Source organism: Neltuma alba, unplaced genomic scaffold (genome assembly GCF_004799145.2).
Source record: "Neltuma alba isolate B1F8T4 unplaced genomic scaffold, ASM479914v2 tig00010389_pilon, whole genome shotgun sequence".
In the NCBI taxonomy this organism is placed as follows: domain Eukaryota; kingdom Viridiplantae; phylum Streptophyta; class Magnoliopsida; order Fabales; family Fabaceae; genus Neltuma; species Neltuma alba.
This window is the reverse complement of record NW_021635292.1, coordinates 252,462-317,418: the sequence shown is the minus strand read 5'-3', so window position 1 is coordinate 317,418 and position 64,957 is coordinate 252,462. Positions and strand designations below refer to the sequence as shown.

General features: G+C 35.5%; 2 protein-coding genes across 2 annotated transcripts; one reads left to right on the top strand and one right to left on the bottom strand.

The window, feature by feature from the left end:
• Positions 1-25,412: 25,412 nt before the first annotated feature.
• On the bottom strand, positions 25,413-32,987 carry LOC114756360 (pentatricopeptide repeat-containing protein At1g31430-like). The gene is made up of 2 exons (XM_028945302.1): positions 32,196-32,987; positions 25,413-26,919 (listed from the first exon to the last, which is right to left on the bottom strand). The coding sequence occupies exons 1-2, from the start codon at positions 32,863-32,865 to the stop codon at positions 25,595-25,597; spliced, it is 1,995 nt and encodes a 664-aa protein (XP_028801135.1). The 5' UTR covers positions 32,866-32,987; the 3' UTR covers positions 25,413-25,594.
• A 22,391-nt stretch (positions 32,988-55,378) lies between these two features.
• LOC114756366 (cyclic nucleotide-gated ion channel 18-like) lies at positions 55,379-58,244 on the top strand. The gene is made up of 6 exons (XM_028945309.1): positions 55,379-55,846; positions 55,940-56,143; positions 56,238-56,548; positions 56,924-57,035; positions 57,189-57,425; positions 57,513-58,244. Exons 1-6 carry the CDS (start codon positions 55,379-55,381, stop codon positions 58,242-58,244), a joined length of 2,064 nt encoding a protein of 687 aa, XP_028801142.1.
• Positions 58,245-64,957: the final 6,713 nt, after the last annotated feature.

Sequence of the window (64,957 nt, the reverse complement as noted above, 5' to 3'; positions counted from 1 at the left end):
TTTGTGAGGTAGGAGCTAGAAAACTCCCAAGTGTGTACAGCATGAACAAGAACTCAAAATTCTCTTCATTCTCCCCAGATTTAATGTCTTTGAGTATCCTGGTAAAAGAGACTTTACCATATTCATTCTTCAACCTCTTATATGTTTCATCATCATCATCCACATCCGTTCTTACCTTTTCCCCCGCGTGGGGTACATCCAACAACTCCACAACATCTTCTGCATCAATTTCCTTGATCTTCCCCCTTATTGTAAATTGATGAGTAGGCGGATCATATGCTCGAAGCATGCGTACTATGAGGTCACGAGGGAGTCTCTCACATCCCATGTCAAGCAAACTTGTGAATCCCAAACTTTGTACCTTGGCTTTCAATCTGTCATTGCTATTTATAAATTCCACCAATGACTTGTATTGCCAAACTGAGCAACGGTTGCTAAAAGCAACTTTTTTCATCTGCTTCTTCATCCCTTGCTTCTTTGGTTTGTTCACTTTATCATTATACTTCTTCCTCTCTTTCGGTGGCAGCTCCCTCCATGCCTTTGCTCCCTTCCTAACTTCTCTCCTATTTCTAAACTCTTTGCTCGCCTTAAATTCATGGAGAAACAGCATGTACCCATTCTTCACTTGTCCACTTCCCTCTCCTTCTCCTTCTACTTGTACTTGTAATTCCATTTTCCCTGTTGCAATGACACCACTTGTTAGTCATTCATAATAATATATTTCTTTCACAACAATGTCGTCAATTCCATTAACAAATGTGGTTAATTACACTAACAAATATAGTAAATTTTATTAACATACCAGCAAAATACCATTGTTCACTCAATTAATAAGTGTAGTCAAGTCCACTAACAAATGTAGTAAATTTCAATAACATATTACCTACAAAACCATTACACAGTCAAATGAATTTGCATCACGATAATGTTGTTATTCCCATAACAAATCTGGTCACTTTCATTGACTAATGTAGTAAATTCCACTAATAAATGTAGTAAATTTCATTAACATATCACCTACAAAACCATTGCACAGTCAAATGAATTTGCATCACGACAATGTTGTTATTCCCATAACAAATCTGGTCACTTTCATTGACTAATGTAGTAAATTTCACTAACAAATGTAGTAATTTTCATTAACATATCACATACAAAACCATTGCATAGTCAAATGAATTTGCATCACGACAATGTTGTTATTCCCATAACAAATCTGGTCACTTTCATTGACTAATGTAGTAAATTTCACTAACAAATGTAGTAAATTTCATTAACATATCACCTACAAAACCATTGCATATTCAAATGAATTTGCATCACGACAATGTTGTTATTCCCATAACAAATCTGGTCACTTTCATTGACTAATGTAGTAAATTCCACTAATAAATGTAGTAAATTTCTTTAACATATCACCTCATAACTATTGTCCAATCAATTACCAAATGTAGTAAATTTCATTAATATATCACCTCAATATCATTGTCCACTCAATTGAATTTGCATCACAACATGTTGTCATTTCCATACCAAATCTATTCTTTTCCATTGCCGAATGTAGTCAATTACTCTAATTAATGTTGTAAATTTTATTAACATATCAGTTAACAAATGTAGTAATTGCCAACACAAATTTAGTCGTTCTCAGACCAATAGTTATTTCAATACGAAACCCACTAGTACTATTTACTACTTATCTCATCAAATTTACTACTCAGCTAATAGAATTACTGCTTTCTAAATTACTACAACAGGATAACCTTTACAAATTTTACCCATGCAAGGACAAACTTTTCAACCTAAACCATTCAATGAAAATGAAAGTAACTTTATCATTGCCGCGCATGCAGACAAAATTTTACCAAATTCAACTTCCTTAAAATCTCACCTTCTCCACATAGAAAGCTATACTCTTTTTAGAAAAGTCAAATAACACCAACAAAACTATCCTTTCCATTTTTTTCTTTTCCTTCAAATCAAAATAAAACAATCCCCACAACAAAAGCAATCCTTTGTTCCAATTAAAGGCCACCCAAAATGGATTAAACACTATCAATCACAATCATTTCCAAATGTGTACACAGCCAAACACATGAGCAATAACATGAAAACAACTTTTTTCATCCTACAGCAACTTCTATGGGAACAACAAAGACGGAACCACAAAGAGCATCATTGCATAATTACATTTTAAGCTTCGGGGACCCATCGAAAATGCTCTATGAACAACAATATTCAAGTTCCCTACCTGTTTAGTTTCGAAAGTGACGGCGGCAATGTGATTTTGGAGAACCCTTTTTGGTTACTAGAGGAGCTTCAATTTGGTTTTGCCGAGTGGGGGCACTTTCTGTTTTGGCGGGTTACTCTCGTCATGTCGGCGGGTTGCTTTCGCCGACTGGAGGAGGTAGTTCCAGTTCCTGTTTCACTTAGTGGGGGGGTTGCTTTCGTCAAGGGGGGTTGCTTTCGCTGAGTGGAAACAGTTCCTGTTTCGTCGACTGGGGGTGTTGTTTTCGCCGAGGAGCCGGTTTTTGCCTTTTCTCCATCTCCTCAGGTTTCAAACATAATAAGGGCATTTCATTCTTTTGGCCAAAAATCTATATTCCAAATTGGTACCCAGTGCCCTATTTGTCATTTTGCTTATTCATGTGCCTTATTGTCTTTTTGAAATTTAGGTGGTATTTTGTTGTCATTTTCTCTTTTTTTTTAAAAGAAAATTATTGTTGGTTGAAATGAGAATAGAAAATTCGAAGTTAAACAACCATGAAAATAATGATTGACTAGTTAAAAATTATTCAGTGATTAATCATCAATAATTAATTTAAATATGGGTTTCATAGATTGGCAAAAAATATGGGTTACATAGAAGTTCAAATGGGCAAGAAACCCTACCAAATTTTTTAATATAATTTTCTCAGTATGTATATTATTATTATTATTATTATTAAAAAACTTGGTTATAAATATTATAAAAGGAAATTCAAAGTAAAGAACGAACAGCAAAAGATCAAATTTAATTAGCACGTGATGAATTATTACTGATTAGCGCAATTTTTTAAATAATTTCGCTTGTAGCGAGCCTGAATATGAGAAATTTCATACATTGAGAAGTTTAAAAAAAAAATTCCCACATGTGCATTGTTCAAGTTACACAAATTGTTTGTATTTTTGCGATTCATGTCATGAACAATTACAACACTGTTGGTCAAAATTAAGAATTCAGGAATTAAAACGTTATTTGGAAGGTAAGCTGTCTTTCAAAAGGGGGAAAAAATGGTGTTGAAACATTGAAGCGCGTTTGAACGTCTAAATCATGATTTATGCCAAAAAAGAAAACGTCCCTAAATCATGTGTCGTTGAAAAAAAATACGTTTTTTTTTTACCCTTACAAATAATAGGCTTTTTTAAAAGACAAATCATGGTTGACTCCAGTTGTATGATTACATTTATTAATTCATTTAATTTAAATAGTATAATTTTCAAATAAATTAAAATGTGGAGGTATCTTTACATGAGAAAAACTATCCTATTCACAATAAGTTGTCACAAACAACGCAACATCATATAATTTTACTCTTCTGGTTCTAAATCTAAAACTCATTTTATATTATTAAATTACACTGTAAAATGAGTCTTATATTTAGGACCGAAAGGAGTACAAAGACTTGCAGCATTTTCATCACATGAAAAACTACAAAAGCATTGTAATAGAATATTACAAACATTAGAATAATTTTAAGACTCAGCTTTTTTGCACAACAAAAAATTAAAAATCAAATTTCAAAAAAATCATATTTTAAGACTCAGCTTTTTCAAAACTCAGGGTGTTAGCTTAACCGGACCAAGCTAACATAGTCATCCCCAAGGCTTTAGTCCAAGTAAGGCCACTCATTCTCAACTCATCAACAGGCCATGTTAGGACTCTCAGCTTTGAATACCAAATCTAGGAAACTAGAAAGATTGTCACTAAGCACTCCTTTATGGATCGTGGTTAGATTCTATTTTCTAATACACAGGATCCTTTTAAAGAGGCAAGTGCAGAGCATACTCAGAATCTCTGGCAATAGAAGAAAGACATTATAAGTGAGGCTTTCAAAAGAAGAGAGAAATTTAGGGAAAGCTCATGAGGAAAGCACACTAGTGTTATATAAGGAAGTCGATACAACTCCTTCTGTTTGTAACTGATGGCAGAGTGGGGTTTATATAGAGGCTCAATGCCATTACATGACAAAGTCCTAATAGTAGATATCATTATGACGGGTAGGGGTCATAATGACTTGCTATACTAATAATGACATATCTGTCATAATGACTAGCTATCCTAATGATGACACATCTGCCAACTACTTTAGTAAAGGCAAATACTTTATTTATTACAAGAAGACGAAATATACTGCAGGACAAACTACTTTAATAAAGTTTAAAAGTAGATGGCGACATAAAGTAGGATTCTAACGGGTCCCCCTTACCTTCAGAGGATCTGAAAAGGAGATTTTCTGATGATAGTGTTCCCTAGTCTTTGTAGATAGGTTCATGGCTTGAGGATAGGTTTATGATGCCTTCTGGGTCAGGATCATTTGATCATAACGTCTCCTTGTACAGTAGGATTCTTCGAGTTCTGGGTTAAGGTCATCTTGCTTAAGATCGTGGGATTCTCCTGCAAGGAATGGGAGTTGTGACTGAAAACTTGGCTAAGAAAGATGGAGTCCTTCAAGCTGAGTGAGTTGAATCTGTGAGTCTCCATCATAAGGGTCTTGGGAGTCTTCTGTCAGTAGAGGGACTTGTGACCTATTTGGGGGAGGTCTGACAGCACTCATGATGAAATCTCTCTGGAATTCTTCAAGTGTTGTACTACTGGCTGATGGTGAACTTGAAGGGAAAGGTCCAAGAGAAAGACATGAAGTGTCTTCACCCGTGTCAGGCTAATTAAGTGTAATTAATATTTTCCCAATTTTCTCTATTCATAATGCTTCATTTCTTGGCCATGACGGGGTGGTGGCTTGGAGAATCAGACGGCTGTCTGTGTAAAGCCTTTGGTCAGCACTTATACCATAGTTCCTGAAAAAGGTATACAAACAGAAAAATCTCTTTTGTTTGGGAGATGGTAAGTCCCAGATATTATATTCCTTGAGAATTTTCTAAAGTTTTTCTCTCCAGTAGGGAAGAGGAGCAAGCATCTCAAAGAGTGTGATAAGAGGAGAATTTTCATTCCTGGAGTCATTCAGGTGATCATGTACGACTACGGCTAAGAAGGCTATGACACAAGTATAATTGGCTGAGACAGACCAGATGTACCATAAGAGTTCCTCTGGTATGGGTCCTTTGATGATAGGAGCAATGAGGCATAGAGCATCGACATCAAAGTGCTGAGGGTAAGGGTGAATTCTAGTATCTACAAGAAGACGGTGGAGCTAGTAGAACATAGTGCTTCTGGCAAGGTTTTGGACATCTGCTGGAGATTCATGACGGGATCCAGGAGGGAAAACGGTGGCTCTCATTCTGTGAGGCGTTTCTGGTTCAGAAATGGTTAGGATGAAAAGAGGTTGGTCCTTAGAAAGTGATAGGAGTTTTGAAGGCTGAGAAACTTTCTGGGGTCTTATGAGGAAATCTGCTATGATATTCTGGTGTCCTTTGAGATGATGGACGGTGAATTTATAGTGAGAGAACCAGTCTTTCCATCAAAGTAACTGGTTGTCTGGTAAAATCTTTCCCTTGGGATTAAGCATTCTAGGAAAAGACGTATTGTCTATTTCTACTCTAAATTGATAAGGACTGAGATGAAAAATAAACTTCTCGATTCCTCTTTTGACTGCAAGGATCTCTTTGTAGGTAGCATGATAATGCTTCTCTGACTCTTTGAATTGTCCGCTTGCATGTCCACAGTAGAATCTCTTCAATTAAGACAACTCCCTAAAAGTCATCACTGGCATCAGTCTAGAGGATTCACAGTCCTTTGTCAGGAATATTTAAAGGAGGTGGTTGCTATGCAATTCTTTTGAGAGTCTTGACAGTTGAGGTCTGCTCTGTGCTCCACGTGGGAGGATTCTTTTTGAGAAGTTTGGACAGCTAGCTGGTGTGATTAGACACATGAGAGATAAAATCCCTAAGATAATTAATAATCCCCAGGAATTATTGGATTTGCTTTGCTGTAAGATTATCGTCTGGGAATTTGAGCAATTCTTCTGCAATATGTGGTCCAGGATAATACTGACCATTTTCAAAATTCAGTCCAAGAAATTCTATGCTTTTGACACCTATTTCTCCTTTCTTTGCTGACAACATAATCCCATATTTTTCAATTATTTCCCCAAACTGGGTCAATAAAACTCTATGAGAATCTTAATCTTTTGAGAAAAGTAAAAGGTCATCAATGTAAATGAGGAGGTTATCAAGTATAGGTTCAAAGATTCTGGTCATAGCCTTTTGGAACAGTGATGGGGCGACTTTGACCCCAAATGGCATAACAGTCCATTGGTACTGGGCATTTGGAATACAAAAAGCAGTTTTGGGTCAATCTTCTGGGTGGATACCCAATTGCCAAAATCTTGCTTTAAGATCAATCTTGGAAAAGATTTTTACATCTCTAAGATGGACTGTAAGTGAACTGGGCTTCGGTAAAGGGAATTTGTCATCTTGAAGGAAAATATTGAGAGGTTTATAGTTAATGACTAACCTTTTCTTCCCTCTTTTAATTTCTGATCTCTTTTCAACATAGAATGCTTGGCAAGCCCAATCAGATTTTGTTGGTTCAATAAGGCCTTGTTTGAGAAGTGCAATACATTCTTCTTTAACAAGCTTGAGATCTTCTAGATTCATCCCTGAATAAGAGGCTTTTGTGGGATTAATATCCTCATTTTTCTTGAAGGGGATTTTGATTAAAAAACTTTTGATTTTTCCATAATGGAAATGGATGAGAGAATTGTTGATGACTATCAGCACAAAATTTGAGAAGATGATCTCGGATGCTTTCATATCCTAGTGGTGCTTGTTGGATTTCAAAGAGATTAGGAATTTTAGTATATGCACTAAAGAAATTTTTATATCTAATTCCTTTAGGCAGTACTTGAAGATTCCTAGTATGATAATAAGCATCAAATCCAATAAGGATATCTTTCCCAGGGAGATCACTACCAAGCTCTTTCATCCATAGAATACATCTTGGAAAGAACTGAATACCAATCTTCCTTCGAGTAATCCATTCAATCTTGAATGTTTTTGAATCAACAGTAAGAAAGGATTGATCACAAGGGATCCATGCTTCAGAAGGAAGGATATCAAGATTCATGATGGTTCTGCAAGCTTCGGTATCTATGAAAACAATAACAGGAATTGGCTTTTCATACCTTCTTGGGAGGATATGGATTTTGACATTTGGCTTGGGAGTAACTTTGTTGTGGTCTGGCTAAGAAGCCAGGAAACCAAGGAAAGATGGATATTTGGGTTGTTTATGGGAATGTAAATACCCTTGAGGATCATCTGTTGGAAATTATGCCCTAGGGGCCAATCATTGTGCTATGAACATTGTTGATTTATGAATTTATTAATTATGTTATCATATTATTTGCATGTTTACTGTGATGACTATCCTTGGATAACTCATGGTTTATCCTAAATGTTCCTGGTCGGTCATCTATGTGGGAGCAGAGATGAAATAAGACCAGTATGACTTTGAAAGATATATAGAGATAAAAATCAAAGTCATAGGCACACGTAAGAGTACAAGGTGTTGGACCGACCCGCCATGAGAGAGCTACATGGGTTAAGTCATAAGCTTCTCTCATATACAAACCATGTTACTGTGCCCTTTGACCTGAGATCATCATGGATTCCTACATGAGAAACGCTCAGCTTTGACTTAGTCAAAAGTCACTTTTGACCGAGTGATCATAAAGACTATGTTCAGGCTTAGTGGTTTTTCATACGGAGGAATGTGAATGGTTAAGATGGAATTTGTCCCTCACATTCGTAGAGAGATATTACTGGGCCCCTCGATGAGTGAGTATGAGAAATGTATGGCCATACTATAATGGAAAGGTAGTTCCGTTTCTATACTTAGACTATTCAAGGATCGAGAAAGTAACGGTCATGAATATGAGGATGACGTTTTCCATGCCTCATCCATGACCAAAATGTCGTGTGACAAAAGGGACGTGATATGGTTGTATGAAAGGTTACATCGTTCAACGATCCTCATATGATTTGGGTAGTCGTGATGTCTTGCTAGAGACCGCTTACGACTTGTGAGTCATTATAGTTAATGGCCCACTGCCAACTTCATATGGGCTTACAGGGTCGCACATAAAATAGCCCAACACGAGTTATGATGTCCAGATTCATTGAATCTAAGATATATCCAGATTCAATGAATAATATAGGGTGGACGTGTATATATATATATATAAATTCGTATATATATTATATAAATATAAGAGATATTAATTGTTAGATTTAATTTATAAGGATAAATTAGATATATATAAATTAATTTCGTCATATCTTTATTTTGAATTAAATAAATAGGTGAATTAAATCTGTGAGATGGATTTAATATAAACCATGTTTATTTAATTGTTCTCTTATTTGATTAGGCAATATTTGATATTGTATTAATTTCGGAATTAATTTAGGATTAATTTTGAAATTAAATATCATTCATAATACCTATAACATCCTATATATTTGATATTAGGAGCTAGGGTTTTGTGTGTGAGAGAGAAAGCACTTGCAGATAAGAGACGGCCAAAAAAAGAGAAGGGAGGACGGATTCTTCGAAAAACCCTAGACGGACAAAAGGGCGCTAGCACGTCGTTCGTGATTGGAGAGCTATTCGTGTGGATACCGATAAAGGAAGCCGACCGGAGTTGTCGACTTCGAGCGATAAAAGAGGCGAGCAGAGGCATCCTGAACAGCGGAATCCCCGAGCCACCAAGAGACCGAACATCGAAGGTAATGCTTCTTACTACTTGACTTAAACACGATCGGTAGATCTGGGCAAGGGATTGAAAATTTTAAAGTTTATTCCGTTGCGCGTCTTTCAATTCCCTTCATCATCATCTTCTTAGGATAAAGATTTAGAATCAATTTCTTCATCTTTAGAGAAAGGAAGAACATATTGTGTTTCTTCATCCTGAGCATCTTGTTCTTCGATATCTTCATCTTCATTGATCATTAGATTAGTCTGCAAGTGTTCCAACATCTTTACATCCTTTTTTTTTTGTTAGGACAATTTTTTTGCAAAATGTCCCTTTTTCTTACATAAATAGCACCTGTCAGATTTCTTTGAATAAGGCCTGCGCCTTTTGAAATATCTCAGGAAAGGCTTTTTAGATCTTCTTTTGGAATAAGAGCCCTTTGGATATCTGAATCAACAATAATGAGATTTTCTCTTGGTAGAACAAGAGCAATCTTTATCATCTTTGCACTTTATCTTCAGATGAGGCTTTTTACAGGCATGCTTGAGCTTTGATTGTCATTTCAGCATTCCTTTGAAGAATTTCTGTTGTTCACAGAGCTTGTCCACAGTTGCCAATGCCAACTGGTATATTTCTCCTATAGAAATGTCAGACATATTTTTATGGAGTGCATTGATGGCTCTATGAAGTTCCGGTTGTAATTCATCTGGAAGAGAGGCAATAAAAGTATACCTAAGATTAACATCATTAGCTCCTCTGAGCATGTAGTATTTTTCAGACATTCTCTGGAAATGCTTCAGTAAGTCTCTTTTATCTACAGAACAGCATTTCATCTCAAAGTATTCTTGGTGATGCCTTTTGTCAATGATCTGGAAATCACCAATGAATTCCTTGTGAATGAGTCCCAGAAGAGTTCCTGCATTATCAACTCTGGCTGCTGCTATCTTCTGGTAATAACTGAGGCTTTGAAACCATTCTCTTAATGTTCTAGTTAGTCTTGAGAGAAATTCTGTAAGAACTTCCTCAAGATTTGTATCATGCCTGGTAAGCTACAAGTCAATCTATGCACCAAATTCATGAAGTCTGTCTCTCCATTTTTCTGGAGGAAGGTCATCAAAAGTGAACCATAGACATGTAGTAGGTTTGTAGTCTGTTCTTCTAGGCTCAGGTGCATGAGGGACAAATGGTTCCTCATCAAAAAGATCTTCAACTATAGGTTCTGGTTGGACCATTGCTACCTTAGAAATATCAGCATATGTTTCAGAATCAGAATTAGAACTGTATTCAATAGAAACATCAGATTCAGTTTCAAAGCTTGTATTTGAGAACAGATCTCTATTTAAGGGCTAGAAGGTGGCTATGGTTTTTTTTGGATCAACAACTTCTTTTCTTCTTTCTTTGTTAGGTGCAGGAGTCTGTTTTGGCGGAGATGATGGTAGAGTTCTTATTACAACTCCTTGGGAGGATGGTGTTGGTTCAATAGGTTTAGTGTATAAGGATGATGGCTGGAAAATTCTTTCAGATGAAGGGAAATAAATTGGTCTTACTAGAGGTCTGGGAAGAGGATTTGGTTGGACAGGTGAAAGAGTTAGTTGTTGAGATTTTCTCAACTATCTTAAAATAGGATAAGACATTTTGAAAACCTTGCTGTAGTCAGATTCTTTGAGGTAAGAAGGAGGTGATGTTGGATATGTAGGAAGTTGGAAACTAGAAGGGTAAGATGGATAAGGGTCATAGATGGTTTGTGAATGATCCTTGGTGATGTCTAACTTGATTCTTTGCAAATCCTTTCGGATTTGTGACAATTCTTGCTCCTTCCTGGTAAATTCTGGTCCAATGTATCCTTTTTCGATAAATCACTTCAAATCTGCATCTGGTTGATAAGCCTGAGAAGACAGAGTCATATAAAACTGTTTGACTTGATCAGAGACTTAATCAAGCCTGCTCATCAGAGTATCAGTTCTGAGAGTCAGCAGGTCAAGCTTTGAATCAATCTTTGTTAGGGTTCTGTTCTGGCTAATCGCATTCTGGGTCTGCCAGTTAAGAACTTCTTTTGCTGCTGAGATTGGTCTGGTTTCACCAGTAAGGGAGATTTCTATTGGGACAGGGAAAGGTCTTGTTGTAACCTTTGTTTCTCTGCTTGTTCTTCTTTCAAGGGGAGGAAAATCCTGCTCATAAGGATCCATCATTGCTATACACTGGACGGATTGTTGGTTGATAAGAATCACTAGATCTGGCCTCTATTTAGGAAGGAGATTTTCGTGACCTGTTTCTTTAAGCATATCATATAAGGATAATCTGCTAGAAGGAGCAGGAGGAACAGGAACCTTCCAGTTTCTAGCTTTCAGCTTCGAACCATGATCATCATCATCATCATGGTGATGATGGTAATGCTTGTGGGAACAAAGAGATGTATTCTTCTTCTTTTTCTTCTTTACGGCATATGTGATGGGATAAGACCATCCATCTTCATCTTCATCGTCTGATGCTTCCCACCAATAAGGTGTATCACATTCACAGTCAGGATCACATTCTTCTAGTGCATGATCCCAAATGAAATAGTCATTTATGTGAGACACATAACATGGCTTGGCATTTTGATCTACCCAAACAATTGGAGGGTCTCGCTTGGATGGAACATAGGCCGGGGTGATAGTCAAAATACGTCCAGAAGGTACAGAAGAACCTTCCTAGCCTGGCTTGGTGAAGACTGTTTTGACTGTGCCATCTGGAAGCCTTTTTATCTCTAGAGGAGTAGAAGTATGAACATCCCTCTGAACACTATGAAAGTGTTTTTCATAGTTGGTGATCCACTCAAGAGGCATTAACTGAGCAAGTTTCTCTTTTGGGATCTGTCGGGGAATCTGGATGATGGAAGTATCATCAGCTCTATCAAAAACCACATAAAGAGCATCTTTAGTGGAATTTGGAAAATAAAAGTCAAGAGCATGGTTCTGAACTCTGTAGATAACTTGATGATGAAGAGCTGCTACGATAGCTTTGGGATCTTGTTCTGCTCCAACTATCTGGACTTGGATTTTTATTCTGTCCGTCAAAGTTGGATCTGAAAGCTTGATGTTGAAATCTGGAGCCATGGTAAGAATGACACTACCATTGCTAAGAGTGATCAAAACAGCACCAATCAAAACATTACTATAGGAAGTATAGGTAGTATCAACTAGAGCAATTTTAGTAGTGGTTGGAATTCCTTTTCTCCCATGGAGTGTAAAAATAAGACGTACATCACCAATATGGAGATGGGTATAACCTTGACCTATCCATTCATTAATCAAAGGTTGAAGTATGTCAATAGTAACATACTATTCAGAGAAAGAAGCAGGAAGACCATAGTTTTCTAAGTTGGTAGACTGGACAACTTCTTTTACATGGGGTCTTCGAGTAGAGATCAGGTTTCTAACATTTCTAGTGACACAATTAGTACGATAGTAAAGGCTATAAGGACTGAGAAGAGGTAGATCTGTTTCCTAAACTCTAGCATCTTGAGAAAGATGATCTATCTCAACTAGATTTTTTATTTTTTTAGAAAGAGTTCTACGAACAGAGGAGGGAAGTCTTTGTGGGATAAAGGAAGAAGAAAGGCAAACAGGTTTAAGACTATTTGAGGTTTCACTCATGATAAGATGATATTTTCTTACTCACCTTCACAAACAATATCTCACTTCTGTCAAAAAAGGGTGCAGGCTCTGATACCACTCGGGGTGTTAGCTTAATCGGACCAAGCTAACATAGTCTGATACCTAAGGCTTTAGTCCAGGTAAGGCCACTCATTCTCAACTCATCAACGGGCCATGTTAGGACTCTCAGCTTTGAATATCAGATCTAGGATAACTAGAAAGATAGTCACTAAGCACTCCTTCATGGATCGTGGTCAGATTCTATTTTCTGATACACAAGATTAAAAAAGATTTAACATTTTTTAGATTGATCTGTTTTTGTACATCACAGACTAATGTTTCTCTTGTACAAGAGTATGTCCTTGATGAAATTTTTTTCGTGGAATATATTTTCTTTCAAATTTCGTCCAGTTGCTTTGTTTTAAAAAGGTGTAAAACTGTTCATGGAAAAGGATATGCTAATGGAATTAAATTAATGTCAAAAATGAGAATAATTAATCTAAACAATAAAAAGATATGAAAAAAATCAGGAACAAATCTCTCATTAGAAATTTAATAATGGATTACACAAGAAAAAATAAGTTGCATAAAAAAAAGTTAAGTTGTTTATAAAGAAAATGGTTAGTGCAAAACATTATTCAGACAATTTGTTTTGGGGCAAAACTTAATTGACAGATAGAAATTCAAGATATATATTTTTTTCATTTTTGTCCCTCTTAAAACATATTGAATTTAGAAATCTGGTTTTTAAATTATTATTTTTTCTCAATTTGCATGGAAATAGTAGTCTGCATATTTTTAATTAATATTTTTCATTTCGATATTAAACATAATTTAAAGTAATTTAAAATAAAGTAGTTTAACAAACGAACAACTTTAAGATGCAAAAGGAGACTCAAATACCAAAGACAGAAGCAATGACAGATCTCTTCTTCTTTGCTTTCCACAATCGTTTACAAACCTTAAAATATGTTATCAAATTAGTTGAATGTCATGTTGGACAAAAGATTGAGAGTAGATAGAAATAACATTGACAACATTTCGTACATGTCACTAATTTCTACTTTCATTAAAAGACTCTTCCTTGTGATGTTTAGTAAAAAGAAACTCTTCTCAAAATTTAGTAAACCATTTATAATTTGCTCTTGTGAAGAATAAGTACTAATTGGGAGCTGAATTTAATAATCTCAACCTATTTTATCCTCTACAATTATTATTTTATTTTCAAACAATTCAAAATCCATATTGATTGCATATGTTAAAAGAGTTTTCATCGAGTGATAATTTTTACACAAGTGACTCAAAAGAATATTTTACGAAAACCAACACGTTTATAACAAATAACTAATTTAACTAGTTTTTGTTAATCTATTCAAAGTAGTTAAATAGATGATATATTAAGAACTAGAAATAGTATTTAGAGGGAAAAAAAACCAACACATTTTATACAAATAACTAACTTAACTAGGTTTCTCAATATCTAAATTGTAGCTCCCACATTTATGACAATTTTTACTAACTTTCTTAATCAATGTACAGCGGTTGACAGGCTGTTACGATATCACTACAAAATCATTAAATTTGTAGAGATATTGATTCAAAGTTCATTCGTCCAGATGGAATCAAATTGTGGTCAACCATATCATCAAGACCTGTCCTGTACTGTGTGGTTTTCATTTAATTTATAGATTTGTTTTTATTATGTCAACTAGCAACTTACCCCGCGCGATGTGCAGATGAACTCACTCTAAATCATCAAAGAGATATATACTAACCTACATGCTTTAAATATAATACTGCGAATTCATGTCCAAATAGTGTACGAAAACATTAACATGACATCACTAACCATCAAATGCTTACCAATTGCCCAAATAGGAGTCAGTTCGAGTACAAAATTAGCAGTCACCGCATGCTATTTACTTACAGAAAACTACGCGCACTGCATCAAGATTTTCCTAGAAAAATGTCATTCCATTAAAATATTGAACAACTATTACCACTGAAATCATACAAGACTAACTCAGAAAACTCTTATTTTAGCTTTTTATTTGTACACCTCTTTGATTAGCCAAAAAGTAATGCAAGTAATTTGATATTGATATTTAGGAGGAGTTTAAACATCTTGATATTTTGATATTTTACCTCATTGCAATGAGCACAAAACATTTAAAAAAGGATGTATCATAATATATTTAATTTGCATTTTGTTTGATCGGATATTGTTATAATTTCACAATGATTATAATATGATCAAGAATTACATAACAATTATAAAAAAGAGGAAGCATTACCATATCAAAAAGAATCAAAGAGATGATATCTAAGATCAGAACGAAAAATGAGCCTATGGAATGAACCAATAAACTTAAAAAAAATCAAAATGAAAATTGAAAGGAAAAAAACAAAAGTAGGGGAGTTATCAGCTATGCTAATCTCCTCCTTTCCAAGCAATGGTTAATAAAAAAAATTTACATGAGCCAACTCTACGTGGGAGACAATCTAAAAATTCAAAGCGCACATGACTTGGAAAGGGGGGGAAAAACATAGGCAAGAAATTATAAGAAAACACTGAACAATACCACTTCCACGACCTTGGTATCTATAACGTCCTAAAATGCATAAAAAATTATAACTTGTTTACGGAGATGCATCAACAACAATTCCAACTAACTAAATTAAGTCAATGAAAAGAATATCATGTAAGGTTAATATTCTTCTCGACTTTCCATGATGCATGCAAGTCAATTACTAATTTTAAAAAAAAATCCGAACATTTATGCATGCAGTGAAGTTTTTAAGACATCAAGTTGTAACTAATTCAACCAAGTTTCTCTGCCTCTAAGTATATATCACACACCATCTACCTTAACTTACATACTCCTTCTTACAATTTCTGTAACACTATCAAATTGATGTCTCAACTGCTGCTTAATTCACATAACATTTTCATAAAATTAAACATATCAATTCCAGGTTTCATATCTTGATCTGATATGCTCCAGATATTAGTGTATTCCATCATTTTTCTGGTGGATCCAGATCTTCTATCTCTGATAGCTAACACAACGGCCAATTATGAAATGTGTCAAAATCTCTAGAACTATAATGTGACTACTCAAACTTCCTACTGAGCCTACTATTCATACAATTGATTTGAGCAGTCACCAACTACTACATCCTCAGTCTACCATACGAAAAGGCTGAACATTTTGCTGGTACTTCAGTATGGTCTCACATCTTCACACGGCTCAAGATGCACAGATGAAAGCAACATTGAGCTCCATAATAAGCTAAGTTTTTTATCATTGTTCCAAAACACCTGGTAACTTAACACGCATCCATTGGCAGACTACGAACCACAATGATGACCATGCCTTCACACTACTCAGTATAATGATAACATCAGCAGGACTAGCACATAAACACATATTTACTAAACCATCAAGAGTCTTTTATGTTTGTTGGTAATTTACAATGGTTAGTCCTTCTTTGTTCCTTACCCGCACAACCAGACTTTGCATGTCTTTTTCAACAAAAGAATGTAACAACTATTGCCTACAGACTTTCATGACCATTAAATATGATATTAAAAAAAATTAAGATAAATAAATCAGTAATTGCATATCCCACATTCTACACAATATATCTGCAGTTAATAAGATTAATGATGTAATATTAATAAATATAAGTTAGTAATGGTTTCCTTAATATGGTATATAATGTTTCATAAAATAATCTTATTAGACCTCAAGTCACCTAATTTTATTAAGTCCACCCTCACAAATTATAGTGTTCATATTCTGCTGTGATATATCATTTCAACGCTCATAAAACATGATCCCAAAATCATAAAATACTCATATGGTAATGTAGTGGATGTGATCAGTACCATATTAGTTTGATTTATTCATATTGAAGTTGTTCTGTCATTATCTATATTTACGTAGTACCATGGTACTACGTAAATATAGATAATGACAGAACAACTTCAATATGAATAAATCAAACTAATACAACTGTGATTACTGTTGGATAGCACTGAATAATTTGTTCATAACACTACATAATCTATGATAGTAACGCTTGCATTTGATTAGATCATAACTATATTTAATTAAAAAGAACAAAAGAATATATGGATAATTTTGCTTCAATTACATCTATATATAACATAAGCTAAACATTCTGGTACTACGTAAATATAGACAATGACAGAACAACTTCAATATGAATAAATCAAACTAATACAACTGTGATTACTATTGGATAGCACTGAATAATTGGTTCATAACACTACATAATCTATGATAGTAACACTTGCATTTGATTAGATCATACCTATATTTAATTAAAAAAACCAAAAGAATATATGGATAATTTTGCTTCAATTACATCTATATATAACATAAGCTAAACATTCAGAAAGTCAGTCAGTTACTATTATCTATAATTCTGTAGAAATCCCGATATAATAGGAACCCCGATATGTTAGGCAGATCTCTAGGAATTAATTGTAAATAGCATAGAATTTAAACTGTAAATGATTTCCTGATTGTAATCGCATGATTCTCGGCCTCACTATTGATGGGTCTAGATTCGGTTTGCTGTATATATGTTGATGTTCAGATTGAATAAAACATACAGAAGAATTCTCTCCCCTGTCTCGTCTTCTTCATGGTATCAGAGCTGGGGGGGATTCGTCTACCTCTTCCGAAACCGAGATGGCGTCCAGTCCTATGCGTCGTGCAGCAACCGAGTCTGAAGGTTCCTCCAACCTAAATGGGTCCTCGCGTGTCGCGACCAATAGCTTAGAGACGTTGACCATCCTACTAGTCCCAAAAAGATTGTACGGCGAGAATTATCGTGAGTGGGCACAATCTGTTAAACTTGCGCTCGCTAGCCGGAATAAATTGGGGCACATCACCGGCGAATCCACTGAACCACCATCGTTGAATCCCAAGGCATTGTCACTGTGGAAGTCCGAGAATGCGCTGGTTTCTTCTTGGTTAGTAAACGCAATGTCCCCATCAATTAAAAGGTGCTTTATGTTTCTTCCATCGACCAGCAACATCTAGGAGGCTGTGCGAGAAGCCTATAGCGATGGAGAAAACGTCTCACAAGTCTTTCAATTAAAGACAAAATTGTGGCAGTTGAAACAAGACACCCGAAGCCTAAGTGAATATTATCTAGAGAAGACCTCTCTATGGTAGGAGTTAGATCTTATGAGTGAAGAAGGATGGAGCTGCACTGATGATGCTATAAAATCCAGAAAGAAGATAGAGAAGGAGCGTTTGTTTGAACTCCTTGCAGGCCTCAATACATCCTTTGATGATGTCCAAGGGCGCATTCTAAGTCAGGAGCCCGTACCCTCAGTCCGTGAGGCATTCGCTATATTGCAGCGAGAAGACTCAAGGAAAAAGGTGATGTTGAAAGAGGACCAACCTCTATAAATTTCTCCGCTAATCCCTACAGTGGAGTCCTCTGCCCTCGTTGTCTGTTCAGAACAGCGTAATAACAAACCTCGTCCCACATGCAATCACTGCAAGAAAACATGTCACACCAGGGATACATGTTGGGACCTCCATGGAAAACCTCCAGATTGGAAACCCAAGAAGAGTCGGGGTCGGGGATATGTTGCTGAAGTCACCAAAGAAGGTAACCCCAGCACTTCTGCTCAACTCAGTGATCAACTAAGCAAGGTTATAGAAGTACTCACTTCTCTACAGAGTAACCAACACCCACGAAAACAACCCACGGCAACCATTGTCAAAAGAGGTAATTTCTTCAAGGCATTAGCCATCATTAAAGGTATGAGTTCTGGAAATTGTTGGATAATTGACTCGGGTGCATCTGATCACATGACTAATGATGTCTCTTTATTCTCATCCTATACCACAATCACAACACGGCTTACAGTTAAGATAGCTTATGCTTCTGATTCTAAAGTAGTAGGCCTTGGGAGTGTTAAAATCTCTGCTACTCTCACACTACACTTTGTTTTGCATCTGCCAAATTTAAAGTGTAATTTAATATCTGTAAGCCAATTGGCTAAAGATGAACGGTGCCATGCTAATTTCTTTGCCACTCATTGTATTTTTCAGGACCTGTTGACGGAGATGACGATTGGCACTGCGAAGGTGTTTGATGGGCTTTACTACTTGGATGAAAGTAATAATCAACGTGTTATTTCATGTAATAAAGTGTCTCTCCCTAGGACTAGTGAATTGGAGTTATGGCACAAACAGTTAGGACACCCAAATATTCATTATATGTCTCAAATGTTTCCTTTTATTTGCTCTAATAAAAATTGCACCCCATTTTATTGTGACTCTTGTGAGCTTGCCAAACATCGACGCACTTCCTTTCCAAGTGTTCCATATCGTGCATCCAAACCTTTCACAACAATACATAGTGACTTGTGGGGTCCCTCACGTGTACCAAATCGCACCCACTCAAAATGGTTTATCACGTTTATTGACGATCACACACGAGTTACCTGGATTTTCTTGTTAAAAGACAAAACTGCTGTCTATCAGACCTTCATCGATTTTTACCATATGATCCAAACTCAATTTCAAACACAAATCCAAATCCTTCACACCAATAACGACACTGAATACTTCAATAATGCCCTTTCTACTTTCCTCAAACAACATGGCATTGTTCACAAAAGCTCTTGCCCTTATAGTCCACAACAAAATGGCATTGCCGAACGGAAAAACAGACATATCCTTGAGACTGCCCAGGCCATCAAGTTTGACAGTCATGTCCCCAAATCCCATTGGGATGATGCCATCCTCACTGCTTCATTCCTTATCAATTGCATGCCCAGCAAACCTCTTTCCTACAGAACACCCTTACAAGTCCTTCACGACCACTACAATCTTCCTTACCTCAAGAATTCATTACCGTTAAAAGTGTTTGGGTGCACAGCTTATGTCCATCTCCACCATACCAACAAACTTGATCCCAAAGCTGTCCACTGTGTCTTTCTAGGGTACTCCGGCTCCCAGAAGGGTTATAAATGTTATGACCCGATTACCAAGAGACTCTTTGTTACATGTGATGTTACCTTCCATGAGAGTGTTCCATTCTATTCTCAATCTACAATTCAGGGGGAGAGTTGGAGTGAATTGCATACACCCACCGTAAATGACATCACAATTGAACCCAAACACCAACTACCTCTTGAACCTAAGTCTCATGAACCTTTACCCAAAACACCCACATCTGAGGAAACTGAGTGTGAGGATGTGCTACACACAAAGGAAAAGCCTAATCCAGGGGGAGACACCACCAAACCTTCAAAGGTTTATACACATAAGAACAAGACAGGTAAGGCCCCTCAGGTACCTAGCACGTGTCAAGAAATAGAACCGGTGGCAGGTGCAGGAGAAAAGCAAAGCGTGATTGATACTGAACAAGTACATGATGGGGAAATGGAAACTGATCTTGACTTACCTATTGCAGTCAGAAAAAAACCCAGAAATTGCACCAGACATCCCATAGAAAGATTTGTCTCCTATAAGGCCCTCTCTCCTAAATACTGCGCCTTTGTTTCCCACCTTGACAGCCTTAGAGTACCGAATAATATAGATGAAGCACTTGCCATTCCTGAAGGGAGACAAGCAGTAATAGAGGAAATGGCAACGCTGAAAAAAATGAAACGTGGGATGTGGTGGATCTACTAAAGGGTAAAAAACCTATCGGCTGCAAATGGGTGTTCACCCCTAAATACCTGGCAGATGGAAGTCTTGACAAATACAAGGCGAGACTTGTTGCAAAGGGTTTCTCTCAGGTCTATGGAATGGATTATACAGAAACATTCGCACCAGTGGCAAAGTTGAACACAATCAGGGTCTTACTATCGTTAGCTGCAAATCTGGATTGGCCATTGCACCAACTAGATGTAAAAAATGCATTCCTCAATGGAGAACTGAAAGAGGAAGTGTATATGAAGATGCCTCCTGGTTTGAACGATTCACTCGAGTCCTAAAGAGACAAGGGTATACCCAAGGGCAAAGTGATCACACTCTATTCTTCAAACGTCAGAATAAAAAGATAGCAGTTCTAGCTGTGTATGTGGATGAAATTGTCCTTACAGGAGATGATCTAACAGAAATTGATCAAATCAAGAAAGCACTGGCCCGAGAGTTTCAAATCAAGGATCTAGGGAAAATGAAATACTTCCTTGGAATGGAAGTTTCCAGGTCAAGAAAGGGAATTTATATTTCACAGAGGAAGTACATTCTAGATCTCTTAAAAGAGACAGGCATGATGGGGTGTAGACCAAGTGATACCCCCATAAGGGTGGACAAGATAAGTGACGAGAATGACTTGGGAAAGGCAGTAGATACAGGGAGATATCAACAAATGGTGGGAAAACTCATTTATCTTTCACACACTCGACCTGACATAGCCTTTGCAGTTAGTATGGTCAGCCAACACTCCCATGACCCTAAATTGAAGCATCTAAATGAAGTCTATCGAATACTTAGATTAGATTAGATATCTGAAGAGCTCTCCTGGCCGGGGCCTCCTTTTTAAAAAATCTAACAAGAAGAATATAGAACTGTTTACAGATGCTGATTGGGCAAGTGACCAAGACGATAGAAGATCCACCTCAGGGTACTGCACCTATATGTGGGGCAATCTTGTCACATGGAGAAGTAAGAAACAAAGTGTGATGGCTAGAAGCAGTGCAGAAGCTGAGTTTAGAGCTATTGCACTTGGGATATGTGAAGGCATATGGTTGAAGCGAGTACTCAAAGAACTCAAAATGAGCATGAGTCTACCTATAACACTATATTCAGACAGTATGGCAGCAATCAATATTTCTCATAACCCGGTTCAACATGACAGAACCAAGCATGTGGAGATAGATAGGCACTTCATAAGAGAAAAGATTGATAATGGGGTGATCCGATTAGAAAACATACCCTCCAGAGAGCAGACTGCAAATGTTCTTACAAAAGGATTGACTAAAGACAAATTTGAATACTTCATTGGCAAGTTGGACATGTTCAATATTTATGATCCAACTTGAGGGGGAGTGTAGAAATCCCGATATAATAGGAACCCCGATATGTTAGGCAGATCTCTAGGAATTAATTGTAAATAGCATAGAATTTAAACTATAAATGATTTCCTGATTGTAATTGCATGATTCTCAGCCTCACCATTGATGGGTCCAGATTCGGTTTGTTGTATATATGTTGATGTTCAGATTGAATAAAACATACGGAAGAATTGTCTCCCCTGTCTCGTCTTCTTCAAATTCAATAAACACAATGTCTTCAAATATAATTTGTTAAATGCGTATGGCAGCAAAATGCGCTTCAAATCCTAAGACAGATCACATCTAATTTTTTCCGGCTATAATAATTGCACACATGTGCTTCTGAAACATAACTTATCCCGCAACTGCAATAATAACTTATCCTGCAACCACAATCAGCTTTTTCCACCTTTTGCTGAAACTTAAACAAATATAAAGAATACAAGCAACCTACCTTCCTTCATTTCACATAGCAAGCAAGGTCAACTTATTTTCTAAAATTCTGACATAGGACACAATTTGACACTTTCAATAAAGTGGAAAAAAGGGGCTGAATACTGACTTAAATAAATAATGCTTTAGATAAAGATTGCTGACTGCTATGACATATGCCTTTCTCACACGCCTCCTGCACCTTCATGATCCCAAAAACGTGACTAAATTTTAATGAACAGGGTCCATACATTGTTCATCAACCATCTCGAGACCAAGTTATAATTACAATAGTTATTTTGTGACTAAAATCTTCCATTAGATGGCTGAAAAAATTTAATGCTCAGCCTAAGCACAAAAAATTTAATGGTAGCGTATTGACATAACTAAAATCAACTTCACACTAAAAACTACTTTCCCATCAACTTTACATACACACTTGTGTGCCTGTTTAAAGAAGTCATAGTTTGAAAAAAAAAAAAAAAACTTGACACCTTTTACTGAACTTAGATTAGTTTATTGAAAAACTAAGCAAGACATTGAAACAATGATAATCATATCATTGAGAAAATGTAGAATGTAGAAAGAACATCATGCATTGGGGACGCAAAGTATAATATATATAAAATGTGGTTATCACATTTGATAGCAAAAATTGCTTGACCAAAATAAATTGAAATGAGAGAATTATTTACACATCTCTATTGATCAAAACTTGTCCCACAAATACATTAAAAAAAGTATACATATGAAACCCCTGAAAATTCGATTAGTCTCCATAAATAATTTTTTTAGAAAAAAAGGAAAACGCCACCACATTTTATTGAATTTGCGGACTAATATCTAAACCTACTAATGCCTCCACATCATTTGAAACATAACCATCACAATTATGAATTTATGGACCACCATAGCTTTGATAGAGTTGGAATGTGTTGGCAAGCCAAGATCTCACCCAAAATAGAGGATCCTTTTGCTGTTAAATTTTAGTGATCGTTGATGTAACTGCATATCAATTGTAAATCTCCAGTCTAGCTGCAAACATATATAAACATGAAATAAGGAACTGGATAATATCATAAATATATATATTAGATAATCAAGAAACAAAACAGCTACTATCTCCTCAAAACATGAAGAGAAATGACCAAAAAGCTGATCATAATAGCGTATAAAAGATTCTCCGTCTCTAAAGTTCTTGGAGAAAAGGCTAATTCAACTACCAACCTATTAGCAATGCTCAGCCACTCTCATTCCCCAATGAATGATAATATATTGAAAATTGTGTTTCAATGTGTGTTTCAATGTACCTCCATGCTTGTGAATGAAAATGGCTCTCAAATCCAGTGTACTTCCACGATCATGGTCCTCTTTTTTGCTATTTTGTTGAAGTTTAATTCCACGTGAAGGAAGGTTCTGATATAATTAAAACTTAAATTTTGAGAGGAAAAAAAAGAAAAACAAAACAACAAGCAATGCCATAATTAATGTAGATCCATGACCAGTCAGCTCATTTTCATATGAGAATCAAAATACTGTTCTATGAATTATGGAGAATGATGAATGAAATGAAAAATTTGCAAAAGTTAATGCAAATGATTGCTTGTCATTCCAATTTATTTACTTGCATTTTTCAAACTTCCTTCACACCATATATGCATCGCACACAGCATTTTAATGAACCATTCAAGTATTGTTGCTTTTTTCTTTTCCTTCCTTAAAATTGTTTTGTTGAAATCAACGGCTTGAGGGTTCCAAAAATCATACCCGATGAGAATCATGAAGCATAAATAGACAAAATGGTGGGAAGTATAGGATGAAGAAGAATAAAGTAGAATGAGCACGAAAGAAATGGAAGGGAAAAAAAATGCTCATGATAAGAAAAGACCATGGAGAAATCCCACCTTTAAAGCCAAAGTAGTGAAGTTGTAGGTCAGAAATCAATCAACCAAAATGGAGATGAAGTTGAAGACCCCTCTAGTTGATCTCTCGGCCAACAAAGAGAAGAAATGAAAAAGAAAGAGAAAAACAGATGAGACAAGGAGAGATTACAAATACAAAGGGTGAGAGCAGAGCATCATATATGGGGGAGGAAAAAAAAATTCTCCCTTCACGAGAGGAGCAACAACTTGAGCAAAGGAGAAACTGCTTGAAGCTTCTAGAAGATTCTCCCCCTGGGGGTCCCTCACCGGCATTGGTGAAGAGAAGAAGAAAATGAGGGGAAAAGGAAACAAATTAATAGAGCTTCAATTTTGAATTTGAACAGGGGAGTAGGTGTAGTAGGCTAAGAAAATGACAGATGAGAACATCCTTCTAAAAAAAAAAAACAGTGATGCCGGGAGCTGGCACTGTTTATAAGCTGTTACTGTTCATAGAACAGTATTTTGAGTGAGGAGCCGACATGGATCTGAAAATGAACCGGCTGATCATTGATTTTGATTTATTATTATAGGTTGATTGATTGGTCTAGTCTACATGTGATGAAATTGGTTAAACTTGGAACTGGAGACTAAATTTGGCTTAAACAAATTGAAACATCAGATATTGAACAATATAATATCGCAGTCTAAACAAAATTAATTGAATAATATGTTTTGCAGAAGATAACGGGGGTTGAATAATATGTTTTGCAGAAGATAACGGGGGAAGAGCAAGCAATTCATACAAATGACTGAGAACTAAAATGTTACTGCCTAAATAGTTAGAACTGCATGTGGATTCAAAGAATCAAAACTAATTGAAATATCAGATCAAGAAAGATATAATATCACAGTTAAAACGGTTAGAATTGAATAGTATTATATTGTGCAAAAAGATAGGGAGGGAATGAGCAGAGAGATCAATCAATCAGCGATTCATACAACTAATCAAGTTATATACATCAATACATCGCTGCGTAAACAATTGAAAATGAAAACGAAATTGGCTAATATGGTTTCAAGGAAATCAAACCAATTGAAACATCATATAGGTTAAGATCTATGTGTTATCATTTCGTCCTCTAAAGAAACAAATTTAAGTAGAAGTAAAAGCTAAGAGAGGAAAGACTCACTTGAGAACATCTGGCTCTCATTATGTATCAGTAAGGAATCTGAGGCATCTGGTTAACGCTCCAAGGATCCCTAAAGCAGGCCTCTTAGATGATAGAATTATCTTGCTACAGGGGAGCCAGGAAGATCTTCTAAGGAAAAAGTTTGAGATGAAGCTTATATTTGGGCTCTCCTCCATCATGACTGGCACGGATTGCTAGATTTAGAATATGCTTATCAATGTTTGAAAGAAGAGTCTTTTCAATAAGTTTTGAAGATTAATCTAACAACAAATCAGTACAAAAAATATTCAGTCCAAAACTCATCCACAAATAGGATTTAAACTTTTATCCAAGACTTCATTCTTCAACACTTCATGCATCCTCCCAGAGAGGATTTTTAAATTGGTTCCATGCTTGTGGCAGGTTGGCTGTACCATAAAAAATGGCAAGAAACATTTTCAATCTCTTAGACCTGATCCTTAGTTCGACAGGAAACTGATATTCCTCAACCACAATTTCGCAGTTAAGAATTCATTAGACATAAAATTTCTGTTTCCATCTCATTTACTTCTGAACCAAACAAGGGTTTAGTTATTGCATCCAGCATGGAATATGTGTCTCTTATTTCAGGGTGACCTATTTCAAGGTGAGATGGGTCGCCAACAAGAAACTCATGGAGAATGCCATTCACCTCAATAGCACTACATCCAGGAAATTTCCTGATTCCCAAGTCTTTCATCTTGTTTCTGACCTTGCTCACATCTTCCCATCTGTCAGCAGAAGCATAAATGTTAGCCAAAAGCGTATGCAAACTGGAATCACTATATTCAATATTTCCCAGTCGTTGAGCAATCCTTTCGCCCATTTCAATATTGCCATAAAATCTGCAGGCACTCAGCAGAGATCCATAAAGTGGAATTATCATCTCATTTTTTTGATCTGGCAACTTCTTAATTAGCTCTTCTGCTTCATGTAGCAATCCAGCTCGACCAAGAAGATCAATGAAACACCCATAGTGTTGCACCTTGGGCTCAATTTGATATGTTCTCTTCATGGAATAAAAGATCTTACGCCCTTCTTCTACCAATCCCCCATGACTGCAAGCACTTAGAACACCAATAAAGGTGATGTGATCAGGCCTAGCCCGAAATTTTTTCATTTCTTGAAAGAGCTCAAGGGCTTTGCTTGTCTTACCATTCAATGCAAGACCACAGATAATAGAAGTCCATGTGGCTGTATCTCTTTCCCTTAACCTATAGAAAATCTCCAAAGATTTCTCTATGCAACCACATTTTGCATACATTTCAATGAGAGCAGTACCAACCACGGCATCCAATGTCACTTTGTTCCCGTCTATGTAACCATGAATCCATTTCCCTTGCTCCAGGGCTCCCAACTGAGCACAACCTGTAAGGAGAGTAACAACAACAAATTTATCTGGTTTGATTCTTCTCATTTGCATCTCTTGAAATAATGCAACTGCCTCATCAAAGCGATTGAATTGCACATACCCATTAATCATAGTTGTCCAAAGAACAATATCCCTCGTTGGACTTTTCTCAAACAAATTTCGAGCTTCATCCAGCTGACCACAAGTCACATACCCATTTATCATACTTGTCCAACAAATCACATTTTTCATAGGCACCTCATCAAAAATTTCCTGAGCTATACTTACGCAACCACACTTGCAGTACATGTCCACTAATGCATTGCCAACTATAGTTGTTAAAAGGAATTCACTCAAGACATAACTGTGAATTTCCTTACCAAGGTCCAAATCTTTTAATGCTGTACAGGCTGATAGAGTGCTTACCACCGTGGCTTCATCAGGCTTCTCATTGCTTTCTATTTGTGGAGTATGTAAATTCACTCATTATCTTATTCCATATGATCTGAGTACAATATATAGAGTCCGGATGGGAGAGTGCAATCCGGTTACAATCAATAATAATAATGCAAAGAGATTACAAGCAATCAACAATAATGCAATATCACAAGAAATCAGGGATATATTCTAGGTAACTAATAGAATAAATCAAGGGAGAAGATGGGGGAGAGGATCACGGCTTCTAACACTCCCCCTCAAGCTGGAGAGTAAATGTCAACCATTCCCAGCTTGCTCCGAAGCCCTTCAAACTTGACTCTGGCTAACGGCTTGGTCATGATGTCAGCAATCTGATCAGTTGAACGCACATAGTTCAAGTTAATGGTGCCATCTTCGACCTTTTCTTTGATGAAGTGCCGATCAATGTCAACATGTTTTGTTCGGTCGTGATACACAGGATTTTTGGTCATTTCAATGCTGGCTTGATTATCACACCAGAGACTCATAGGTCCTTCATAGGAAATTCTCAATTCCTTCAGGAGTCTAATCACCCACATTCCTTCACATACCCCGAGGGCTACAGCTCTTAGCTCAGCTTCAGCACTGCTCCTTGAGACTACTGTTTGTTTCTTGCTTCGCCAAGTGACTAGGTTTCCCCAAACATAAGTGCAGTATCCTGTGACGAATCTCCTGTTGTCCACAGCTCTCCCATGATCTGCATCAGTGTAGACCTCTATACTCCTTGTATTCCCCTTTCGAAAGAATATTCCTCTTCCAGGATTGAGTTTGAGGTAGGTGAGGATTCTGTATACTGCTTCCATGTGTTCTTCCTGGGGTTGATGCATAAATTGGCTTACCACTCCAACTGCATAGCTAATGTCAGGCCTTGTATGAGTCAAGTAGATTAGCTTACCCACAAGTCTTCTGTACCTTTCTGAGTTAACTGGTGTCCCGTCTGGTTTCACTTCCAGATTGCATGACTCTTCCATAGGAGTCTCACTAGGCTTAGCCCCAAGTATTCCTGTTTCGTGGAGTAAGTCAAGTGTGTACTTTCGTTGAGACACACTTATACCCTTTTTGGATCTAGCAACTTCCATTCCGAGAAAGTACTTCATTTGTCCTAGGTCCTTCACTTGGAATTCCCTAGCCAGGGCTTTCTTGAGATGGGAGATAGAAACCTCATCATTGCCAGTTATGACTATATCATCCACATACACAATTAGGATCGTTACCTTTCCATCACTGTGTTTGACGAAAAGAGTGTGATCAGCCTGTCCTTGAATGTAACCAAACCTTTTGATTGCTTTGGCAAACCTGTCGAACCAAGCTCGTGGAGACTGTTTCAAGCCATACAATGATTTCTTCAATTTGCAAATTGAGTTGGGTGGAGCTATTACTCCATCTGGAATTTCCATGTATACTTCCTCCTCCAAATCTCCATTTAGGAAAGCATTCTTCACGTCTAGCTGATGTAGAGACCAGTCAAGGTTAGCAGCAAGGGATAGGAGTACCTGGATGGTGTTGAATTTTGCCACAGGAGCAAACGTTTCTTGATAATCAATCCCATAGGTTTGAGTGTACCCTTTAGCTACTAATCTTCCTTTGTACTTGTTGATGCTTCCATCAGGATTGAATTTAGGGGTGAAGATCCACCTACAGCCCACTGCTTTCTTGCCCTTAGGAAGTGTGGTAATATCCCACGTGTTGTTTTCCTTCAAGGCTCTTAACTCCTCATATGCAGCATGTTTCCAATTAGGATCTGTCATAGCCTGTTGAAATGTTTCTGGAATCTTCACCTGTGAACTATTCACTACAAAGGTTTGCATTCGCGCAGATAAATTGCCATAGGAGACAAATTTTTGAATAGGATGCTTAGTACATGATCTTACCCCCTTTCTGAGTGCAATAGGCCATCCTAGCTCTTCAGGATCCAACTCCGGATTGGAATCATGTTGCTGCCTTGGAATGGAAGGAACCCTACTACCTGATTGAGAACTTGAGTGCTCTGTCACCCCTGCATCAATTTCAGCATTGGTTTCCATTGGGTGAGGAGTGTTTGTGGTGTTTTGGTGTTTTGGAGAAGTTGTAGGACTAGGGATTTGTGATCCCGGTTCGGGGATTTCAGCATTGGTTTCCATTGGGTGAGGAGTGTTTGTGGTGTTTTGGTGTTTTGGAGAAGTTGTAGGACTAGGGATTTGTGATCCCGGTTCGGGGATTTCTTCTTGAGGTGTGGAAGGTTCAAGGGAGTTAAGAGGTAGGTTGGAGGTGGTTATAGGTTCAGGTGTAATTAGCCATTCTACTCCACAGTGCTCCCCCTGAATGGGTAATTTGGGGTAGTAAGCGTCATCCTCGTAAAAGACGGTATCTTTGGAGATGATAAGTTTTCTGGTAGTAGGACTATAACACTTGTACCCTTTTTGGGTGGAGGAATACCCGAGGAAAATGCATTTTTCTGCTCTAACACCTAGTTTGGCTCCATCATGTTTATGAACAAAGACAACACACCCAAAGATCTTTTGGGGAATGGAATTGATGATAGGTGAGGTGGGGTAAGTCTCGAGGAATTTCTGAATAGGGGTACTGAAATGGAGGATTTTGGAGGCCATGCGATTGATAAGGTAGGCTGCGGTCAGTACAGCATCTCCCCAAAACAAATTCGGAATGTTTCTTTCCATCATAATAGCTCGAGTTACTTCCAAAAGATGTCTATTCTTTCGCTCAGCAATTCCGTTTTGTTGGGGGGTATAGACACATGAGGTTTGGTGATGGATTCCTTCCTGCTCAAGAAATTCCCTAAAGGCTCCACTCACGTATTCTTTGGCATTGTCACTTCTCAAAACTTTGATGGGAGTTTGGAATTGGGTTCTCACAAACGAGCAAAAGTTTTTGAAAATTTGTAAGGCTTCGGATTTCTCTTTCATAAGGTAAACCCATGTGACCCGGGTGTGATCATCTATGAATGTGATAAACCACCTTGTGCCTGTTCGGGTTTTGGTTTTGGCAGGTCCCCAAATGTCGGTATGGATCATTGTGAACGGGGCAGTAGGTTTGTAAGTATGCTTGGGATAAGAGGCGTGAGTTTGTTTTGCAATTTGGCACGTTTCGCATTGGAAAGGAGAAGAATTTTTATTGAATAAAGTTGGAAACACATGCTTCATATAATCAAAGCTGGGGTGGCCTAATCTTAGATGCCACAACATTACATTTTTATTCTGAGAATTGGAGCTAACCATAGCTTTCTTTGCTCCTGCTATCTTCATATCCTTTCCTTCAAAGTAGTAGAGTCCATCCCATTCTTTAGCAGTCAAAATCTTCCTCCCCGAGGTCGAATCCTGAAAAACACATTTAACATCATCAAAGATCACCCGACATACGTGTCCTTTAGTTAATTTGCTCACAGAAATAAGATTACAAGTAAGAGCAGGGACAAACAAAACATTATGGATTTCCAGATCTTCAGATAGGGCCACAATGCCAACACCCTCAACTTTCGTATATAGTCCAGTTGCTACTTTTACCCTAAGGTTCTCATGGCAATATTTGAGGGATTTGAAGGACTTATTACCAGTCATGTGATCGGTAGCACCGGAGTCAATAATCCAAGTCTCATCACTAGTTACCATTGCATTAAGGGCTATAATGGAGTTACCTGACTGTATCAAGTTCACGTTGGGAACAGATTTTGACTTGTTTTGTTTTTCAAGTATCTTACGAAGCATTTGAAGCTCTTCTCTGGTCAACTGGTCTCCATCGTCACCTCTTTCTTCAGATGAGGTGTGGTGGCTCTTTCTATCTTCTCGTTTCTGCTTCCCTTGGGTTGGTTTTCCATGTAGTTTCCAACATTCATCTCTGGTGTGCCCTCTCTTGTTACAATGATTGCACCACTTGTTCCCTCTCTTCTCAGGCCCCTCTGATGTCTGGAACCCTCTTGTCACCAATGCCGAGCCCTCTGCTGGGGTCAGATTACCTTGGGTGAGGTGTCTTCGGCTTTCTTCGAACTTAACCATACTGAAGACTTCAAATAGGGATGGCAGAGGTTTCAGTCCCATAATTCTCCCCCTCACTTCTTCAAACACATCATTCAAGCCCAACAAAAATTCATATGTTCGTCCCTTGTCCACCAACTGTCTGTAGTAATTAGCATCATCTATATCCTTCCAAGGATGTACTTCAAAGAGATCCAATTGCTGCCATATCTTTGTCAGAGTACTGTAGTATTGGGTTACAGCTAAGTTGCCTTGCTTCAGATCTTTGAGTTGCCTCTTGAGATCTAATAAGGCTGCAATGTTGTCGAGGGTAGAGTAGGTCCGCTTAGCAGCATCCCAGATTTCCTTGGCTGTGCTTGCAAGAAGGTATCCTTCACTGATTTCGAGGGTCATTGAATTGCACAACCAAGACATCACCTGATTATTTTCAGCGAACCAGGTGTCAAATTTGGGGTCATTATGTGAAGGTTGTTGTGCTTCTCCATTGATGTACTTCTCCTTACGCTTCCCACGCAGATACATTAAGACACTTTGAGACCATTGGAGATAGTTGCTACCATTAAGTTTGTGAGATACCCCCATAGCTTGAGGTTCAGTAGCCATTGTCAAGTCTGATTCTGCAGTGGAGTTTTTAGAAGGACTAGCTTGAGTATTAGAAGATGTACCGGACATGAGGGCCCTTGGAATATTGCGAACAGATCCAAAAAGTGGTGGAAATTCTAGATCATCCATTTTCTGGGTCTCTGGAAGATACTGGAGATCTCTGACGGCGGCGCGTGGGCTTCACGCGCTGGAACAGTGACAGGGGCGTGGCGGCGCGTGGGCTTCACGCACAGTGCTTGTGTCGGCTCGTGAGAGTCACGCGCAGCTCCGTTCGACGTCGGTTTCCGGGGACTGGCCGATCAAGGGACGCCGGTGAGGACTGGAGGGGTGGTGTCGTCCACGCAGCTCTCCTTGCATCAGTTTGAGGACGCCTCACTCTCTCTCTCTCTCTCCCCGCGCTGTCTCTCTCTCTCTGGCTCACAACAAACGTTTACGAAGCTTTTCTGGGTTCAGACCGAACCCAGAGCTCTGATACCATATTTGTGGAGTATGTAAATTCACTCATTATCTTATTCCATATGATCTGAGTACAATATATAGAGTCCGGATGGGAGAGTGCAATCCGGTTACAATCAATAATAATAATGCAAAGAGATTACAAGCAATCAACAATAATGCAATATCACAAGAAATCAGGGATATATTCTAGGTAACTAATAGAATAAATCAAGGGAGAAGATGGGGGAGAGGATCACGGCTTCTAACACTTTCTTCTAGCATCCGCTGAAAAATAGTAATGGCATCTTTGAATCTCCTACACTTTACACAACTTGTAATCATGATATTCCAAGAAACCTTATCTTTCTCTGACATATTTTCAAATAACTTTTCAAAACTGTCTACTTTACCCAATTCTGCATACATTCTCATTAGTGAGTTACAAACATAAGTATCAAGCTCAAGCCCGGTCTTCTCTATGAAGCCATGAACCTTCACAGCTTCATTAAACTGTCCAATACAACCAATAGCCTTGAGGACAAATGGATATGTATAATTATCTGGCCATAAACCATCTTTTCTCAGTTGACTAAATAAGGAAATGGCTTCTCTGAAACTACTCTTTTCCACAAAGGCTTTGGTCATAAGATTGTATATAAACAAGGATGGCTTGTGAAGGTAGTTAAAGGTTCTACATGCATAGTGTAAGTCCCCAACAGATGAGTCAGTACAGATGACCATAAGTTTGCCGAGGGTGTCCAAGTCTTCATGTAGACCCGCAAGAAACATCTGAGCCTGGATTTGCTTGAGGTGGAACATTGATTTGCAAGCTTTGAGAAGGCCAATGCACGCTCTCTTGGTCAGTTTTCCACCATGTGTTGAGGTAGAGAACTTGTGTGACTTAATGAGCAAAAGAAAAGTATGACTGTATACAGGCATTATTGGAAGTTACGCTGAGCAATGCAAATAAATTTGTGAATGACGTGAAATTTTGACCTCGTCCCTTCATTTCAGATCATAGTCTAAACTCTCATGCCCTTCCTTTTGTTTTCTTATTGTTTTCCTCACATAGCATCCTTGAAGTATCATTGATTTTCTTCACAGGCTAACTCTGGGTTACAAAATTTCCAGATGTCATAATCATGAAGAAATAGAAGAAATCCCTAAGGAAAATCAACTCAAAGGTCAAGAAGGACAGAAAAAACAAATTTGTCAGCTAATATTTCAGCAGAATTTAAGGTGCACACAAAAGAACATTACTTGAACTGAGCAGGACTATGAAATCAGAGCATGTTCAAAGTTCACATGAAATCATCCTTTCCAAGGACTGCTTTCCAACAAATCTACCTAAATCACTGAAAGCAAGATTGAATAATGTTCAAATTCTACCGTCTAAACTTTAGAGCATACCATCAAGTTTTTGTGGTTGCAAGTGTATGTGCTTCCCAAGGGAGGGAAGGCAGGAGAGGAGGCATAATAAAATAAACTGTTACATCAATAATTTATATCTCCCTTTACGGAAAAAAACCACCAAAACAAAAATATAAAATATATTGATGTAACATATTGCACTGCTTAGAAGTTACAATGAATGGAACTATTTCCTCAATAAGAATAAGTAAATTTTCTTTGAGACAGGAAAAGTTCAAAAGTTATAGTGTTAAATGTTAGGGTTAAGGTGCAATTTTAACAATAATGTTTTTTGCTAAGAGCATTTGGCACCATTAAGTTTTGAAAGGTGCAAAATTATACACAAACTTTAAAATACAGAGCAATTTCATCGCTTCTGTTAATAGGTCTAGACGGCCGTTTCTTTTTCTAAGGTGGGTCCAGCTATGTGTCTATCTGTATGGCTCAGCATAATCCTTTCACTAAAAACATTACACATCACCCTCTTAAATTTTATCTCTCCTCCTTCTCTTTATGTCAATTCCTCCCCCCAACAAATCAGACTCAATTCTCTATCTCTCTCCCCTTTTCAAGTTCATCTCCTCTTCCTCTAGCAACAGCAACTTAGAATTCAAGAACCAAATGACTGTTCTCCATGAGAAGCTTAAGGGGGGAGAGTGTGCACTATTGTATTTGATGCATCTGAAAAGGAGATAGAGGCATCGACACTGGAGGCCATCGACTTTGCGAACAAAGGAGGCAACGCAAGGAAACAAGATGTTATGTGGTCTAACGAGTTGGAAGGTGGCCGACCACATTCTGTTGAGCTTGTTTGACGAGACGAGGGAGAAAAATCAAGGTAATAAGCTTGGTTGATGTAGTTGGAAAGAATCATCAAAGGATAGTTTTTATAAAGATGGTTAGGCCTCCAATTGTTTGGAATTAATCTGCTTGGACTGCCATAATTCTTGAATTATTTAGCTTTATTCATCAAGCTCCAAGTTGCAAAAGACGTGCCAGGTGAGTCGAAAAGGACCTAAACTGTGTTCTTTATTGAAAGAAATTTCCTTCTGTGAAAGAGAGTCCTCTGTTTTGTATTTGGTGTGAGGAAGGCCATTAAAAATTTTTATGGTTGGGATTTGTTTTGACTGCTTGGCACCTGTTATTATTTGATAAGAAAGTCAGGAGGGAGAATAGAATTTAAATGAGGTGAAGAGAGGAGAGAGAAAGATGGAGAATAAGAAGAATAAGTATGTCAGACGAGCGAAGAAAGAGAGAGAGAGAGAAGGGTGAGACAAAGGAAAAGGGAAGGGAAAAGCAAAGGAAATGTGCACAAATGTGGAACTCACTGAACTAAAAGGTGACAGACGTTTAACACAGTTAACGGAATGGTAAAATTGCCCTGTTTTATAAAGATTGTGTATAATTTTGCACCCTTCAAAACTTAATGGTGCTAGATGCTCTTAACAGAAAACTTTATTGTTAAAATTGCACCTTAACCCCTAAATATTATCAAACTGAACATCATCCTCTAGAGCTCCTTCTTTGGAACTATCAACTCACTTTCCTAGTAGGTGCCAAGTGCTTTTATGCTGAATTTCTCAGTATATGAAAAGAATGGACACCAATTTGTTCCCTTACGTTTGAAGAAATCCTGACCAAAAACCAAGAAAAGAAGAAGAAGAAGAAATCACTTTTTCCATGATGTTTTCTTCTTTCGTTGTACTTCTTTTTTTTCCATAAAAATATATCCAAGTTCGTATTGCATTAATGATGGAAATAATAACAGTCAAAGAAAAAGGGCCAAAAAGAAATATCAATTGCTAAAAACCAATTAACTAAACTGGTTTGGTTGAATGTCATACCCAAAACTGCAGGTCACCAATCATGAAAATACCCTTTATCCCCTATTGTTGATGACCCAGCCCTTCATTGTTTGGAAGTAAGCAAAACATAAGACCACTTTACAAGAAATGAAGTCCTCATTAGTCGCTCACTTGATCAAGCATCCACCACTCCTTGCCTAGGCTAGGACGTTCTACAAAATAAAGGATTAATTTCACTACTTATCCATCCAGTCAACGCCTTTCTATGCAAATAGAGTACACTTAATCATGAAAAGCGGCTGAGTTAATAATTCTTAGTCCCATGATTTTATTAAAGAATATCTAGTGTTTATATAGACATAATTGAGGCCACAAGAATGCCCCCAACAAAGATAACTAGGTTAAAATCTATCTAAATCCCTTAAAGGATAAAATAAAATAAATTAAAAACAAATCTGACTTGATAAGGATAAACTAAAGAGATAAAATACTAATAAACAGAATAATAAGTAAATAATAAATAACATGGGACATGCCATTCAACAGTTACAGTGCTAATCAAATAACTCACGTCCCAAGTTTCTAATTTGAAGAACAAAGAAAAGGGGAAAAAATCAAGGAGCTCCAATTATAAGGGAAGGGATGTGCAAACAGGACACAGACGGGCAATATAAAATCCAACATACTCCATTTCGAAAACACAACTCAACAAAGCGGCAGCCTCACTTTCAGGAATGAAGAGGAAAAAATATACAAAAGCACAACTATTTCCTACAAAATCATGGAACATTAACTCAAAACAGTACATACATTAACCGCAAATATGCATGAGAGATGTAATCAGGACTGACATGGCTTGATATAAAAATCTAGCTGCACAAAGAATTCTCCAAAAGCTTCAGAAAGATCTTTCTATTCACCAGGAGAACCTATCTTAAAATATCAATTTTCATATTTCTATATCAATATAAGTCCGTCATTCTAACAAAATATTAGCCTCATCCTCTTTATCATTTTTCTGATTAGTTTATTCTTAACATTCGTGATTCAACATCTTCTACACAAAGTATAAGAATGCACATAGTATGCACATAGATACACCATTATCACACACAATGACATAATTACTGCACACACATGCAGTATATGTACTCTAGCAGTTACAACCAACGAGGCCCAATTGCATATTTATGCTACCTCTGTATAGCAGTGAGAAGGTCAGAGAGGGCCAGAGAATATCAAATATATATAGTCAAACAACAAAGACACAGCGCATTCTTCATATTAGAATTAGCAGCACCAAATAGGCAAATTTATCATCCAATGAGCTTCCAAGAATCAGAAAGAACCACTATGCAGAACCAAATGGAGCATAAACTTGAATCAGAAATCCCTACTCATTTAGAATCTTTCAGGCTTTCACATTAGCATTACCAGCACCTAATATTCACAAAATTCATAGTCATTCACAAGAGATATTTCAGCTAGCAGAGCATTAATCGGAAATCATGCATAATAGGATTCAAGAATGATGAATTATCGTTCAGATGAAAAACAAGAGGAGTACCGCTAGAAAGAACAAGAGCAGCGAGCAGCAGCAAAACAAACATATTTTAGATGAAAATCAAAGACTAAAAAGAAACGGATTAAACAGAAATACTATACAATTTAAAACAAAACAAAAAAACAGAGAGAGAGATTGTGAGAAGAATAGTATCAATGGAGCCACGAATTAAAAGAGGACTAGAGACCAGAAAACCACGACGGAGCAATTAAGCAACCCCCGACTACGGACAACGATAGAGGCCACCGCAAAAAGGCTGAAGACAGAGAAGGAACAACGGAGAACGACGATGACGAAAGTCTCCCACGTTAACCCCTCGCAGTCCGGGCGTAGCTTTTCGCCGTTTACCCCATGCGTAATGCGTCCGCGGCTGTCCACTGCCCCTCCGTCCTTGTTATTTTATTTATTTTTTTTTTTTTTTTTTTTTGCCCTTTGCAGGGGAAAAAAAGGGGGGTTTTCTTAGATAATTGGTTTTATTATTTTCTGAAAATAAAAAGGAAAATTTCCAAAAAAATTACTGTTGAATTTAAAAATTCTCAAACGGCCACCTCAATAAACAAAATTTCAGTTTAGGAGTAGCGTGCCAAATTGAAATTTTTAAATTTGCTAAAATGACTATATTATCTTTTTTCCCCTAAAAAAAAAAACCATTAATCACTTTCACAAGCCAGCTAGTTGCTGGAGCTCTAGCATCGACAGCCACTACCAGAGTTTAATGGGTTGCCGATCATTAAAGCTCTAACGGCTAGTTGACGATTAGTCACTAGAGTTTTGGGAATTTTTATCAAGTCTAGTAACGTGATTAATAAGTTCTTTGATGTTATTAACAAGTTTGGTATCGCCATTAACAACATGTTTTCTAGGAAATTTAAAAAAATAACATTTCAAAAGTAGCATTTTCACAACTCAAGTAACACGATTAACAAGTCATATAACGATATTAACAACTTTCATAATGCCATTAACCACGTGATCTAAGAACTTTTCACCGAAGCTCTGGCAGCAACCATTTTTTTTAGATTTGTTTAAGTCGAGTAATGCGATTAATAAGTTCTTTAACGTTATTAACAAGTTTAGTATTGCCATTAATAATAGGTTTTCTAGGAGATTTAAAAAGTGGCATTTTTTCAACTTAAGTAACACAGCTAACAAGTCATGTAATAATATTAACAACTATTATAATGCCATTAATCATGTAGGGGGTGTTTGGGAAGCCCAATAAGCACTTTTCTGCAAATCAAGGCAAACTCTTCCAATATTTACTTCGTATACTGCAAAAGCACTTTTAAAACTATGGTTTTGATCTTACCCAAACACTCCCTTGATCTGAAATCCTTTTACACTTTAAGAAATTAGCAATGACATCATAAATGGGCAAATTTTCAAGTCCAATAACGCCATCAACAAGTTCTTTAATATTGTTAATAAGTTTGATATAGCCGTTAATAATAGGCTTTCCAAGAAATTCAAAAAGTATTACTTTTACAATTTTAGCAATGTCGTTAACAAATTATATAATGATATTAACAACGCTCGTAATGCTATTAAAAAATTTCCTTATGAAGGTTGATATTTTTAAGGGAAAATTACACACAGGTCTCACAAAAGACAATTAATTATGAAAAAGTCCCTGAAACTCCCCAAATGCTTCCTAAGTCCCTAGGGACCTTGGGAAAATTAACTTCAATTATGATATCACCTACTTATCCCTGTTAATTTGAGTGTGAATAATTTGGCCACCTTAAACCCTCGGGACCACCTTCTTCGCGTTTCCAGCTTTCCGTTACAGCACAGGTAGCTTCACATCTATCGGCAGCGAGCTTCACATCCATCGGCAACCAGCTTCACTCACATCATTGACGACCTTCATACCCCATCATCGACGACCTTCACACCCCACTGCTAGTGAGCCTCGTGGGTTCCATCATCAATGAGCTTCGCACCTAACCGCCGGCGAGCATCTCTCTCTCTTGGTATATCATATTGATATTATCTATTACTGGTATATTTAGGTAAGTTGCTTCTCAGTTTCAAAGCAGTAGTTGTTAGCTCAGATGGTATCTTGTTACAATTGAGGCCTGAGGATCCTGACCCATGGAAATGGAGAGGAGTGAAATGCGATCCTAAATCCAAGAGTTATCACTATAATGAGCTTCCATGATGACTTTTCTTGCTAAGTTCATGTTATATTAGTAAATGATTCTCAGATTTGAGGTGCGTTACGGTAGACAAATTTTTCTTAATCTTATATCTAATTTTACTTTCATTAGTGATATTTGAGGAGTTTAGCTCGCCATAAGTTGAGCAGATCTATACCACCTGACCTTGGGAGGCTAAAGCATTTAACTGTTCTGTATGTACTTTTAATTATGTATAATTTTTCCGAGACATTTGATTCTGGTGCTTTACTGCTTGCTGTTGGATATGATTTAATCATAATCTGTGTATGCTGTAGTGCCCTTCACAACAACAATTTCTATGGGGTAATTCCATCTGAATTGGGAAATTGTATTGACTTGCAGAGAATGTATGTATCTTATTTTGTTCCTTTTCCACATCAATTCTCTTACTTGGGAAATTATATATAATTATCTTAGTAGGTGAAGAAATTATGCTAAAGTGATTTAACATCATAACTAAGCACGCAATCCTTGATGATATAGCTAAACATGTTTTCCTATACAATACACAAAATATGAGGGATGAGCCATGTTATTCATGACTTTTGATTAGTGTAGCTTGATAGAGATTTTATATCAATATTTTGATATATTGATTTCACACCGACATTTGCCATAGTATTTTTTCTGTTGGCCTTCTATAGAACTTGACTTTTTAGAAATCAAGTTAATAGGAAATATTAGGTTTTTGTATTGGTTTTGATTGATTCCTATCGAGAATAATTTGAATCTTTCTTGTACAGATTCTTGCAGGGCAATTACCTAAGTGGAGCGATTCCAATGAACTAGGAAACCTATCACAACTCAAAAGTTTGTGAGTGTAGTGTTTTAGTGTAGTTTCTGGTTCATTTCATCCAATTTATGTTGTTATAAGGATGGACAAATCACATTCATTCATTATATTCCTGTATTTTCTAAGGATATATCAAGTAACTCCCTCAGTGGTAATATACCTCCATCACTTAGGAAACTGTATAATCTCAAAAATTTGTAAGATGCCTTGGTGTTTTTGTTTTTCACTTTGCTCTTTTTTATTTATATGTTTTGTAGATTTTACTATCAAAGCAAAATTGAATGTTCTTATTGTTGTGGTAATGGTTGATGCTTTGAACCTTCAAGTAATGTTTCAACCAATTTTTTGGTCGAACCAATACCTTGTGATGCTGGCAACATTACTGAATGCACATGTTAGTCATTTAAAAATAACCAAACTCATTTGTACTTAATGCTTTTATCAAGAGACTGAGGATGCCAAAATTAGTAACTTGTAACAAGATTGTTATTTTTAAGGGTTGATTTATGTATTTTCTAATTTCAAGGACCAAAGTTGATTAAACTGCTAGTATGGGACCATGTTATTAATGTACTCTAACATAAGCCAAGGATTGATTTACTTTATCATTCCAAAAACAAATAACCCCTCTTTTAAAGTGACAAGTAGTTGGAAAGTTATAATGTGATGACAGTATTTTTTTTCCTTTTTGCAATTTAACAAAATGACTAAAGAGTAAGAGCATAGATGGACAAAGGCCTAGGAACTTCTCTGGATATATACTATTTATTGAAAATTTTATGAGAAGAACAAGAAGAAGTTTAAGTCTTTTGAAGAGGGCACTAACCCTGTGAAAGGCTTGGGGGAAGTTAACAGAATAGGAGAGAGAACAATATAGTGAAAAGGCTAAAGAAATGAGAGTCCTACTAAAAGGGAAGAATTATATTGTTCCCTTCCACACACGGTGTGCTCTGGGACAATTTATGGAAGTTTGCAAGCACTTAAAGTAAAGGACAGATAAGATGGAAATGCTGAAAAGGATTGGTTTTGATAAATTGGTTGAAATATGCTGCTCACAAATTTATAGAGATTTTTGTGGTGAATTGATCCGTGTGTTTGACCCTGTAAGTAAGAAAATATCAATTCGAGGAAAGAGGTATGAAATGGGGTCCGGAGATGTAAATCAATTGATGAGCCTACCATTTAAGGGGCAAGAAATTAAAATGAATGTGGAGAATGAAGATGAAACATTTAAGGAATTAAGGAGTGACTACGAGAAAGTGCCATACAAAATAATAAGAAGATGGTTGATTGAAGGAAAAGAGGATGAAAAGTTTGAATTCCTTTTTGTTATGTATGCATTAGGAGTCCTCTTGTGTCCTAGCTCTAGTGTATGGGTGAGTGATATAAAGTGTTGAGGGTTATGGTGGGGACAAATGATAGTTTAGGATACTATGATTGGAGCAGTTTAGTTTTGAGAGAATTTTGCAATTCAATTGCAGAGTTCAAGAAAGGAAAGAAGAAAGAAAAGCTGATGGGACGAAAAATGTGGGAGGTTGCTTGTACTTCTTAACGGTAAGTATGGGTATGACTCATTTACGTTGATGTTAGTTGTATTGTCAATGTGCTATGTATGTTGCAATCGGTTGCTCTGTATGTTGTCATTTATTACTCTATGTTGTCATTCGCTGGTATGTATGCTGTCAATTGCTTATGTGTATGTTGTGATTGGCTGGTGTGAAGGTTGTTATTGTCCTGTGTGCAGGTTGTCATTGGCCTCTGCTGGTTTGTCACTTGCTTATGTATAGGTTGTAATTGCTTGCTGTTCTTGCTGTCATTAAGTTTAGCGTAGGTTGTCATTGGCTGCTATGCATATTGTGAATGACACAACTACAGGTTGTGATTGGCTTATGTGTAGGTTGTGACTATATGCTGTGCATGTTGTCATTCGGTTTAGCATGGGTTGTCATTGGCCTCATACTCCACTACCAGAAAAAAGGCTTTTAACGGCTATTATTAAGGGTTTTTCATGACAGTTTTGGAGGCGCAGTGGATACAATCAACGTTGAAAGGTAAATAAAACACGGCGGTCTTACCAAAAACTGCCGTGGAAAATGGAATTTCCACGGTGGTTATTGATAAAACCGCTGTGGAATTCCATTTTCTGCGACTGTTTTAACGACGGTTATTTAAAGGGTTAAGGTGTAATTTTAACAATAATGTTTTTTGCTAAGAGCATTTGGCACCATTGAGTTTTGAAAGGTGCAAAATTATACACAAACTTTAAAATACGGAGCAATTTCATCACTTCTGTTACTAGGTCTAGACTGCCGTTTCTTTTTCTGAGTTGGGTCCAACTATGTGTCTGGCTTGGCATAATCCTCTCACTAAACACATTACATATCACCCTCTTAAATTTCATCTCTCCTCCTCCTTCTCTTTATGTCAATTCCTCGCCCCTAACAAATCAGACTCAATTCTCTATCTCTCTCCCCTTTTCAAGTTCATCTCCTCTTCCTCTGGTAACAGCAACTTAGAATTCAAGAACCAAATGACTGTTCTCCATGAGAAGCTTAAGGGGGGAGAGTGTGCACTATTGTATTTGATGCATCTGAGAAGGAGATAGAGGCATCGACATTGGAGGCCATTGACTTTGCGAACAAAGGAGGCAACACAAGGAAACGAGATGTTATGTGGTCTGACAAGTTAGAAGGCAGCCAGCCACATTCTGTTAAGCTTGTTTGACGAGACGAGGGAGAAAAGTCAAGGTAATAAGCTTGGTTGATGTAGTTGGAAGGAATGATCAAAGGATAGTTTTTAGAAAGATGGTTAGGCCTCCAATTGTTTGGAATTAATCTGCTTGGACTGCCATAATTCTTGAATTATTTAGCTTTATTCATCGAGCTCCGAGGTACAAAGGATGTGCCAGGTGAGTGGAAAAGGACCTAAATTGTGTTCTTTATTGAAAGAAATTTCCTTCTATGAAGAGAGTCCTCTGTTTTGTATTTGGTGTGAGGAAAGCCATTAAAAATTGTTTATGGTTGGGCTTTGTTTTGACTGCTTGGCACTTGTTGTTATTTGATAAGAAAGGCGGGAGGGAGACTAGAGTTTAAATGAGGCGAAGACAGGAGAGAGAAAGATGGAGAATAAGAAGAATAAGTATGTCAGGAGAGGGAAGAAAGAGAGAGAGAGAAAGTTGGAGAGAGAGAAGGGTGAAGCAAAGGAAAAGGGAAGGGAAAAGCAGAGGAAACGTGCACAAATGTGGGACCCACCGAACTAAAAGGTGACGAATTTTAACACAGTTAATAGAGTGGTAAAATTGCCCTGTTTTTATAAAGATTTTGTATAATTTTGCACCCTTCAAAACTTAATGGTGCTAGATGCTCTTAACGGAAAACTTTATTGTTAAAATTGCACTTTAATCTTAAAAAAATATGGATAGGGATAGGAAAGGGGAAAAAAGGTATAGAAAAAGGACAAGAAAATTATAGACACAAATATGGGCGTGGAAAGAAAGGAAAGCAGGAACAAAGTATTTAGGAAAGTGACTATCCTGCAAGAAAAGAACTCAAGTTAGGCAAGTAGCATGAAAAGGAAGGAAAAGGAATAAGAAATAAAAGAAAAAAGGAAACTTGAAGAGAAAGAATAGGAAAGTAGTATGAAAAGGAAAGGAATTCAAAATAGGAAAGTAGAAGTCTTACAACCCAAGCATAAAGATTTAGGAAATTAATTGTGACTTGCATTGGAAGCTCTTTTTTCAAATTAGGAAACTTGCCTTTTATTTTGCAATCTCCAAAACCTGAAAGTCTTTCCTTTTTTTTGGAATTTTTTTCAAGCAATTCTATAGCCTTTTTTTTTCTGGACACAACTGCACCTTTTTTTTCCTTTTTTTTGCAGAATTTTTTCTTTTTTTTTTATTTGCTACTCAAAAGATCAAAGCAAGTCAAATAAACACAAACAATGGGTGGGAAGAAGATGAAAAGAAAAAAGACAAAAGGGATGGAAATAAGGAAGAAAGGAGGAAGACAGAACAAGGAGAATAGAAACGAAAGGAAAATGGAAGCAAGAAAAGAAAAAAAATGAAAACATAAAAAGATAGAACTTGAAATCTAGCAAACCTTAGCTCTATGCCACTTGATATAAGGGGATGTACGGACCGACTAGAATCAAGAGGAAAGCTAGCCACTTTGATCATCCAAGCTAGGATTCAAGGTTAGTAGGTTGTCTTAATGATATAAGGGGAGGTAAGGACAAGCTAGAATAAAGTAACGAACAGACGGTTGATCTAAGTAAGACTTTAAGAGAACCTGTCTCTTACAATCTTAGCCATGAAGACACCACAAGGTTGATCAATCTCTTGATACTGTCAAGCAAGCAAAATGAGAAATCGGGAAAGGAGAGAATTTCTTTCCCAAACATGCAAAAACGCCCAAGTAAAATGGCTTTCAGTTGATGGCCCGATTGGTGGAATTTTGGAGAGTGATTCACCGTTCTAGAATCGTCATGTGAAACCGTGAGTCTTTTTGTGTAGACACGCCATATTCAAAGGCAAGTAGAGAGTTTCATTCTCAAGCAAGCAAAATCAGCCAAATAAAATGGCTTATCATTGAAGGCCCGATTTGTGGAATTTTGGAGAGCTATTCACCAATCTAGAATCCTCACGTGAAATCATGAGCTTTTTTGTAAATCCGTCCCAAGTTGTGAGGTAAAGGGAGAATTTCTTTCTCAAGCATGCAAAATTGCCCAAATAAAATGGCTTTCAATTGATGGCTCGATTGGTGGAATTTCGGAGAGCTATTCACATGTCTGGAATCCTCATGCAAAATCATGAGTTTTCTTGTAAATCCGTCCCGAATCGTGAGGGGAGGGGAGAATTTCTTTTTTAAGCATGCAAAATCGCTCGAATAAAATGGCTTTCAGTTGATGGCCCGATTGGTGGAATTTTGGATGGCTATTCACCATTCTAGAATCGTCGTGTGAAATCGTGAGTCTCTTTTTGTGAGGGCATGCCAAATCCCGAGGCCAGGAGAGAGTTTCATTCTCAAGCAAGCAAAATCACCCAAATAAAATGGCTTTCAACTGAAGGTCTAATTGGTGGAATTTCGGACGACTTTTTGCCACGCTTGAACCCCACGCGAAATCGTGAGTTTCCTTGTGAATCCATGCCGTGTTCCGAGGAAAGGAGGGAGTTTCTTCCTCAAGAATGCAACATCACTCCAATAAAATGGCTTTCAATTGATGGCCCAATTTCGCTTGCTTGAGAATGAAACTCTCCCCTTGCCTCGGAAGCTGTATCCGGTTAGAGACGGCTATCATTTGTTTCCCAATAATTCTCTGTTGGCTCGTCGTCAATCTCAGATTTCATCCATTAACCGGTTCTGGACCAAGTTGTGGAAATCTAACCCCGCACCTGCGCCTCAAACCATTTGTCTGATGATTAGTGAGAGGCATAGTTCCTACTTCTAACTTGCTCAAACAGCGTCACCTGACCACCTCGGAGGTATGCTTTTTTTTGCTATTCCAATATTGAATCACCTGAACTCCTTTTTCTTTGCTGTCATTTTAGTCGAGCATGTTGGTTTCGATTACTGCTTGGCTTCGAGGTTGATTCTCAGTGTCAATGAACTTTGTTTGAGTGGCTTTATTTTTGGTTAGATAATCTTATTGATTCCAATTCACTTGCTACCTTTTTTTACCTTTTCAAATGCTGGAATCACTGTGATTTGTCAGAAATTAGATCTGCCATGCAGGGAAGACTTTTCATCCTTCACAAATTATCACAACGGTAATAGCAAGGTCTGTTCAAGCTATTATGGCCCTTACTACATCCAATGATAGCCTCACATCTCGTCCTCATAGTCCCAACTCATACCCCTTCCAACTGTTACTAACGAGAAATATTGGGGGGAAAGATGAAGTTCGAGCTCACAATTCTCTAATAATAATAGGAGGAATTAACCGCATATAAAATTTGACGTTAGACTTGTTTCCAAACCGAGTTTATGGATAGTACAGCAACATTATCTATTTATACAGTGTCACTTAGGAAAGTCAATATTTGATAATATCAATATTAATTCAATTTATTAATGGCAAGTCATAATTATTAATAAAGCAATGCAGTCAAACTTAATTCCATACCATAGACAATGGGATCTCTAAACAAGGCATGAAAAACTCCATAATTCACACAGTTCCCATGACTGAGATTTTTGACGAAGATGCTTTGGTATCATGACCCACAACATAATTCATGAACATCAGAGTATTTGGTTCCTTATTTACGTCCACTGCTCAAAGGTCTCTGCTAACATAAAGCATGGAAAAAAAAAAAAAAAGGCTTCTAAAACTGAAAGTCTAAACAATCGGCACGTAATGAGAACTTAGCCTAAATTAAACTAGCAAAACATATTCCGCATAATTGTTCTAGACTGATGGATTTTAATTCATCAAATCAAAGCATCTCATATAATATGTTAAAAAGCAGTGTAACGTTGTATAGAAGAGACCTCTTTATGGAAGCAAAAGTTATTTAATTTATACCAGAGTGTAGGAAGCCCTCTTTAGACATGGAAAGCTCGAGGCCTGACACGGCTGAAAAAACTATAAATTGGTCAAAAAATCCAAACCACTCTTATTGTCAAGATTCCATTTCTGTGCTACTTGAGACCAAAATAGTCTATACATGAAAGTGACAGCACTATAGGTAAAGAAGGGAAGAGCTCAAATATCCATAGACACCTCCCAAACTTTGATAAGCCGGAGTCAGTACTGTCTTCCATGATTCTTTCTGCCAGGAGATAAGTAGATGAGAAAGCAGAGGTATGGAAAAAGAGTCCAACAATAGTCACAGGGCTTACCTTGGTCGCATTTTGATTTACTACGGATTCCAAGTCCATGATAGGCTGTTCCAGAACTATAGAGCTTCCATTTCTTTAGTCTAATAAAGGAAGATGAAGATGACCCTCACGGATTGACACCCACCCAGATGAAACAAGCGGGAGAATAACAAAATATTAAGGGGAAAGCGGCTGCGGCATAACTAATGCTGCTTTTTTAAAACAGTAATAATATGTCTCGACCAGGAAGTGATATGGAATGGTTTGGCTTCAGAATTTGAAAAAAAGAAGGACCTTGATAATGGGTTTTTTTGGATTCAGATTGTAGATGAAGAAACCATCAAATACACACATATTCATGTGGAAGGCCTGTTTAACAGCAACTTGTCCATTCCTGCTGATATAATTGGGATGTTCATTTGAGTTTTTCTTTTGTTTTTGCTTCCAGTTGAATCTTATATTTCCTACTTCTCCCCTGTTTTTCCCCTGTTGCGGAGAATGATATCCAAGCATCTCCTACTTCTTGAATATAAAACCAATTATTGCGAAAATCATTAAATAGGAGTACATACGGAATTATTTCATAAAACATTCTAAAATATCGAATGATTTATTATACAAATTAGAAAGAGACCGGGTTTAAAAAAGTTGGATATTATAAAATAAACTAATTTTTTAATTTTTTGGGAAAACATGTTTCATCATTTTTTTTAATCAAGGATAACATGTTTCATCATATGCTGTCATATATTAGTAGATTAATGTGTAAATTTGTCCTGAAAGTATTGGTTATTCAAAAGTTTTTTTGGGTTAGTTCACCCTAAAGTTTAAAATTGTAGTAATATTGCCCTCTATTATTAAAAACACTGACAGTCAACATCATTATTTTAACAATTAACATATGCTTTTTAATAGTAAAAACAATATTATAACAACTTTAAATTTTTGGGGCAAATTTGCTGCAAAAAAAAAAATTCAGATACCCAGCGCTATTGATTAAAAACTTTGCGACAAATTTGCACTTTAATCTTATATTAGTTTACCCTTATTTGTGGTCCTTGTACAGCCTCCTAGCAGCCTCTATTTTTTCAAATGTTCCCGTGCTACTTTTTTTGGGTAAATTTTATGAGTTACAAAATTCCCTTTTTACTATAAGAACAATACGTAACAAATTGGATACTCTTTTACAAAAATGAGAATGGAAAAATGAAAACATTAACGCTAACGGTGATATTTTTATGCATCTATAAAGAGGAATTTTATTATATGTAATTAAATGATTTCTTTCAACATCTTCTTACTGGTGTCAAATTTTGTTGAAATATAAATTTAAAATCACTGTAGGGTCCCAAAAAAGCTAATTCTGAAACGAATTTATGAAATCAAAATAATCAAAACGGCAACCAATTATTTTATTACTGTCATGAATATAATAATATCTTTGTGGATGTCTATATATCTCTCATTATCTCCAATGTCTCCCATTATCTTTATATCTAACATTATCTTTTATTATTATGTAATCTGTAGATTCTATCAAAGGTATAAAGCCGTGCCTATAAATAAAGGCAATGTATAATATATTGAGCACTCTTAAATGGAATGAAAAATACTCTCTCTTGTTGATCCTCTCTTCCTCTGTATGATTCTTTCTATTTCTTCTTTATTTGTGAAACGTTATCAGCACAAAACTCTAATCAAGGTGTGTATAATATATATTTCTATCCTAGCATAATTTTTGAGCATCATTTTTGTAATTTTTCTAGAGTATCCTTTGCTCTGTTCAAATAAAGATATCTCGAGCATCATATATATGGTGTTTCGAAGTATCCGTATCCCTATTCAATTTATCTAGGATAGTCTAAGCTATTATATGAATTAAAAGGATTATTATCATTGTTTTAAACATCAGGTTCTGTGACTAAGATTGGAAATTATTATTACTTTATATTTGTTCACTACAATTTGTTTATAACAATTTATTTTTAATAGAATATTATACTTTTTGAATTACTTATCATACAAGAAATTTGTTTTCATTTCTTAGTAACCTGATGTTACTATCTTCAATGAAACTTGAGTCAATATTTCTAAGCATCCCTCGGTGAACTAAAGTTGCTAATTTTGATAGAACCATGAGTTCCAATCAATAATTATGATTACATATGGCTAATGCTAAAATTGAAAGAATTTGAGGGAGTAATAGTTATAATATGGTTAGAAGTCATATTCAAGCAAATACCCTATAAATATATTTATTGAAAATAAATGGCAAATCCGTTGTGAAGCCAAAAAGCAAAACATGGGAATAACCCTAAAAAAATTTAAATGTTAGAAATAAATGGCAAAATCTGTTGTGGACCTAGAAGACCACAATATATGAGGATATTCACTACTACAAAAAAAAAAAAACATTTAACGGCGGTTAAAATGAGCTTTTTGCGATAGTTTTGAGAACAACGTCTATGCTATTGACATAAAATATAAAGGATTTAACAGCAATTTAAGATCTATCGTGGTATGTGACTTTTCACGACAGTTATATAAATAACTACCGCAAAAAGTTTTTTTTTAAGTCTATATTTCACCCTATTGATTAGGATGGAATGAGAGAACAAAGCCCCAAAGGAAGGGGTTTGAAAATCAATTAAACAATAATCTCTTACCAGTTGAAAGCATTCTAATGGAGCAAATGTGGATTCTTTCCCGCCGTAATAGTGCCACTTAGCTTTACCTTCAACCACCAAGTCAAAGCCACTAAGATTTAATAAAGATAAAATCAAAGACTCAGATTTGATAAAATCAAAGACTCAAATTTGATAAAAATCAGATCTCTTTAAACTCATATTAAACATCATATTTTTAACCAAAAAAATAATCATATCGAACAACAAAAACTATGAAATCCACAGAAAGATTGGAGGTGAAAAACTCACAAATAAGAATGAAGAGGATGAGGCGATGGCACAGCAACAGTGACAGCGACAGTGATGGAAGAACATGGTGGAGATGATAAAAGCAAAGGATAAACATCGACAAAGGTAGGAAGAGGGAGAAAATCAAGCAAGGATAGTAATTGGAGACTATAAGCTCTAACTCTGAAAAGTAAAAACTATCACGTGATAGATTTTAAAATTCTGATAGACTTTTTACGGCAGTTATTTAAATAATTGCCTTTAAAAGTATCCCTATAATTACAAAAATGCCCATCATATTTTTTACAGTGTTTTTTCTAATAACCGTTATAGATTAGCGTCATGAAAGCTCTTTTTTGTAGTAGTCATAAACTTTTAGAAAGCTTTAATACTGACAATAAATATAAATTCAATTGATGTTTGAAGTCTCCCTAAAGGGTTATCATCTAAAGATTTTGATTTTCTATTTTATGGTCAGAAGCCATATAACTTTAACTTTTTATCTTATGGCTAGAAGCCATATATATATAATTAATTCTCTATTTTATTAAATGGCTTGAAGCCATTTATATTTGATATTTTATCCTGTTAAATAACTAGAAGTCATTTAGGTATAATTTTTCATTTTATGGCTAAAAGCTATATAAATTTGATTTTTTTTATCTTATTAAATGGCTGGAAGCCATATAATTTGGATTTTTTATTTTATAGCCACAAGTCATATATATTTAATTTTTTTTATTTTATTAAATGGCTAGCAGCCATTTAACTTTGGTTTTCTACCTTATAACTGGAAGTCATATATATTTAATTTTTTTGTTATCTTATTAAATAGCTAAAAGCCATATAACTTGGATTTTCTATTTTATGCCAGAAGCTATATATATATATATATATATTTAATTTTCTGTATCTTATTAAATGGCTCACAGCCATGTAACTTTAGTTTTCTATCTTATGGCTAGAAGTTATATAATTTTAAATTTCTATCTTAGTGATTTTTTTTTATTTTGAAACTAAATGGTTAGATACCATGTATCTTTAATTTTTTTAAAATTAAATGGCCTCAAGCCATATAGTTTTGATTCTCCGGAAGATCATTATATGATTTGTTTATAAAAAAATATTATGATAATTAGAATTTTTATTTGAAGGCTATAAATATTATAACCCATAAGACTAATGGCTCAAATGTCTTTTATTATGAGAAACTATTGACTATATAGTGAAGGCTGTATTGATACAAGAGTTTATCTTTTTTCATGTTACATTTATATTTTACTTCTTATTAACATAAATCTTAAATTTTATCCTTATCTTATTCTCATATAATTCTTGACATTCAATTTGATATTTATTAATATTATAATTTTTTATTACTAAATGGCCAACAGTTATTATACTCATGTTATTGAATGACATAAAAATAATAACTTATGATGTTTTTAAAGCCCCAAAGCCTGAAGGCTTATGGTTTAAATATTAAGTGACACAAATGATCTTTAAAAAAATATATATTTACTATATGGAGTCTTGAAGACTAATGACTTACAAATAACTCTAAGGGCTTATGATTCAAATTTTCATAACAATATAGTTTGATTTTAGTCTTTATAGATCTCTTTCTATTGAATTTATAAATTTATGAATAAGTTTTGAAGGATTACATAATATATACAAAAAAAATAAAGTTTTTGAATAACGAAATATTGAGAAAATATATATGTTTTGTTCAAAAAATACTTCATGTTTTGAAAAAGCATAACAAAAAGTGAAGTATATCATATAATGAAATGATTATATATGTTAATTCCTGAAGAACTATATATAACATTTTCTGAAGAACTATATGTAATCCCAAAAAAAAATTGATATAGTTCCAGAAGAACTAATAACAAAATGTTGATACAGTTCTTGAAAAACTAGTAACAAAATCGATATAATTCTTGAATAACTAATGTAATTCTCTCCATTATTTTTGTGAGCAGAAAAGGAATTGATAATGAAAATTATGAGCTAAAAACATATATATTAGAATATTTGTTTATCAAAAGGTTTTAAGGTGATAGCTCAATTGGATTGAAATCCATTATTATATCTGAATGAGGAAGCATTTGGATTTCCTAGTTAAGGATATGTTATTAGCTTACTATATAGTATTCACTCTATTTGAAATACGGAAATAAGAAAAATATATTTATATGACTCACACTTGAAGGGGAGATTATTGGAATATAAGTGTGAATCATTTTGGATGGAATTTGTTATCATTAATATTAATATTATTCCTTACATCTCCTATTCTTTTTGAAAAAGCCTCCAGAAGAGTTAATGGCACTCAACCCTCCATGAGTGCACAAGTTTTTATCATTGGGTAAAAGATAAAAAATAAGGCTCTAGAAGAGCGATATCATGATTTATTATCTTGAAGATAAAATCTATAATTGATAATATATTCCTTGTGAAGTATTAAGGTGAAAAATGAATAATATGATATGGTAACAAGAAGTTTACCAATAATTGAGAATAATTTTACAATAAACTAGAAGTTTATGCATTTATAATTTGACATGACCTGTCAGATCATTCTGAATCATAATAATACAAAATATCATGAAAAATATGCATTGTGATTTATTAAAGAACCAGAAAATTCTCTAAAAATGATATATGATTCAAGAATTTTTATGTGCTGTTTGTTCTCAAAAGAACTAAATAAGAGAACATCAATAGCTATGCTCAAAATCAAATCTGTGCAGATTTATAATGTATCAAGTTTATATATGGGCCCATTTAGACACCATGTGAACCAAAGTAATACTTATAAGTGAAAGATGCATATATAAAATGGGCACATGTGTTTATGATTAATTTGCAACCTGAAATTTGCAAATATGTTCAAATAATTACATTGAGTATATAAGTTCCTAATTATGAAATCGATATGATTCTTATTGAGATTGCTAGTGATTGTTTCTCACGTTGCTGATGATTATATGCTTAGTAAAAGCCTTCATAAGTAGCAAGACCAGAGTTTATGAGAATATAATTCCTGCTTGAGTGTTGGCATGATTGATTTTATATATTTTTGCACATAAATGCATCAAACCAACAATGTATTGGGAATTCTCCTATTATAATTGGTTTTTGGTCAAGAGCCAAATATTTTTCATCTTAGAATGTGCAATATCTATTATTTCACTGTAATAATGCACATAGATGGATATTAAAAGTAAGTTGAGATCACTGTTGGATAAGAATCTTCTTATTCTTGTTTGTATTTAAATGAAACAAAATAATATTTCTAAAGAAGATTTATGGATTTGGGAGACCTGCATTGCATGTTCCCAATATGAGAGGGAGAAAATGCGTAGTTGGAAAAAAGAACACATAGAATGTATTTTTACTATCAAATATAGATTCTCAAATATAGTAGTATGAACTAGAAGTTCATAATATCTGCTAGATGCAATTATTGATCCAAATAAGAATTTTTAATTCTTATATTCCAGCTAAAAGTGCTTCTATTATTGAAGACACGCTAAAAGCATGAAAGTATGATTGGTTTCAAAAGAAAAGAAAAAGGAGCACATGATCATGATGATCATACTAAGGAGGTATAAATTGCAAAAGAGTTTAAGATATAACTATTTGACCCCTGAAGAAGTTTAAGTGTCTGAAAGTAATAAAAAGATCTCGATATGTTATGTCATAAAACAAAGGAGGACCGATAAATGAATAAAATTGTCAACAATAATTTTATTGATGATATTATATGATCAAATTAGTATCTTATATATAAATCTGTCATGAGATATAGACAGAAAAATAGTTGGCCAATAGAAAAGAAAAGACATAATATAAAAGGGATTTGTGTATCCCTAGCCCACGCACTTAAAGTGTAATGTTGGTATCATGTAAATAGGCATTTGTACAATAAAAAGAGCAATAAAGCCTTGTGGTGGATTAAATTACATGTCTTATCAATTTGGCAGTCTGGTAATAAATGAAGTTTTTCCATATGCGTTATAGAAATATATAACTATAACGTATGACTCACTTTATAGTGAAATTATATGTGAATCCTAGGATTCAAATCTTTATATAAATTCAAACGATTCAATACATGAACAGATCTGGATCATAATATATGAAAATCATTGAAAGATTAAGTTTCTAGAAGCATACAATTATGTTTTCAAGAACACTATTCAATTAAGTCTCTATATGAGGTATATGTTGTTAATATCGACTAAAAGAATGATGTAAACATATTTTAACTTGTCTATTTATGAAAATATTCAAAATGAGTTTGTTATCAATACTATTTATGATGATAGCATCGAAATTCCTGATGAGTTTTCAAAAATTATGAATTACTTAAAGAAAAAAATTTGAAATGAAAGCTTTGGGAAGAATACATATAGATAAGTCATATCCATTATGTAAATAAGTGACATCCATTATGTGTTTTGGTAAAGATCTTTAGATATGGACTAAAGATCGATTTAGACCTCCAAAAGGTAATGAATAAACACGTAATCTAGAAGTACTATATCTTAGTATCACTGAAGCATTTATATCTCTATCTGGCTCTATAGAACTTGATATATCATTTGCTAATTAGCATGATGTAGTTTTTTTATCAATATGAAGATGTTAGAATGAAGTTAAAAATATTCTTCATCACTTTAAGGGTGCTGTTGAGATAATATTATTTTATTTGAAGGTACCCAAGACTAATTTTAATGGCTATATAGATAGTATTCTTGTTTGATCCTCATTTCAAGAGATCACAGTATGATCGACGTGTGGATAAACAATAAAAGGACTACTCATCTCATGATTTTCAAAAGATTATGAAATTCATATTTGATGTTTTTATCTCACTACAATATTTGAAAGGCTTGTTCATTATATTAGACTTTCCAGGCTCGAAGATGTCAACTGATACTGCCAAGAGGGGGAGTTGATACACATTGTACTCTTTTTTCTTTGTCTATGGTTTTGTCCCACTTGGTTTTCCTAGTAAGGTTTTTAATGAGACAGCATTACATAGCGCATCAATGATGTACTCTTCTTCTTTTGCTAGGTTTTTGTCCCACAAGGTTTTTCTTGGTTGAAGTTTTTTTAACAAGGCACATTCATATATATTAGACATCCGAGGGAGTGTTATGAATATAATAATATCTTTGTGGATGTCCATATATCTCTCATTATCTCCTATAATCTCCAATATCTCTCATTATCTCTATATCCCACAGTTATCTTTTATTATTATGTAATCTATAGATTTTATCAAAGTTGTGCCTATAAATAAAGGCCATGTATAATGTATTGAGCACTTTTGAATGGAATGAGAAATACTCTCTCTTGTTGATCCTCTCTTTCCCTGTATGATTCTTCTTTATTTATAACAATTACTTATTATCATAACGGTTAATACATATTTTTATAAACTCTTATAATTTTGAAAATATTGTGACGCCTCATCCTTCACCTTACAACTTATATATTTGTGTAGTGAAATTTCCGTTAATTCCCTTACAAAGTTTTAGTTTTATCCCCCAAGTAAAATACGTGTGGCACTTGAATTTCATCCGAGCATATCATGGCTGTCATGATCATCAATGTGGAAGGATTCTCGTCAAATTCTAAGCTTAATTTCAATCACACTTACAACACTAATATCTTCATTCCAAATTTTACAAATAAAGTTCAAAACGACAGAAACAAGCCTAGGTATCTCCCAGCGTTCATGAATTTTCTTCGGTTTGGCGCGAATTTCTCAATGCTCAAAAATGGTTACCATCGTTGTTAGTGTCTATTCCTTCTTGTTCGCCTTTTCTGCCAAAACTCTCACCAAACCCACCGCCTTCTCTCTCCTGCGACTGAGCAAGTCCCCTCCGTACCCCTCTCTCCGTTCTCGGCTGCGGAATCCGTTCACCCCGAATCCACCATGGAAGGATGTATAGAATAATATCTACGCCTGCCCATAAATTCCGCCAATTCGGGCGACTCCAAGCCAAGCCCTCCGGCGCCGCCACCGACGAGGAACACGCCTACCTCATCCTATGGCGTCATCAGATCCTCGACCCCGACAGCGACATCGTTGCACGTTGGAACAGGATCTTCCTCGTTACCAGTCTCATTGCGCTTTTCATCGACCCCCTTTACTTATATCTGCCCAACATCGGAGGCCCCGGTTGTTTACAAACCAGTACAGGATTGAGCATCATCGTTACTCTTCTACGCTCTTTCTCTGACCTTTTCTATGCGCTCCACATGATCATGAAATTTCGGACAGCCTTCGTGGCCCCAAATTCCAGGATTTTTGGTCGGGGTGAGCTGGTTACCGATGCCCGAGAAATTGCCAGACGCTACTTGAGGTCGGATTTTGTTATCGACCTTGCCGCAACCCTTCCACTACCCCAGGTCATGTCAATATCTTTTTTCCCCCCTTCTCGCAATGCTCATTTCTCGAAACTTCAGAAAAAATATTCAAGTTATTTCGGCTTTCCCTTGCAGATTGTCATTTGGTTGGTGGTTCCATCATCCTCGGCTGACCACGCCCACATCACTCTTGCTCTTTTCGTGCTTATTCAATATGTTCCTAGACTGTTTCTTATCTTCCCACTAAACAAGCGTATTGTCAAAACCTCTGGTGTTGTTGCCAAGACTCCATGGACTGGAGCTGCATATAATCTTCTACTTTACATGCTAGCCAGTCACGTAATCTCCTAAAGCTAGCTTGCCCCATTTAGCCCTTCCTTTACTCTTTCCTAGAGCTTGTTTTTTGTTTACATTGTTTTTCATGTTGGGATAGGTTGTAGGAGCAACTTGGTACTTATCCGCAATAGCACGACAATTAAACTGTTGGACTGAAGAGTGCAAAGCTGAGAACGAATTACAAACCCTGTCTTGCCTTGTAAGTTATCTTGATTGCGGGACTTTGGACAACCCCGATAGGCAATACTGGCTAAATGTCACCAATGTTGTTAAGAGTTGCGATGTAAAGAGCGGAAATAACAAATATTCGTTTGGGATGTTTCAAGATGCTTTCAGGAAGGCTGTTGCTACTGGCAGTTTCAGTGAGAGATTTTTCTATTGTCTTTGGTGGGGTATTAGAAATTTAAGGTACTTTCCCCAGACAACTTATAATAGTAAAACATCTTGGGCATACCCATTCCCCCTTGTATGGCCCAACTTCTTGTTTTGAAAGCTGAAGGTAGATGAAGGATTATCATTATATAAATTTATTACATTGCATGTCTTTTTTATATCAATATTACTAATAAATAGTAGTCATCTCTCGTATGGTAAAGAGTTTTTTAGGGAATTCAACGATCACTGAGATTGGGGTTGCAATAGAATTCCTGGACCATTCTTTCAATTTCTATGCTAACTTTGTATTATTTACCCTATTATGCTGTCCAGGCGTATCGCCTGCAATTTATACATTACCACATGTATGTTCAAATATTAGAACTCACAAGATTTTTTCCACCACAGCTCATACGGACAAAACTTGGACACCACTGTATTTATTGGTGAAACACTATTTTCCATCATGCTATGCGTTGTTGGATTAGTTCTCTTTGCACTTTTGATAGGAAACATGCAGGTACGAATTTCCAACTAGTATTATTCTTTGCTCTCTCCCCCTTTATAAAATTAATCCTAGGGGCCACAAAATTGCAAAACATTTCCCTTTTGTTTTCATTTTTTAGTATTGAAATGCTGATTTTTGTTAATGAGGATTTTTCCCCTCCTGAAGACATATTTAGAGTCAATGTCAGCAAGACTTGAAGAATGGAGGATTAGGAAGAGAGATACTGAGGAATGGATGAGACACCGCCAGTTACCTCAAGATTTGCAAGAGCGTGTTCGTCGCTTTGTTCAATATAAATGGCTTGCAACAAGAGGAGTTGATGAGAAATCCATATTGCTTTCATTACCTTTGGATCTTCGTCGTGAAATTCAACGCCACTTGTGTCTCGCTCTTGTTCGACGCGTATGTTTGCCTTCATACATGTGTTAATCACATGATCGGTTCTCTACTTAAATATTTTGGTGCTTATTTAGAAATTTGTTTGTTCAGGTTCCCTTCTTCTCACAGATGGATGATCAACTCCTTGATGCCATTTGTGAACACCTTGTGTCGTCCCTAAGCACTGAAGGAACCTGCATTTTTCGAGAGGGTGATCCGGTGAATGAAATGGTGTTCATCATTAGAGGCCAACTAGAAAGCTCCACGACTAATGGTGGAAGGTCCGGGTTCTTTAATTCCATTACCCTCAGACCTGGAGACTTTTGCGGCGAGGAACTATTGACATGGGCTTTAATGCCAAACTCCAGCTCGAACCTTCCTTCTTCAACCCGAACTGTTAGGGCTCTTACTGAAGTCGAAGCTTTCGCATTACAGGCAGATGATCTCAAAGTTGTGGCGGCTCAGTTCAAGCGCCTTCATAGTAAGAAACTTCAGCATGCTTTTAGGTATTACTCCCATCAATGGAGGGCTTGGGCAGCTTGCATAATAGAGGCTTCTTGGAGAAGGTATAAGAAACGCAAGGCATCTAGGGAGTTATCCCTAAGAGAGGGCCTCTACTTTATTGCAAAACCAGAGGGAGAAACTAGTTATGGCGACCTGCTTGAGTTGGAGGGCTCATCAGGGGACGCCATAATTGGGACTCAGGCTCTTGCTGCTACAGTTATGGCTTCCAAGTTTGCTGCAAATGCAAAGAAAGGGACTATAGGCCATAAAGCAGTTCAAGGCAGTGATCCTGTGCCCCAATTGTTCAAGCCAGATGAACCTGATTTCTCTGTGCTATAGCACCAAATCTTGTTCACAGCTAGGAATGGACTTTGATGCAAAGTTGATAGGAACTTTTCTGACTCCCATATATGTAAATTTGTGTATTCATATGGTAGATTAGCACTGATGTTCACATCTTGAACTATTTAGTTTAACATGTACAGAAACACGTTTTGAACAATTTTCCCCCAAACGACAACATAAGCATTTTTTATTTTTGAATAACAAGTTTTTTATGTCTAAATCAAGAAAAGTAAAAGTATAGTGTATTTTTAAATCATAACAACTAAAATTTAACAGAAAATCTTAAACTCTAGAAAGAAATTAAATTCTATTTATATCAATGGAGCCAATTGCCTCTTGTACATGAATTTATCATTCTATAACATACTATTTTATTATTTATTATCATAGCGGCCAATTACTATTTTTTATAAATTGACATAATTTTCAAAATATTGTGACGTCTCATCAATCACCTTACAGCTTACACATTTGTGTAGTAAATCTTCAGTTAATTCCCACGCAAATTTTCAGTTTTATCGCACAAGTAATATAGGTGTGGCTCTTGAATTTCTTGCAGGCATATTATGGCTGTCATGATCATCAATGTGGAAGGATTCTCATCAAATTCTCGGCTTACTTTCCACCACACACACAACACTATTATCTTCATTCCAAATTTTACAAATAGAGTTCAAATGACAGAAACAAGCTTGGGCGTCTCCCAACGTTCATGAATTTTCTTTGGTTTGGTACGAATATCTCAATGCTCAAAAATGGTTACCAATGTCGTCAGCATTTGTTCCTTGCCAAAACTCTCACCAAACGTGACGTACAGAATTTCCTAGTTCTTGTCTAACTAATCCATCCATCTTGGTTTTCTTGATTCTTCACTAACCATATAGTTTGGTTCTTCGGCCAGACAAAGCAACCAACACGATAATATGGTTTCTGGTCGGGTTCATATAATCAACGGACACAGGATCCATCTCATAAAAGCTGTTCACCACCATTCCGGAGCTTTCGCGGTGGATGAAAGCACGTTGATACAGAACTCCAAAGAAAGACTTTTTGGGTCTTGGCTACAAAACTCGAGTTTTGCGTCGTTGTTGAGCCGGATCAATTGGAACCGGTTAAACTTGGCTGACTTGTCGTTAGGCTGGGGCCCATAGAAGATGATATATATATATATATGTGTATGTATATATATATATATATATATAGGTTCTCTACAAATGGCTCCTCCATTATTATAGAAGTAGGAATACCAGCCGGCTCGGCCCTACAGGGCTAGCAGGTTTAAGAGAGTCGGCTCTATAGGATTGAAACTTTAAAAATATCCCAATTTGTTAGGTGCCACCCTTAAACTAACGGGTTTAGGGCCGACCTGCAGGCTTTCAGCCCGTTTTAAAAAATGTTATTTTTCATATTTCTCATATTTTTATCAAAAAAATAAAAATAAATTAATAAAATTATTAATAAAAGACATAAATATGAATAAAATTAAGCCACAACTACAAAATATCATTATATATGAATATCCATCAATATCCAATAAGATCTAAAAAATTTATTAACAAGATAATAACATCCAAAAGTTTCATCTATAGTGTAAATATGTAATAAACAAACACTATCATTAATCTTTTGAAATTTTATCATCACTATAATCAATTACTCTTCTTTATAAGTACACTTTTCTTTCATAACAAAAATATCAAGTTTTCCTTCTTTATAGGAATTTCGCTTTTAAAATTTGCAGTCTAACTATTATTTTACTTTAGTTTGAGAAAACATTGTTGTTGAAACTCATAAATTTCTAATTCAAATTATAGAATCACAAGTTATATAAGTATAAAAATACTCTGTTATCAAATATATATAATTTAAAAATATCAGCACATATAATATAAATCAAATCATTATTAAAGTCCAAATTAACCTAATTTTTAAAAAGTTAATTAGACAAATTATTGTCTAAAACTAAATCAAACTATTCTGTGAAATTTAATTTTAAAACGATAATAATAACTAAATATTTAAAATATCATTAACAATGAGAAAAATTAATAATATTAAAATTACACAAAAAGTTTTCTAAAAAACCAAAAAAAAAAATTGTTAAAGACCTAAACGGGCCGGCCCATTTAAGTCCTTGGCTTTATAAGGCAGCCCTGTAGAGTTTGTTTTTCATTTGAGGTAAAAAAAGATTTAAGTCGGGCCTCATAATTTTCAGGCCTAAATGGATCGATCTGATGGGCTCGGTCTATTTTTCCGGTTCTATTCCCTGGCATGAGAGCCCATTCCGCAGCACACCAATCTGGAAATACGAACTTGGAGATAGAGCGTGGGATCCACCGTACGAAGGCGTCAGAAACCGTAAAGCTTACCCTTGGAAGAGTCCCCAGCATGCATTCGAAGTGGGCTGCATATGGACCGTGTCGAAGTTGAGGAGGGGAATGGTGTGGCCTTCGGCCATGAATGGAATGAGAAGCATGTGGGATAATGTGAGTCTTCTTCACACTGTAGTGGGCCCATGTTTTGCACAACCACGTAGATTATTAATCAGTTCAAAACTTCTCTTCTCTTCCAGTTCTTTTTCCTTCTCTTCTTTTTTTTAACCGTTAGATTAATATATTTCAACAGTTCAGATTTTAATTTTAATAAATAATTTATAAAAAATTTTTAAAGACATTTAGTACACTTGCAAATCATTAGAATTAAATTTTAATATAGTTTATAATTTATAACTTATTTATTTTTATAATTTAATATTCTAATAATAGTTTTATAAATATTTAAATATGAACCGTTAAATATTAATCTAACAGTTAAAAAAAAGAAGAGAAAGGAAGAGGAGAGGTTTCAAAGCATAGATTAATTGGGTGATAGAAATGGGAGAAGGGTTATATAAGTAGTTTGAATTGCACAACTCGTTTTTCACATCTTGCACTATATATATCGTGTAATGGAAGCATGTACAAGACAAATTTATCTTGAAAAAGTTTCCCCCTTCGTGATGGCACACGCCTTTTTCAAGAACAAAATGGCTAAGCTTGTCTTGTCATGGAATGAGTTTTGATGCTAAGCTTACTGGTAACAAAAGCATAAAGTTGGGAGTAGCAGAAATGAGAGTATTGAGATGAATGTGTGGTCATATAAGAAAAGACAATATTCAAAATGATAATATCAAAACAAGAGTAGGCATGATGCTTGTCAAAGAGAAAATATTTGAATATCGTTTGAGGTGGCTTGGACATATGCAGAGAAAGTCATTAAATGTTCTAGTGAGGAGGGTAAATCAAACAATTTAGAGTCCAATAAAAAGAGGTAAAAGATGATTAAGGAGAACATTCAATGAGGTTATTGAATGAGACCTTTTGGCTAACAACCTTTCTAGAAATTTGGTTATGATAAAGTACAATAATATTGTTCTATTAATGTAACCGACCCTATCTAATAGAATAAAGTTGTGGTTATTGAGGGTTTAGCTTAAATCCTTATACATAAACTAAATGTTTGCAAACATTAATTAGTTTAAGGGAGGCATTGTTGGGAATTAATTTATTTTAATTTCTTTGAATTATTCATGAAATGTTAAAGTATACATTTGGTCCTTTAACTTTGCATAAAGTTTTAATTTGGTCCCTTAACTTTAAAAAGCATACATTTGGTCCTTTAACCCTAAAATCATTAGGCTCTAATGATAATTTTTGGTAACAATCATAGATGTTTTGAAAATTAAACTTAATATATTAATATTTAAGAATATTTTATCAATATTTAAGATTTTAATGTCATCATTTTTTAAAAGAAATTTAGGATTAAAGGACTAAAAGTATACTTTTGAAAGTTAAGAGACCAAATTGAAATCTTGTACAAAGTTAAAAGACCAAATGTATGCTTTAGCCATTCATGAAATTACCTATGATCCCCACCATTCCATTTTCCCATTGAATATTTAATTTGTTGCATGATTTTGGCAATATCATATTTTAGTAGTTTTTCATTTTTCCATATTGTGAGTTGTGCCTAACTTTTAGGAGGTGGGCTTGTTATTTTTTATGATTTATTTATCACTTAATTTGCCCATTTAAAGGATCATTCAGTTAATCAAAATTTCAATAAAAATGCATCAGTTCATTCTCTTTTTTTCCCTCTAATTTGTTATTTTATATTTATAAAAAAAAGGACCTAAATTACAACCATTCATTACAAGCTCTCCTGGCCAGGAGTATTTATTAAAGAAAAAAAAAATTCACAAACTAACCAAATAACAATGTAACATTTTAGTCTTTATCCCAATGATTTAAATATTTAAATATTAAAAGAATGAGGTTTCAAACTGTTATTTTTTCCATTTTAAAGAGGGTCTTTAACTTCAGTTCATCTCGAACATTTTCTTTTACCGCTAGCCCCTTTGTCATTTTTCTTTTCATCTCCCTTTCCCCTCGCAGCGTTGCTCTCTGTACTTTTTTTTTTCCCTATCATTACAGAGTATTTTAGTAAGTAAAATTACTTCTAATTACAAAACTTTCGTCATAAAAATTATTCTACTCAGCCAGATCTATCTAATGATAGTAATTTTGTGTTGTTTAGAGAAAATTTTTGGTATAGAGTTCGGAGAAAGTATTTAATTTTGATGAGTGTTAACCATAGTATTATATATCTGTTATAGTAGATCATTTCTATCAGTTTAGATTTGTCCGTTGATTTTAGTATTCAAAAATTAATTTTTAATTAAAAATCTGTTATTTATCAGATATATTATATTTATACCAATCAAAATTATGTTAAATAATTTATTTGGATTGTTTGACATATTATTGAGATTTAATAGGTTTAATTTTATTTATTGAGTGACCGGAGGTTTTCAAATAATTACTTTAGTTAAAAAGTTTATTATTTACGGGGAAAAAATCTAATAGTTAGACCATTAAAATTTTGATTGGATCATATACATATATATATATATATATATATATATTTGAGGTACTACTGAATTTTTGATGGTTTAGTTTTGAGGTTTAAACTTCAAATAGGATTCTTAGAATTTAAAATATAATAATTTCATATTTAAAAATTTTAAAAAATTGTTTTTATTAAGGTAAGTAATATGGAGGATGTAAATGAATAATTTGACTTGTTAGAAAATTACAGGTTAGTCCTAAACTACTTAATTTTGGGTTACAAGGGTTGCAAGAATTTAGAATGAAAATTAAATTAAATTAAATTAAATTAGGAATTTAACTAATATATAAGCTTAATTAACTAATTAATTCACTTATATTAATATGCGATTATATTAATTATATAGATTAATTATTGACTAAGCAAAGGATTGACCTTGTGGTAATCCTTACTATTGCTTTGATGAGAGGTAACCACTTTCCACTTGTTATATGTACTAATATATTGTTTTTGAGTATTTTGCTATTTTAGAATAATAATGTGTTATTTGAAACTTGAGTAAATATGTTATACCTTTTGGGTTATGAAAATTATCTTGTGAAATTTTTGAAATTATGATTGAGAAGTTTGAAAAAATATATGATTTATATCTTGTGGATTACACTGAGAAAAGATTAAGATATTTTTACATTGTGAATGATTGGTTGTTAGTTGGATTTTGGATTGAGCCCTATCCTGCCACATAGTAAGGCCACCATTGGTGCACATTGGTTGGCTTCCTTCCTCCCTAAAGTAAAGAAATAGACCTTAGTAGCTTCTTATTCATCCCCTAAAGTGTGAGATAGGTCTATCTTAAAAGATAGATCTTTGTGACTTCTTATTCATCCCCTAAAATGTGAGATAGGTCTATATGTCTGATTGATCCCCTATAGTGAAGGATAGATTTATGTGGCTTGTGTATTAGCTCCTGTAATGGGGGTTTGGATGATTGAGATTATCTGAATATACATATTTTATATTTCTATTGATATATTTATATTTCTTGTTTTACCCTGTGGTTTCTACTATCTACTGGTGATTGTTCGGGTGATGATCTGTCAAGGAAGGCCTCGGAAGCTTAGTGTGCTATTATAGCTTGTATAGCCCCCTTCTTTTGTTTTATATGCTAATTTATTATATATTGCCACATAAAGCTTGTCTATTCTAATGTTGTAAACTAATACCTTTAATTATTACTATATGATAAGAGAGGGTCATTAGAAAGACTAAAAACCTCTAAGACTCTGCATATGACACTCTTTTAAAAGTGTTGACTTTTGACTAATGGGCTTCATAACTTATATTAAAATGATTTAACAGTTCGTATATTTGAAAGTATGCATTTGGTTTGGACTAATGGTTGAATAGTAGTTTTGGACTTTAGAAGTCCAAGACTCAAGTCAATGATTGATATTTCTCATGGCACAAGTTTATTCTTTTTAACTATGATAGTTGTTTATTTTGAAATTTTAAGATTTCTTCTTTTCTATCATGGTTAATTTTTCAAATAAATTCTTTTCTTTAATCTAAATGGGTTTTGAAGAAAATAGTAGTCACAAACAACATGGTTTTAGGGTATCCTAATTTAAATAACGAGATAGGCATAACATTCCTTTCCCAAAGTTCTCCATCCCACCAAGCACATATGAAAAGATGATTAATTAGGCCAAAATAAATTAGCCATCCATATTGCAAAGTTTATTAGCCGTTTAAAACTTTTTTTTTAAATGCTGACGTCATGCATTATTTTACAGTGGTCTATTGATTTGAACAGTACT

Bases quoted from the DNA above. Each gene is read 5' to 3' on its own strand.
- LOC114756366 (XM_028945309.1), top strand. From the start codon at position 55,379: ATGTATAGAATAATATCTACGCCTGCCCATAAATTCCGCCAATTCGGG. The intron at 55,847-55,939 runs GTCATGTCAATA...TTTCCCTTGCAG, and splicing joins CAACCCTTCCACTACCCCAG to ATTGTCATTTGGTTGGTGGT. The intron at 56,144-56,237 runs GTAATCTCCTAA...ATGTTGGGATAG, and splicing joins TTTACATGCTAGCCAGTCAC to GTTGTAGGAGCAACTTGGTA.
- LOC114756360 (XM_028945302.1), bottom strand. From the start codon at position 32,865: ATGCCTGTATACAGTCATACTTTTCTTTTGCTCATTAAGTCACACAAG. The intron at 26,920-32,195 runs GTGTTAGAAGCC...CTCCACAAATAG, and splicing joins TCAGCGGATGCTAGAAGAAA to AAAGCAATGAGAAGCCTGAT.